This window comes from Bubalus kerabau, chromosome 20 (assembly GCF_029407905.1).
Source record: "Bubalus kerabau isolate K-KA32 ecotype Philippines breed swamp buffalo chromosome 20, PCC_UOA_SB_1v2, whole genome shotgun sequence".
Taxonomy (NCBI): Eukaryota; Metazoa; Chordata; class Mammalia; order Artiodactyla; family Bovidae; genus Bubalus; species Bubalus kerabau.
In genome coordinates, this window is record NC_073643.1 from 19,549,837 (window position 1) to 19,601,367 (window position 51,531).

Here is a 51,531-nt window from a genome sequence, read left to right on the forward strand (position 1 = left end):
GCAGAGGGCACAGCCACAGAAAAGGTCCTGAGGTAGGAGTATGCTTGGTGTGGCTTTGGAGTAATGGGGGTACTGGAATGGGGGATAGCGGGGACCAGGGCAGGAGGATAGGAGGAGTGTGGGGTACTCCTCATAGGCTGTGGCAGGGGCTTGACTTTCAGGGCCTGTGAGATGGCAGCCAGGGGGTTGTTGAACAGAGGAGGGCTGCTGTGGGACGTGCATTTATAGAAGGATCAGTCTGAGGGTTCTGTGGAACACAGGCTCTTGGGGAGTGAGGGGAGCAGCAGGAAGACCAGGGAGACGCTCCTGAGATGACCCAGGGGGAAGAGGGTGGGGGCTCAGACACAGTGGGAGCAAGGAGTCAGACTGTGACGTGACCCAGACAGTGGATGTGATGTGCTGACCTGCACGCGCATATGGGGAGAAGAGGGGAGTCGGAGGTCAGGGGCACAGAGGTCAAGGGGTCAGTTTGAGAGTCTGTTACAGCCGAGTGGAGATCTGGAGAGGGGCCTGGAGCTCAGAGGAAGGGAGCACATTTGGAAATGGTTAGTGGTCAGGGAGCGGTGTGGAGTCACCTGGGAGTGAGCACGGGTGGATACCAGGTGAGTCCAGGCCTCTAGATTTAGAGTCAAGGGTGAGGAGGCCCCATCCCCACGTCGGCGCGCCCAGGAAGTGAGAGTGAGGAGAGGTGTGCGGCCTGCCATCTTCAGGGACCGCAGGGTCTGGGGCCCCCGATGGGTTGGACGTGATGTGGAGCCCGTGTTGGGCCAACTTCCCAGGAGGAAGCCTGAGGAGGAATCTACAGGCAGGAGGGCAGTGGGGCGGGGGGTGTCTTGGGACCCCGTCCTGTGAGGGAGCAGAGGTGCAGGCCCGCAGGGAGGGAACTTGAGCTGCGGGGCAGTCACAGCAGAGGCCTTGGCGGATTCCGTGGGGACCAGGTTCAGGCAAGAAGACCTTGCATGGACCGGTCCCTGGTCGTGGCCCCTCTGGAGGGTGAGGCATGCCCTGGAGCCAGGCAGCTCCCTTCTGCCCAGGGCCTTTCCATAAGGGACCCCCTCTGGGCTTCTCCCAGACCAGGAAGTGAGTCCTGACAGAGCTGAGGGTGCAGCCCAGTGCCTGCCCGCTGAAGCCCCTGACTGGGGGATATTGGCCAGGCCCTTGTAAGACAGTGGCAGGCCAGGGTCTGTTACAGGAGTTGGTGAGTTTGGGGTTCCCTGGAGAGTCAGGACTGAGGGAACCCAGCTGCTGTGATATGACCGGTTTCCAGGTTAAGTTTTCCATTGTGTTCCATAGTTTTTGCAGCTGAATTTTGTAAAGTGAGATAGCCTGGTTCTAAAGACCTAAAGGAGGGGCCTCACTGAAGTCAAGGGGACAGCGAGCGATGCGGAGCGGAGACCCTGAGGAGATTAAAGGGAGGAGCCAAGGGCATCCGGCCAGAGTGTCAAGTGGCTGCACACCCTGCATGGACTAGTGCAATGAGGGTGATCCTTGGGAACTTCCAGGAAGGCCTGGGAAGGACATCTGTTGAAATGTGGCTCTCTATTGTCAAGGAGACAGAGGTTCAGATTATCATCACTCTGGGAGAATAGGGAAGGTTGAAGAGTGACCTTCTGAAGGCCAGGGAATTGCCAGCATTAGAGTTTCACACCTTTCTTCATGATTTTCCTGTTTGGTTGATTGGGTAGCCAGGTTTATGAGGATGGAGCCATTTTGTAGCCAGTTCAGAAAATCACATCACTCTCTCTTCCCCCAGATTCTTACAACAACACATAGAAATGCATGATTGTTGGTGACCTACATTAGGACTTTGGTGCCAACAGATCTTGCCTCTGCTGTACTTGAGCTTGTGTGACTTTGGGTAAGTCACTCACCCTCTCTAAGCCCCTGCTTCTTCATCTGTAAAGACAGCAATATCTACTTTATGGGGTTGCTGTAAGGATTTAGGTGGGAAAGCACCTGTGAAGGCATCTCTCTTCATCCTTGGCATTTAGGAGGCTTTGAAAGATCTCAGTCCCCTTTCTGTCACGGCAGTTAGGAGCCCCTGATTTGGGGCTGAAGGGATGTGCCGGTTTCCCTGGCTCCCAGGGAGAGGAAGGTGCTTGGGTGCAGTGTTCCAGGAACCTCCCACTTGGGCCAGTTTCTTATTTGTGTCAAGACCATTCTCTTCCACTCCATCCTCGATTCCTGTCATGGGCACCACTGATCTCCATCTACCAGCCTGCTGATAAGCCAGGAACAATGTTATCGCAGCTGCCAGGCCCTGTGGGGTAGAATTCCTTTGTTGGGCAGTCTTGGCTCCTGAGGGGGTTTTGTGGGTGGATCCAGGTTTATTTATATGGGCTGTTGAGGGGGCCTGGGGCAGGGCCTGGCTCCTAGTAGATGCTCAGTGAATGTTCACTGAATGGACAAATGAGTTGAGTGCTGAGAGCTCTGTAGATGGGTGGGGGGGTGGGGGGGGGGGCGGTTGGGCAGAACCCCCATCTGGAAAGAGTAAGGTTGAGTTTGGAACCAGTGCTTAGGTGTTGCCATGTGGCAAGGGGACAGTATGGCACCAGGAATTAGGAGGCTCCGGCCTGGCTTCTTACTGTGTGATCCTGGGCAAGTTCTTTCACCTCTCTGAGCCTTTAGAAAACATCCGTCAGGCGGAGCTAGTAACAATTTGTAAGCTGTAAAGTACTGCGTAAACAGAGAACAAATGCTGGCAAGAATGTGGAGAAATTGGAACCCTGTTGGTGGAAATGTACAGTTGATGTGGAAAATCATATGGCAGTTCCTTAAAGCATCAAGCATAGAATTACTGTATGATCCAGCAAGTCCACTGCTGGGTATATACCCCAAAGAATTGAAAGTGGGATCTTAAAGAGATATTTGTCCACCCATGTTCACAAGAGCATGACTCGCTATAGCCAAAGGGTGGAAGCAGCTTGAGTGTCCATGATATAAATATACAAAGGAATACTGTTCAGCCTTAAAAAGGAAGGTAATTCTAACAGATTCTATAATACAGGTGAACCGTGAAAACCCTGCAATATAAGTGAAATAAGCCAGTCACAAAATGACAGATACTGTATGATTCTACTTACATGAGATCTCTAGAGTAGTCAAAATCATAGAGACCAAAAGCTGAATGGTGCTTTCCAGGTACTGTGGGGAACAGGGATTGGGAAGTTATTGCTTAACAGGTACAAAGTTTCTGCTGAGGATGAAGAAAAAATCCACCATCATCTGTGGATGACAGTCATGGTTATGCAGTGTGAATGTAGTTAATCACTCCGCTGTGCACTTAAAAATGGTTAAGATGGTCAATTTTATGTGCACAATTAAACTTTTTTAGGTGCTCTGTGACCACCACCACTTTCGTGAAAACAGTTCGCTTTGACCGGAATTGAGCCTTTCTACATGGCTTTGTGTAGCAATGGCTGAATCCTGAATCACTAAAATTCTGGGTGAATTCTTTATTTTTTATTAAAAAAATTAAAATTTTATTTTTTTTAATTTATTTGTATATTTTTGGTTGTGCTGGGTCTCCGTTGCTGCACGTGGCCTTTCTGTAGCTGTGGTAAGCAGGCTGACTCTTCGTTGTGGTGTGCGGGCTTCTCATTGCGCTGGCTTCTCTTGTGAAACACAGGCTCCAGGCGTGCGGCTTCAGTAGCTGTGGCACCTGGGCTAAGTTACTCTGCAGCGTGTGGAGCCTTCCCAGAGCAGGGGCTGAACCTGGGTGCCCTGCACTGGCAGGCGGGTTCTTATCAACTGTGCCACCAGCAAAGTCCTCTAGGTGAATTCTTGATGCCATCTGCTCATCAGCTGGTTTTAGTGGCTCTTTGGGATCCGAAGGGGAGAGGAGACATGAAAGAGAAGACTTCTCTATTTGAATGTCCTAGGATAGCTCAAGTTGGAGCTGCCACCAAATGAGATGACATCTTAGAAAATGCTCTATGAATCTAAAAAGTTTCCTCAGTTCTTATTCTGGTGATTGCTGTTACCCCTATAAGATCTGTGCCCTTGAGAGAGGAAAATGAAAATCTGTGAGTCAATAGAATGATCTTACTAAAGAACTTAATCCAGTATTAATCTTCATCTTGACCCCACAAAAATCCTCTTCATAAAAAGGAAAAAAAAAAAACCCACGTCAAGTAGGTTTCACCTCATTTTCTGCTGTGGATTGTACCCTGAAATGACTCTTAAAAGAAAGAAGTTAGAATGCTGAATTGGGCTGATCCCTAAGTCAGTGTTTTTTGTTTTTTGTTTTTTGTTTTTTGTTTTAAGTGTAGAACACCTGAATTGGAATCTCCCAGTTGTTTTGTAAAAAGAGACACGACCCATGATTCCACCACAGACATAATTAATCAGGATTTTGGGAGGTGGAAACTGAGAATTTGTAATATTGGTAAGCCCCTTGGTAAGTTGGTTGAGAAACAAGAGCCTGCAACCAGACACATTGGCCTTGTTGAGTGGCCACCACTTTGATGGGAGAAAAACCAGCCACAGCTTCCAGGGGTCTGAGGTGTGGTCACAGGGAGGATGCAAGCGGGGGCTGACGCTTGTCCGGAGCTGCCTTATAAGAACCAAGTAGAAGCTGCCTCCTCTGATACAAAGAGGTCATCGGCCTGGACTGGCTGAGAGGTGTCCCACAAGGAAGTCTGATGTCTAAGTAACCAGGGAGATCCCCCAGTACTCATTCAACAGTTCCGGTGTCACCAGCCAAGTGAGTGGTGCATTTTCTGCCACGACCACACCAATGTGTGTATCCCCCGTAGTGCCTGATCCCCGACATTCCAGAACATCTTGTCTGCTCCTCTGCTGCAGCCTCTGGGTCTCTGATTTTTAAGTACTGGGTTATGAACTTGTCTCCCACTTAAGACCGGGAGTTCCTCCAGTGAAGGAATTACCTGTTGTTGTTTTTTTTTTTTCAGGGCTGGGCACATGGTGGGCACTTCCTGAACCGTTGAAGGAGCATCTGGTGAACTTTTTGGTGGCTTAAACATGAAACCTACTTGCCGGAAGTCTCTGTCTCTCGTCCAGCCCGTCTGATGATTTCTTCCATCTTGGAGGATGCAGCCTCTGTCCCTTCTTTGCTAGAGCCCAGGAAAGGTGGAAGTATTGTGAGTGACCAGTGTTTCAGAAGCACAGAACGCTGCCTCTTCCGTGATGGAAGCTGTTCAGGGTACTCATTCTGCCACCAGGGGGCTTCTTGGTCACCACACTGGGACTCCTTGTTGGCCTCTGCTCCTGGCAGACTGGGCTCTCGGCAGTAGCCAGACCAGCCACGGTGAGCCATTTTCCTGAGCCCATGCACACCCTCTGTCCCTACCACTATGACCCACTAGGTAGTGGCAGAGTAACTGCAGGAAGGGCCTGAACCCCAGGATGGGTCACACCTCAGCTTTACAGGATGCTTGAAATCTGCTGAAGTCACTCTTTGATGAACATTAACATGAGATGCAAAGGTCTTCATATTCTTTGCCCATTCAGAGAAATCTATCAATATTCCTCATTTCCAGACCTCTTTGTCACCAGTATTCCAGAACTTCCTTCTAAAGTTCTGACCGTCTAGCAGAAGCATTTTGCCCATGAATTGGTAGACTCTTGTTAGTCGTTGAGTTGTGTCCAACTCTTTGCGACCCCATGGACTATAGCCTGCCAGGATTCTCTGTCCAAGGAGTTCTCCAGGCAAGAATACTGGAGAGTGTATCCAGTTCCTTCTCCAGGGGATCTTCCTGACCAGGGACTGAACTTGGGTCTCCTGCACTGCAGGCAGATTCTTTACCATCTGAGCCACCAGGGAAGCCTGGTAGAGACTTACCAGTGGCCATTTCTTCTTTCAGGCGCACTGTTCAGGATTCTTCCACCAGGACGATTTCCTTTCACTGTCTTCCAGGTATGCACTCAAAGGGGGCCATAGTGCTGCAGCGTCCACTTTTGAATTTTGAACCCCGTTTACACTGCCTCTGAAGCCATAAACTGTTAGTTTCTACTACTGTCCACTTTGTCTAGTCATCAAGCTTCTGCTTTAATATTCTTTGGAGAGGCCCAACTCAGTGGAAAGATCTGTCACTAGACAGATCTTCTCTCTGGTACGTTGAAATGGTCCCCCCATTCTGGATTGGCTCTCAATGAGTCTGCTTGTAGCATGAGTGTCCTGAGACTCAGTTCCTCATGACAGCCTTTTAAATACCCGCGGTTATTGGCTGAGCCCTCCCTTTAGGCATTTCGCTCAGCATCGTGTTCAGCTGGTGCCAAACACCATGACTTCTGGATTCTCTTCTAAAGCCCTGTACTGCCCAACACAATTCCTACAGCCACGATTCCTTTGAGTAGTCCCACAGCCACAGTACTCTCACGACTCAGAGAGCAAACTATGAGATCATGCAGACTTTATTTCCAAGAACAAACAAGATTCTCAGCAGTAAACAGATAGAGTTAACTCTTAAATACTTACGGTCTTTCAACAAATGTTTCATGAGGACTTACCATGTGCAAGATGTGAAGAGTGTGATAATGGATCACATCCATGGACCACTGTGGACAGGTTCAGGAAGAAGAGCTATAAGCAACCCTTTTCTTGATATCAGCAGCAGTGATACAGGATAAATGTAAAATGTTGGGAACATAGTTGATGCCTCTCTTCACCCACCTGAAGCCCCCCTCTGATACCAGTAAGAGGGGGGAACCAGTATTAACATCATACTGGCCTGGATCCTAGAATTAACAATGCTTGTTTCTCCTGACACCTGAATACTACGTGGTGATGGATACTGTTTGCCCTCAGTCACTCGAGCATGCCATTGTACTTGCAGACAGCATTCCTGTCTTGATGCCTAAGCAAGATTAGAAAGGTCTGTCAGTTGATTTGTTCATTCTCCATGTATTTCAAGAGAGATTTATTAACCCGCTACTGTGTGATCTAACCTAGTGTTCCGCAAGGGATCTTCGCTGCCTTTGATCACCACTCCCTGGTTCCTAAGGTACAGGTAATGGGTGTCTGCATTTTTGCAGCCTCGAGATTTCTGGACCCCTTAGTACTCAGCTGTATTTAAAATTCTGTTCTTCTGTTTGCCATTTAATAATTTCCTATGACTGTTTCAAATGCTGAGAAGGGTATTTGGCAAGCATACATTGTTGCCTGAAAAGTACTGAACAACAACAAAATACTCAACATGTGATAGTGGTATATTGTTTTAGTTAAGCCACAAATTGCCTCTCTCTGTCTATCATCTGTCGTGTTTAGGTTCAAATACATACACACATGTACAAAGACATAGACACACATGCATGTTATATTTAGAGTAAAATACACACACCAGGCGCATACATCTATGGTAATCCTATTACCATGGGGACAGTTCTCCAAGGGCTTAAAATCATTGTTCAATGTACAGAGCTATCAAAAAGCTAAATGAGTTCTTGAGGGTCTTGGTCTTTCTCACAAATAGGCAGTAATGGAATTAACTCTCAGGTTTAAAGAAAGCAGTGCTCCAGTCCACCATAAAAAAACCTATTTGTGAGCCTTGAGTCGTCTGCGCATATTCAAGAAGCGTTTGTTGGATTATCACTCCTGTGTTCATGACTGCCGCCAGCATTCTGCTGCGGGTGGGCAGTGGATGGAGAGGCTGAATGTGAGAGTGAGGCTGAGGGCGCTCTGGAAACATCTCTGTGCCTGCTGTGGCTGTCGAGGCCAGGCCCGTACTCCTCAGTCACAGTGCTTCCCAGGCGAGCACGACAGTCTATTGTGGGCATCGTGACACATCCTATGGGCACTGCTGGGCTGGGCAGGCAGGGCACAGGGAATGTGCTTTGCCCTACCAAGCCAGGCTGTCCTGGCTAGAGAACTCCTGGTCCAGATGTGAGGGGTCATTGCCAGGGATCCAGGGCAGGTGGTGCCAGCTCATGAGCTCTCTGCTTCCAGCAGCAGCTGACCAGGTCCAGGTGTTCATTGTTCAGACTCCTCTAGAGGAGAGGGGTATCCTTACAAGGGTTGGGGTTGCAGGCATTTCCAGTCCTGATGCAGAAGGCTTAGGAAGAGACCTTTAAAAACCCACAGATGTTTCACAGAGGGCTGGGCCCACGCAGCCTGAGTCGGGAGCTGGCTCTGTCCACAATGTTCCGTGTGGTTTTGGAGCATCACCTCATAATCCCAGCCTCAGCAATTCCCCTGTGAGCCAGGAGGTTGACACTTAAGTCTTGAGAGATCCCATGTGCTTCTCCTCTGCCCCTTGGGGAGGTAACCTCCTCATGGTTATTACAGTTTACATTTTTTGGTGTCTCCTCCTCCCCCATCCTGCCCACACAGCACTCAGGAACCTGCCTCCTTCAGATGAGCCATGTGGCACAGGGGTCAAGAGCTCTGACTTAAGAGTCTAGACACATGAAGATTTGAATTCTTGCTCAGAAAAATGAGCTCCATAGAAGTGCCTGTCTCATAGGACTGTGTGGGGATGCAGGGGATTGGTAGCACAAGCCTGGCAAGTGGGGGGTCTTGTGAGGAGGAGCCCCAGGAGCAGAGCTTAGACCCGAGCAGTGCTCTAATGGGCTCAGCGCTTCCCCGCAGATGTTTCCCTCTGTTGTATTTAAATCGGGCAACAATGGGCCCGCTGTTCTGGGAGGGGCCGAGGGTGGTCCCTCAGATCCCAGTGGCCTGGGCCCACTGGGAGGGCAGACACTTCCTCGACTGGACATCTGGACCATGGACAGGGATCTGAGTGACGATGACAGTGAGTACAGCCGGGCAGGGCAAAGGGCGCCGCTTCCAGGGGACACTGAGTTGAAATCTCTCTGCTGCCCTCAGCACTGTCTGGGTTCTGCGTCTGTGTTGCTAGAGCATCCCTTCCTTCCTTCCCTCTTTCTTCTTGCCTGAAAAGCCCTCTTGCACCCTGCGGGCTGTTCTCCCATTAGGTACCCCTGGGCAGTGGGAAAGGAAGGCAGAAACCAAGGTGAGAACTGTCCTCCCTAATCCTGTAACACTATCTGAATCTTAATATTCTTTATCCTTCCTTTTTCTGATTGATAGTCAGTCCCCACCCCCATTCTCCAGAGCCAAATGTGAGCCCAAATATCAGGGTTCGCATTTCAGTCACAGTTGCATCAGTTCTTAGATGAAGTTAATTTTAAAGAAATGTCAGTGAAAGGTGTTTATGTGTGATCTCCCTCTAACAAGAAGGTGGCTTGTTCATTGCCACTCATCAAACACAGCCCAGGTAACCCCATCTTGTCCTCAGTCACGGTGTCAGGCACTCAGTCATATCTGACTCTTGGCGACCCCATGGATTATAGCCCTCCAGGCTGCTTGGTCCATGGAGTTCTCCAGGCAGGAACACTGGAGTGGGTAGCCATTCCTTTCTCCAAGGGATCTTCCTGACCCAGGGATTGAACCTGGGTCCTCCGGCATTGCAGGCAGATTCTTTATCATCTAAACCACCAGGGAAGTCCATCTTGTCCTTCCCGGGACAGAAATACAATGGAATCCGATAACTATTTAAAGAAATAAAAAAAGAAGTGGTATTTTCAGAAGATATGTGCTGTGTTTTAAAACAGAAATGTTTGATCCTAAATTTGGAACAGGCAACATGGTAGAGCATCAGACTTAAAATTGGGAGGCTAGGGCTCAAGTACCAGCCCTGCTGCCAGTTGGCTGTGTGATCTTGGGCAAGTCATTTAACCTCTCGGAGCCTCAGCTTCCCAACTGTAAAAGGAGATTGGTCAGGAGTTCTTAATTGGAGGAGCATGAAGTCAAGGGCAAAATATGTATATGTGCTCTGTGTGTTGGGTTGGGGTAGGGTAGCCACAGGTCTCATTTGAATCTCAGAGAGGCCTGGGACATTAGTACAGTTTCAGACTTACTGAACTTGGTGACTTGGAAGGTCCTGTGCAAGCCCAACACTTTTTACTGCCTTTAATGTTGGTTTCTCAGAGCTTCAAGCCTCAGAACTTCAGTGGGGTATAAAATGAATGCATGCTAATCTCAGAGAGCTCAGTTTACGTTTTCTTGGAGTCCTTTTTCATGTTGAAGTGAGAGAATGTACATAGATAATGTAGCATGTATTTGGGGAGGACCTACTCTCACCTCTGATATGTTGGAATTGTGTATCCATAGTATTATTATAGTAAGTTTCTGCTAATAGTTGATTGCAATCTTTTATCTTAGAAGCACTGCTCATTAGCTTTTCATTTATATTTGGGTTTTGTTGTAGTAGATATGGGCTATGTCAGAGTTGAATTCAAATCCAAGTGCTGCCTAATTGCTGGGTGACTTTTCCTAAGTCACTAAACCTCTCTGAGCATTATTTCCCCCTAGAAAAAAATAGACATTGTGTCATCTTGTATAATTTGTAAAAGATTAATTTTAATGTAAAGTGCCCAGTATATCACTTAGCCCAGAGTAGTCATGGAGTAAATGATCAGAAAATGATTGGATTATGTCCCCCAGAACTTTAAACTGCTCTCAATGGAAAATACGATTACTGTGCTCTTTCTCTTTCGGCATCAGCCTTTTTGGTAACCAAGGTAAAGAGGAAAGTGAACTCTTTTTAGTTCCCTTAAAATTCTAAAACCCCTTATTCTGCTGTAGGGTCACTCTAAATGCTGGTTTCCAACACAGTTGAACCTTAAGCCAGCACTTTGGGTCTACTGCAAGGTGTGAGATGGTTCTGAAATTTTTTAGAAACTAAGTTGATGAAATCTGAAACTAGGTAAAATTTTTTCCTGGTTTCAGAAAGGAAGGCTGCTGTGGGACTTCTATAATTTAAATGTCCCTTCTTAGGTGAAAGATGGTATCCCCTTTAGCCAATTGAGTTACCCTTCCCAGTCACTAAGCTTTTTCTCCTTAGGTTTTGTGTCTATAATGTGGAGCAGCTTCAGAGAAAATACATTCCTCCAGTGATATACTTTGGTACCAAAGGAGGCATGGATAGGGACATTCTGGGATGTGGCATCCACATGGAAGTCACTTTTAGCATCACCTCCATCAAATTTCAGTGCTTTGACAATGATTAATCAGGAGCAGAAGACGTGGACTCCTTTGATCCTTTGACATCAAAGGAATGACATTTTAAAAACAGAAACTTGAGGGGTTATCCATGAATTGTGCCTGTCTCCACAAGAAAAATTCCTTTCTATACAAAAGAAAAACAGCTGGTGTCTAGTGAATAGAAACACGACCTAGGTAGCCCTTTGTGAAGCTCTCTTGGCAACCACTTGACCTGTGTGCCTGGAACAGTGGGATGTCCAGCTGAGTGGAAAGGCCGTGGGGCTTGGAATCAGGCTCTGAGTTCTAAGTAGTGTTTCTGTCTCTGCTGTGAGCGCATTGTCTCAAATCACGTCTCTGAACCCCATCTTGTCCTTCTACAAAATGCGGTCCTTCTACAAAAGTGGTTGTCATGAGGTGCAAGAGAGACCATGGAGCATCCCCAAACCAGGCCCAGCATTGTTAGGGGGCAGTGGTCCAGCTGGACGACAGCCTTGGAACGCAGCCCAGCATCGCGGAAATGGTGACGTGGCTGGTAGCCCCCATCAGAGCTCCCCATACAGGGCGCCACACAATGTCCCGTGACGTCCGCATTCCTGTTGTGCCTGATGTGATCTGCCCAGGAAATGATGCGTCAGACTGGGCTTCAGCCTGGAGGTTTTTATTCTTGTCTTTAACATAATGGGGAGGTTAATTTAGCTCTGACACATTGCCAGAGGTCAGGGTGACTCCCAGTTGATGGATGGAGCTCTGAGTTTCCCACCTTTTATTCTTCCCCTCTTCCTGCCTCTTTGTTTGGTTTCTAGCAGGACAGAGCAGCCACGTGGCATTTCCTTGTCTTCTTTGTCCAGGAGAGTGTTGATGCCTCATCAGAGTCAAGACTTCCCGGTGGGTGGTGGCCCTCCAAGGGAATGCGGCTGTGATAACCTTGCCTTTCTTTTCACGTTTGACATTTTCACTCTGGTCCCCCGGCTTAAAGGAGCACAAAGAATGAATAAGACCTGCCTTCCTCAGGTCCAAGGCATTGACCAAGCATGTTTTACATGCCAGGCCTGGGGCTGAGAGCTGTATACACATTGTCTCTTTCAGTTCAGTTCAGTCGCTCAGTCGTGTCTGACTCTGCGACCCCACGAATCGCAGCACGCCAGGCCTCCCTGTCCATCACCAACTCCCGGAGTTTACTCAAACTCATGTCCATTGAGTTGGTGATGCCATCCAGCCATCTCATCCTCTGTCGTCCCCTTCTCCTCCTGCCCCCAATCCCTCCCAGCATCAGGGTCTTTTCCAATGAGTCAACTCTTCATATGAGGTGGCCAAAGTTTTGGAGTTTCAGCTTTAGCATTAGTCCTTCCAATGAACACCCAAGACTGATCTCCTTCAGAATGGACTGGTTGGATCTCCTTGCAGTCCAAGGGACTCTCAAGAGTCTTCTCCAACACCACAGTTCAAAAGCATCAATTCTTTGGCGCTCAGCCTTCTTCACAGTCCAACTCTCACATCCATACATGACCACTGGAAAAACCATAGCCTTGACTAGACAGACCTTTGTTGGCAAAGTAATGTCTCTGCTTTTGAATATGCTATCTAGGTTGGTCATAACTTTCCTTCCAAGGAGTAAGTGTCTTTTAATTTCATGGCTGCAGTCACCATCTGCAGTGATTTTGGAGCCCAAAAAAATAAAGTCTGACACTGTTTCCACTGTTTCCCCATCTATTTGCCATGAAGTGGTGGGACCAGATTGTCTCTTTAGATGGGCCCTAATATCACCTGCTCTCTTCCACAGCTGGGGAGGATGAGTATTGGGAGGATGTATGTCTGACAGTGTCATGTATTACTTGGCTCAGATGGTGGCATATCAGAGCCCAGATTCCTAACCACTGTGCCCAGGGATTCTGAGTCTAATCACCTTGGGCTGCAGTCCAACCCTGCCCCTCATCTTTAATTCTTTTGACTGGATTCATAGATACTGCAATGAATGAGCATGGACCCCAGCCCAGAAAGTTTCAAATTCCAGCCTCCACCTTCCTGATCCCCTTCAAACCCAGCCGCACAAATGTGTGGCAGGTCAGGGAGGGCATAATATGGCTCATGAATCAAAGCTCACCCATTGCCAGTTTTGTAAAGTTTAATTGAAACCAAACCACACTTATTCAATTGTCTATTGTCTGTATCTACTTTCAGGGCACAATGACTGAGGCAGACTGTACAGCCCATAGTCTGAAATTACCACCTGTTTATTTGTAGGACACAGCAATAGGTGTTCAAAGCTTTGGGATGATGTTTTGCCAGTAGTCATGTATGGATGTGAGAGTTGGACCATAAAGAAAGCTGAGCATCAAAGAATTGATGCTTTTGAACTGAGGTGTTGGAGAATACTCTTGAGAGTCCCTTGGACTGCAAGATCAAACCAGTCAATCCTAAAGGAAATCAGTCCTGAATATTCATTAGAAGGACTGATGCTGAAGTTAAAGCTCCAATACTTTGGCCACCTGATGCGAAGAACTGACTCATTGGAAAAGATCCTGATGCTGGGAAAGACTGACGGCAGGAGGAGAAAGGGATGACAGAGGATGAGATGGTTGGATGGCATCACTGACTCGATGGACATGAGTTTGAGCAAGCTCCAGGAGTTGGTGACGGACAGGGAAGCCTGGTGTGCTGCAGTCCATGGGGTTACAAAGAGTTGGACATGTGTGAGTGGCTGAACTGAACTGAACTGATTGGTAGAAAATGTTTGCTGATCCCTGGGTGCCTGGTGGCTGGAGTCACTGAGAATGCTAATAAACTCATTAGAAGCAAAATAATATTGAGAACCAAGGTTCAACAAATAATTCCAGGTGAATTCTCATCCTGGGATTTCAGGACACAGCAACAGGTGTTCAAAGGTTTGGGATGATGTCACTTTATGTCATACCCACCTCTGTCCCAGGGCTTTCGCCAGGGTCTCAGCAGAATCGTTCACTTACAGATATAGTTTTCCAGCTAAGAAAGGTACTCTACATCTACAAATGTCCTTCTATTTCTGCTTCCTTTGAAAGTTTCCACCCAGGAGGCAGAACTTTAAGAGATCCATAAGTATTTCTTACTGTCAGAGGACAAGTACATCCCTAACGGGGGAGGTGGTTGAGCCAGGGTTTTTTATTTGTTTTAATTACATCCCCTCTTTCCCTCACTGTTCTTGACCTGAATTCCAAAATTTCAGGCTTCCTCACTACCTGCTGTCTATCTCTGCTTCCAGATAACCTAGGCTGTTCTACTTTTGAACAAGATCTTCTTATTCCTCTTGCCTTTGTTTTTATTAATCTCTAAAGGACAGAACATATTATTTTTATTTTTGTAGTGATAAAGAGCAGCAGGCTTTAAAGAACTGCAAAAGAAAAAAGAGAAGGATCCAGGAGATGAGGTGGATCCACTGAAAGCTTGAATTGAGTGGGCTTCAGTGACTTAATGCAGATAATCCCTTTCCACTAATTGCTTATCAGCTCACCCTTTAAAGTCAACTTCCTGTGGTCAGTTGACCACTAGAAAGATAGAGCTGAGGGATCCTTGTCCCCCAGCATGGGGGCTTTGGGGAACGGGTTTGATGGATGGCCCAGTGGGCTAGAGCTGGAGCAAGGAGCCTTTGTCCTCTAAGTCTAGCGATGTGCATCATCAGGATACTTGAATAACTTCTCTGAGCCTCACACTGCTCGCGTCAAGCGGAGTTAAAAGTTCTGCCTTCTACACCTGCAGGAGGGATGGTGAGACGAGGCACCATGTGTGGGAGGCTTCACGAGTTGTCCTGAGTTTCCAGTTCGTAGACCCGGCGTCTGGCTGGTAGACAGCTGCCTTCTCACCGGTTGCTCACACAGCAGACAGCAACCTTCTTAGGGCTTTGATCCCATCACGGAGCTCCAGCCTTAAGACCTTATGTCAACCTTATCACCTCCAAAAGGCCCCAGCTCTGTTGGGGGTGTGGGTTTCAACATATGAATTTTGGGGGGTTGTAGACATGCTGTTCATTAAAGGGTCAGTGATCTGGCAGGCAGTGATCTGGACTACAGGGCCCAAATCTGCTCATATTCCTGGTGGCTTGGCAGGGTTCTTGGAGAAGGCAGAATACCACTGGGCCCCTGTCCACGTAGTCTGTGGGTATTTCCACTTGGCCTCTCCAGTGGAATGGTCTGATTTCTTACCTGGCAGCTCAGGCATCAAAAGGGCTGGCTTCAGGAGACCAGAAGTAGGAGCTGCGGTTCTCTTCTCTGCTCCGTGTGTTCCCTTGGTGAAGCAGTCACAAGCCTGCCCAGGTTAGAGGGGAGCAAACAGAGGCCCGTCTTGTGATGAGCGGAGCGTCGTAGAAGTGTGCGCATCTGTTACGCAGTGTCTGTCCCCTGGGGCCGTGGAATATGATGCTGCTTATGAAGCACCTGTCCTGACGACTGGCTCAGAGCAGGTGCTGACAAGCAGGAGCTGCCCTGCCTCATGTTCTTCTCCTCCTTATTACTGCTGCTACTCTCATCACCCCACCCCATCACTGCCTGCCCTGCAGATGTGTGTGTCCCCAGGGGCCCGAGGGGACCACAGTGAGACTGACTTAAACCTCGGGGCTCTTCCCCACGTACTGGCCCTCACTTCTCAGCTGCCTGTTGAGCTGCCGTGGCCCCTCCTCCCCGAGGCTCAGCACTGCCTGTTTCCCCTCAGGTGTGGTAGACCTCAGTTTCGAGGCTGAGAGTCCTCTGGCGCCCCCGGCAGAACTCCTGGAGACGCTGCCCAGCTGTGACTGGGTCCTTCAAAGGGACAGTAAGTGTGTGGTCTTCCAGCCTCTTCCAGGGGTGATGCTGTCGAGGGGGTGTGTGTGGAACAGGCTGCCCTGGGAGAACTCCCCTGTCCCCTGGGGACCCTGGGAAGCCCCTTGTCACTGTCTGGAAGGAACTGGAGGACAGGGGTGTAGGCCCTGTGTCCATGGACATTCCATGACCACGTCCATCTCCATTTAAGCCCAGGATGATACTGGTCTTGGAACCCTCCTTCTTCATCTGTTCTTTCTCACATTCAGCCCATTTTTCCTTCTTTCATCCCACAAATGCCTGTGCCTTGAAGCCGGACTGTTGAACCCTGACTCCTCCCCTCTCCTCTAGGACACCAGATATTTTTCCCACCTTCAGAAACCGCAGGGAGACCCCAGGAACAAAGATGCTGGTCCTCATTTCTGGAACACAGGTGAGCTCTAGTGACCCCCAGGGAGCCATCACATGGGGTCATGCATGACGATACCTCGGTCATCTTTGTCCCCTAAGAGCCCTTCTCGGAGATCTCAGAGGCCACAGATTTCAACCTAGACTGTGCCTCAGAGTTCAGTTCCACTCGATTAGATTCTCCAGGGATGGAACTTGGGAATGTGTACTTGTCCAAGCTTTCCAAGCTGTCTGGCTACCGCGCCAGGGTTGAAAACACTAGTCTAGATGAGGGGTTGCAAATGACAGCCCCTGGGTCAGATCCGGTCCACAGCCTATTGGTACATGGCCACGCGTTTTTTTCCCTTAGTGTCTGTGGCTGCCTTTACACTGTGACAGAGGAGCTGAGTGGTGACACAGAGGCCATATGAGCCACAAAGCCTGAAACATTTGCTCTCTAAGCCTTTAGCAAAAGTCTGCCGCCCTTGCTCTGCTCCCTGGAGCAGGCCCTCCTTGTGTGGAGGACTCAGGGCAGAGCTCCGGCTGTCCAGCCAGGTGTGTGTGGACACAAGGAGCTATGCCTGTTGTAAGTCTAGAGCGGCTATGTCCTGCCTTCCAGGGTGTCCTCCTGGTTCCTCTCCCCACTGCTGCCTGGACCACTTCCCTTCTGCTCGTTGGCCACCCGCCCTGTGTGCCCACGGACCCACTTCCTCCGTGGACTTGTCTTAGCTGCCCCAGGCCCCACATCTCCATCTGCTGTGTGCCATCTGTGGGTGCACAGACCTCTCTGTGTCCTGGGCAGGGGTGCTGGGGACACAGCGTGTGTGAATGCAGGGCTTACATTTGGACTTGGGCTGCCATGGAGGAGAATATGGAGATGAGAGGGGAAGAAGGAGGAAGGGGCCTCTGCCTATGGCGGTGGTAGGGCAGGAGGGCTTTGGCTGAGGAGGGACAGGTCAGCTGGGCCTCAGGGGAGTCTCCAGAGAGTTGGCCGAGGAAGGGCCACTTGTCGTCTGCCTTCCACCCAGTGCTGGTCTCCTGCTGCAGGCTCACAGGAAGTCTCCCTGGATGCCACTGTCAGAAGGTTCTCGACTGGGGTCTCCTCCTGAGCGTTGCTTACAGCTCCCGAGAGCAGGAACCTTGTCTGCCTAACTCTGCCTCTGTCTAGCTATGTGACATCTTCTCTGGACCTCAGTTTTCCATATCTATGAAATAACATCATTCATCTCTTTTTTTTTTTTGGTTTTTATTTTATTCAAGTTCTAGGATTCTATCAGCCCTTCTCCCCAGCTCCACACTCCAGCTAAAGTACATTTCTGTCCTCTAGACGGTGCCGCTTTCCCACCGGCAATCTGTTCACACAGTTCCTAATGCCGGAGACACCCTGCCCAGGTGGACGCCCGAGGGCTCTATCCCTGCTGGGGACCATGGCGCCCCCCAACTCCCTGCCCGCCCCAGTCTCCAGTCCTCAGTTAACATCTGCACAGGGAGGGGGCTGGCTGGCCTGGGTGAGCCCGCAGGGTGTGCCCGCACCTACTGCCCCTCTGCTCCGTCCCCTGCAGAGTCCCCGTGGTGACAGAAGAGGTGGCCCGGGAAGCCCTCCTCAGCTTCGTGAACTCCAAGTGCTGTTATGGCAGCTCAGCCGCCGGCGACCTCGTCATCCTGGAGCTGAAGCAGCAGAACCTGTGTCGGGTGAGGTGCCGCCGGCGGGGGTCTGGGGAGGCCGGGGGAAAGGAATCGTGGGGGGCCGTGTGTGTGTGTGACTGGTGGGGACGTTGATTCTGTCACTTTCTGGGTTTGCAGTGAGGGATAATACAAGGAATCATGAGTACCAGTCACCGTGAAGCAGCTTGAATGCCCTGGGCATTATGGAAAGCGCATTCCATATATGTCTTATCAAATCCTCATGGCTGCCTTGCACTGTAGATAACCATCATCACCAGTTAAGAGGAGGAATTGGGTGTTTAGAGAAGTGGAGTTACTTGTTCCCAAACATGAAACTAGAAGTGACCAAGCTGGGATTCAAACCAGATTTGCTGGCTCCAAAGCCTTGTTTTTTAAGACACAACTAATCTGTTTGCCAGAGGGATAAAAGGACCACCTCCTGCCCTGATCCCAGCTCCCTCTGCCTCCCCCAGGTTTCATCTGTGCCAAGGATCATTTATTCATCATCCCCGGGCCTGAGGCTCCAGGGTGGGCCTGTGTCTGGTACCGAGGCCATAGACGCACCTCTGTTGCCTTCTGCCTCGACATGGTCAGCTGTCAGTTCACATGTCCTGTGTCGTTGGCTTAGCTTTCCCCCAGAGGGCACACGGTCACATAGAGATCGGCCTCGCAGGGAGTGGCCAGAGCAGGGATCTGGGGTAAAGGTCTCTGTGTGGCTGTGTGACCTCAGGCAAGTCAGTGGACCTCTCTGATGAGCATCCCTTTCCTCACATGGGAAAGGAGGAGCTGGGCAATGTCCAAGATCCCTTCCGTTTTGTGATCCTGCGGATGAGGCTCAAGAAGGAAGGAAGGTCTGGATATCAGGCAGATAAATTCCTCCAAGGGGATGCTTGGAGTGGCTGATTCCGGCAGCCTCCATCTGTCAAAAGGAGGTTTTGGCTCCAAAACGTACGTGATAGACCATTTCTATGTGTAAAGAAACAGGGAGCCGAAGTTGCCCAATTATGCGCCGGTCAGGGGACACTTCCTCAGACTGAGTGACCCCTGCAGGAGTGCCCCGGGCCACCTGTGAGAAGTCAGTACTGCCAGCCTGTTTGGAGCAGCCCTTGGGTGCTGTGCGTGGCATGATGAGCCCAGGGGTGGGAAGCCTCATTTTCTGCATAAGGCTCTGTCTTCCTAAGGGCATGAGTGTGAACACATTGTTTTTCCTTTGCAGTATCGATTGGAGACCTTCAGTGAATCCAGGATAAGTGAATGGACTTTTCAGCCCTTTACCAGTAAGTGAGTTGTCTGATATCGGTGTAACTGGGAGCAGATATGGACGGGGCTGGTGGTGAATGTCAGGACTTGTCTTAGCTACTAACCCTGAGGAAGATGCTCTGCTGCCCTGAGCCTGATTTCCCATAAAACGACAGCATAGCCTTTCTTCCTGGAGCCTCCCCAGAGCTGAGCTTAGCAAACGCTTCCTTGTTCAAGAAGTGGTATGCAGGAGATCCTGAAAAAGTCGAGTGTTCATCTTTGGCCACAGGCTGGTGCTGCCACCCGGGGCCAGATGGCAAAGGGAGCAAGTGTGCTCGGGTGTCTGCCGGCCTCCCAGGCCACCGCCAGCACCTCCCTGAGTCTCTAGACCCCCTCCTTGTTCAGTGCGCCACCCCGCCCTCTTCTGCAGCACCCAAAGGCTTAAGGCTGTCTGTCTGGGAAGCTCTGTGCTCAACCTGCTTTCCATGCTGACCACTATGGCCTGTCCTCCAAGGCTCAGCTCACGGGTCCCCTCTTTTAGGAAGCCTTTGAAGATTTCCTCTCCTGAACCCTTCACTCACTCAGCTCTGGTCCAAAGCACTTACCGTGTCATATGCCATTGTATCGTGGTTGTTGCTGAGTCTGTCTCCTTGAATGGAGGAGGAGGACGAGAAAGAAGGAGATGGTGGGAGTGGTGAGGGTAGCAGTTCCAGTCCTTGTTTATTGATCTCTCAGCACGTACTAGCCCTGGGCTAATGAGCATTGGTGTGCCTTCTGCTACGCGGTTTTACTACCATCGTGGCACCATTAGCCCCCATTTAGAGAGGAGAGAATTGCAGGGCACAGAGGTAGAGGAGCTGGGGTGGGCTTCTGCAGCCAGGAAGTACAAAGAAACAGGAGTCAGCCGGGTCTGTTCAACTTCAGAGCTTATGTTCTTAACCACAGACTCTAAGGGGACCTGTGCCTACCAGTCCCTTGGCCCCGGGTTGAACCTAATACCTGGTACCAGGTGAAGGTCCAGACTCTTTGATGAGTAAATGAAAGCTGGTACTCCCAGCTGTCTGCTGGTCATAACATGACCCCTTTCTCTGTCAGATCACTCCGTGGATGGGCCACAAAGAGGAACCTCCCCCAGGCTCTGGGACATCAAGGTCCAGGTTCCCCCAATGTTTCAGGAAGACACTAAGAGGTTCCAAGTCCCTCACTCGTCATTGGTCAAGGTAACTTGTTTATTGGAGACTTTACTCCTCTCTGAGCTGGTTTTTCTGGCACTGTGGTTTCTTCAAACTTTATCCTTTTAAAAAAGAAACTGCGAGTCTAGGCTGGTGGTTCATTCCTTGCCCATCAAATGCACAGAATTCTAAGGAAACCCAGTCTATGGCATGTAGTCTCATACAAAATTCCATGTAGCATAGGGAGCATTCACATAGCAACAGGATGGTATGAAATTGTCACCAGCTTTGAATAGTGAGCATTCATATTCTTAGGCCATCTGAGTGTTTTTATCCTTTTTATTTTTTGGCCCATCAGTAAATAGCTGAATGAAACAAATATAAAACAAAATTAAAGCATCATGGGATTTTTTTTAATGGAAGTCATTAGGGGAGCAGAATTCGACATCCATGCTGTTTTACAGAAATGTAATCAGGACAGGCAGCGAGGGTAGCCTAGTGTGTTGTAAACACACAGCCGAGATGTTTATGTTATGTTCTCATCTAATTACCTACCTTGTTTCACTTTAGAACTTGATTCAAGCGTGTCATTTTACCCTCTGAGTTTTCACAACGTCATAAGACGAAAACGACTTTGAGAGATCAAGAAAGTGTTTCATTCTGTTCTCCAGGGCGGAAGAGCTATTTTGATTCAGTTATTGAATTCCAGTAGCTACCTCACTGCCTTTTGCAAAAATACCCTGTTTCTCTCTCTCTTTTTTTTTTTAATGTCTTCTGTTCCCCAAGACTCCTTTAGCCACCTGTTAGGCAAAGGATGCTGGCTTTTGTGGTTTAGCCTGGGAGTATGAGTTAAGACATGGGAGTCAGAGACCAGGTCTCCCCATCTTAGCATCCAGGACAGACTGGAGCTCCAAGGAGATGGTAATGTGACCTCCTTGGCTTGGTGTTCAAGGCGCTTTGGAATCCTTGTCATGAGCGAATGGCCATCTTCCCACTGTGGCCTGAACTGCTGGACATTTATTTGGGATACTGACATCCTGGGGGTGGGGGTGGTGAGATCAGGAACTACTGGTACCTGGGAATGGGATCCAGGCGAGCATCTACTCTCAGGAATGCCACAAGTGCCACGGGCGTGGACGCTACCAGTGCAGGGGCTGCCATGGGGCTGGCACGGTGAGTCACACGTTGCTGTTGGTGAGTAGGTGATGTGTGGGAGCAGGGCCCTGTGGGGGTGGAGTGCTGGGCTGGGGCCTGGGCCTCCCTGCACTAACAGTGGGATCTCAGTCAAGTCATCCTCCCTTTCCCAGCCTCTACTTTCCTGCCTGTAAAATGGGAACGTTGGATTGGCTGGTCTCTACTGACTTTATTTCACTTTGATGCTTCATGATTTTTATTCTCGTCTTTTTTCCTCCTCCACCTACAAACATTTATTGAGTACCTGCTCAGTGCAGCTGCAGGAGGACAGAGACCTGGGATGTTCCTTGCAGGGACCCTCTGTCTGTGGGACAGAGAGACAGATGCCCAGGATTTACAGTGCAGGCACACATGCCGAGAAGGGACACTCAGGGCCTTGGAGGGACAAGACTTGGGCCTTGGATTAGTTTCCCGGGGCAGCTGTAATAAAAGACCACAAACTGGGTGGCTTAAAGCAACAAATTTATTCTCTCAGAGTTCTGGAGGCTGGAAATCCAAAATCAAGGTGTCGGCAGGGTTAGTTCTGGGAGGCCCTGAGGGAGGTGCCATCTTATCCTTCCTCTAGACTTCTGGCGGCAGCTGGCGGTCCTCGGCTTGTAGCTGCCTCACCGCACCTCTGCCTCCATCGCTCCTCCGTGTGTGGGTCTCTGCCGTGCCACAGGGACACGGTCATTGGATACGGGGCCCACCCTTCTGCAGTGTGGCCTCTCCGTTACCAATTGCATCTGCAAAGGTGATTGCCACATGCTGAGGCTCTGCTCGACGTGAATCTGGGGGTGAGGGGATAACATATACTGTTCAGCCCGTCGTGGGCCCTTCAGCACCATCCAGGCCCCTGTGGCATCAGTGTTCTCTGCAGACCCCTGTAGGCACTGGCTGTCCCAGCAGGAAGTCCATGCCCCTTGTGTGTTCTCAGATCTTCCCACCTCCCCATTTGTGCCCCAGCCTTTTGGATACACACTGACCGCTTGCTGCTCTAAGCTGAGCATTTTCCTTCCTTGACCTGCCCACCTCCCACCTGCTGCAGGCTCATTGCTCTCCCAGCTCTGTGCCCTGCGGGGTCCGGCTGTGGCCTCACTCCTGCCCTGGCCTCCTCCCAGGGGCCCCCTCCCCGTGGCCTTTGCTGTTCCCTCCCCTCTCCCCTCCTCCCACATTGTCCCTCAGGCTTTCCCTGGAATGGCTCCAGAGCCCACCCCGAGCCTACTATAGGGGTGTAACCTGGCCCATCTCTGTGGGCTTTTCTAGGACTGAACTGTTACCCCCAATACCCGAGGGGCCAGCCTGCCCATCTCCCTACCTCTTCTGGCCATGGCTGCTTGGTCTGGGATGATCCCTGGGGGTTGTGGGGATCAGAGAAGAGCAGCAGAGGCGAATGTCTCAGAAAAAGCAGGGACATGAGGATGCAGGGTCTTCTACAGACAAGGGGCGGAGGCCCAGAGAAAGGGAGCGGGGAAGTGGCTTGGGGAGGGTCACTGTCTGGCCTGCAGCTGGGCCTCAGGATGCCCTCTGCCTGCTCTGGGGAGGCGGGTGGGACTGAGGCTGCGTGTGTCTGCAGGCTCGGTGCTCCTCCTGCAGTGGTGCCAAGCGCAAAGCCAAGTCCGCCCGGCGGTGTCAGATGTGTTCGGGGTCTGGCAGGCGGAGGTAAGACCGGGCTCCCCAGCCAGAGCTGAGGAGCTGAGCGTGCTCTCACGGGTGTTCTTGCTTGTCACTGCCTGCCCTCAGGAAGGCAAGTGGGTGTGCGATCCGTCTTGTCACCCCTGTGTCCCCAGAGCTCTGGGCATTGTAGGTGCCTGTCACCTCGGAGAGTGTTTCTCCAGACCAGATGGAGCCCGTCAGGCAATCTGTGGGTGGGTGGATGGGAGTGATGAGGCACTTCTGGGAGGAAGGGAGGCAGTGGATGAAGAGAGGAGACCTCTTCCTGCTCACGTGGAGGGGAAGTGAATATAGAAAAGCAGCCAAGGTGAGACTCTTAACTCAGAGGATCCAGGCCTGGGCACACCCTATTTATAACCCACTGCAGGGACTAAATGGAGGAGGAATCAAGGAAGGTCGGCTGATTGGCTAGATCAACAAAGTGCCTGTTTGCAGGACTTTGCAGTCAATGGGCTGTTGCCCATTTTGGAAATGATGGCCTTTTGTGTATTTATAAATTTTTAAAAGGGAACAAGAAACCCCGAGGAGTGAAACTCTCAACAGGTGCACTGGTTAATGACACTTTGGGCTCACCAAGACCCAGGCCATCCTTCTAACAAGCCAGATGGTGAGCTTTGGAGGATCTGCCACCTGTGATTGGTAAAGAAGGTCTTAGATTTGGAAGGAAACTCAGGTTTCTTTCACTTAAAAAGTAAAACAACTCCAATTCAAACTGGCTTTAGCAAAATAGAAAACCTGTAGGCCCATGCAGTGGAAAAGTCTAGGAATAGATTTCTATAATGACTTCAGGTATAGCTGGATCCAGGTGCTAAAGTGATATCACCAGGAATCTGTCTCTGTCCCGCACTCTGCTTTCCTTTGTTTTGGCCTCATTCTCAGGCAGGTTATCTCCTGTGGTGGCAGAGGTGGCCACCAGCAGCTCCAGGCTTGGAAACCTCAGTAGAAAAGGATGACCCTTTCCTGATAGTTCCAACAAAAGTTCTGGGGTAGATCTCAATACACCTACCTGGCTCATGTGTTAGACTTTGTATCAGCCCTGTGGCAAGAGAGATGGAATGAACTGGTTGGCCAGGCTGAGGGCTCAGGCTGGTCCCAGGAGGGATGGGGCACAAGCCCTTGAACCGTGTAGGCTCTGGGGAGTGGGGAGAAGGGTGGTCTCCAGTAGGAGGTTGGAGCACTGCTATGAGAAGCAGAAGATCTAGGTGGTGGGCACGTTGAAGCGAGCCTTGCCCACCACAGCCCACCTTTCTGAGGAAGGAAGTGGGGCAAGGGCCCTGGAGCCACTGGGATGCCACGACTGTCTGTTACCATTGGGGCCCCTCTCAGATGCAGCACGTGCTCGGGGAGGGGGAACAAGACCTGTGCCACCTGTAAGGGCGAGAAGAAGCTGCTGCACTTCATCCAGCTGGTCATCGCGTGGTATGTGCGCCTCTCCGTGCCGTGGCCGGGTGGGGTGGTGGCTGGGGTGGGGCATGGCCTGCAGTGGCGTCTGCAGAGGAGGTCCACTTGGTTGGGGCTCTCACAGTGCAGGCGCCTGCTGGGAGATAGGAGTCCCAGGTCCTGAGTTCCCACGTCAGGAAAGCTCACACACATTCAGGGTTTTTCCCATCAGGCACCTTGCTAGATCAGCAGCTGACCAGTTTCCCCCCTTACAGGTGAGGCTGCTGAGGCCCAGAGAGGCTAAAGCATGTTCCCATGGTCCCAAGGGTAGCATGGCAAGCCCTTCTGCCCTGGGCTGCCTGATGCCAAGGCCATGTTCTTAACCCAACCCCCTGGCTCCGTCTCTCATCCTTCTCACTTCCAGGAAGAACAGCCTATTTGAGTTTGTGTCTGAGCACCAGCTGGACTGCCCTGGGGAGCTGCTTGCTAAAGCCAGGGGAGAGACCCTGTTTAAGGATGAAAACACAACGGTGAGGAGGGCTTTGCAACTGCCCCAAAGGGAGCTGGGTCCCTCCGCCCCTGTGAGCCCGGGCCTTCCGGTTCTGCAGGCATTGCCCTCATCCAGAGACTGGGCAGGAGCAGAGCTTCCCAGGCAGGACACAAGCTGCTGGGACCCTTCAGGGCTACTTCTGTTTTGAGTTTTACATCGTCAACCTTCCATCCTTCCCCTGTTCCTTTTCTCTCCCTCTTTTCCTCCCTTCTTCCCCTGCACAAATCTTGAGACCTTCCTCCTATACCAGGCACTATGCTAGACCCTGGGGATCCTGGAGAACAATCTCTGCCCTTAGATCTCACAGTTGTTGAGGGAGAAGATGATAATGGCATTTTCTTCACAGTGTTGTATGGTAGAAAGACAGGAAGGGGCAGAGGTGTTGGGGTGGGGAGTGGTGTTGGGAGCAAGTGGACGGTGTGACAACAGGGGTCAAGGTGTCCAGCAGAGGAAGCAGCAGGACAGAGGCCGTAACGAGCAGCAGAGAGCGGGGGGCTGGGGGCAGTGAACCGGCCAGAGCAAGGGGCTGAGACACAACAGGTACCGGCAGCCAGATTAGGGAGCGTCTGTACACTGGGGGTTGCAAACTCTGGCCCTCACCCTGCTTTATATAAATAAAGTTTTATTGGAGCACAGCTCATTTGTTTGTGTACTCTCTGTGGCTGCTTTTATACTTCAAGGGCAGAATTAAGCAGTTGAGACTGAGACCCTATGGCCTTCAAAGCCTGTGTTTACTCTGGCCCTTTACAGAAAAGATTTGCTGCCCCCTGCTGTCCACCTGGTAAGGGAATGTGGCTTTTATAGGACATCTACGGAGAGGTTTATTGGGAGGGTCAGGTTTTCCTTATTTCTCTTTTCTTTTCTTCCTTCCTTTCTGTTTTTACAGTATGTGGCTGTTTCAGATTGCCTGGTAAATATATCTAGTTTGACAACCATCACCATACAGTTAAAAATTTTTTTTTCTTGTGATGAGAACTTTTATGAGCTACTCTCAGCAGCTTTCAAATACACAATCCAGTATTATCATCTGTAGTCATGGCTCTGTAATTTACATCCCCAAGACTTTTTTATAGCTGGAAGTTTGTACTAACTGACCCCCTTCACCACCACCCCCCCACTCCCATTACCATCTCTGGTAACCATCAGTATGTTCTCCACATCTAGAAGTTTGGTTTTTTGTTTTTGTTTTGATTCCACATATAAGTGAGATCATAGGATATTTATCTGTCTCTAACTTACCTCACTTAACATAATGCTCTTTGCCACCCATGTTGTTGAAAATGGCATGGTTTCCTTCTTTATGACTGCGCTATAGTCCTTAGCCTTCTTTCTTTGCCCCAGTCACTTTGTTTCCTAAAGGCTCACTTCAGGCATCACAGCTCTAGAAAGCCCCGCAGCCACCCTCAACCTGAGTTAGGCAGCAGCAAAGGTCTGCTGGGTGGGGGAGTACTCTGTCCACAGCCCTCCTCTTTGGTTGGATCCAGGGTCTGTCGAGGTTTAAAAAGCCCCACCCATCCCACTCGCCCCTGGCCTGGGCCCTCCGCTCTCTGGGCTCATGCTCCCATCAGCCGTCTAAGGCTCCAGGTGCTGAGGCTTCGGGTCAGGCGGTCTGCGTCTCCCCCAGGTGTATCCCATTGTGGACTTCCCCCTGCCGGAGATCTCTCTGGCCTCCAGGCGCGGCATCTCAGAACACAGTGCTGCCCTGGCCTCCCGGGCCCGCGTCCTGCAGCAGGTGAGCTGAGGGGGTCCGGGCTGGTGGGAGGTGAGGTGCCGGCTGGGCTGGGGCTCCAGGGCACTGCCCTGTGGACATAAAGGTGGGAGTGGGCCCTTTCCTCTGCAGGGAGGCTCCTTGGCCAGAGTGGCAGGGCGGAAGGATGGGGGCGGGAGCGGGGGAAGGAGCCCCAGTGGGAGGAGCACGGAGGTACTGGGGACTGACTTGGGGCCACAGTGGCCGGAGGGCAGAGAGCAGGGCGGGCCAGCCGAACGCCACAGGGAGAGGTTTGGGTTAATTTATCCAGAGAGCGACAGGAAGCTTGCAGGGTTTCAGGCAGGAATGTGGCTCAGTGTGATTTTGATTCTCACCCCCTGGTATCAGAGAGGGGACGGGAAAGCTCGAGATCTAGGGTGGAAGGCAGGGCTGGAACCCAGCGTGCTGCCCGACAGGGCTCTTGCCAAATCTCCCGCCCCCAAGGGTTGGACCGTGGCCTGGGCCAGGGCAGTTGCGCGGCTGTATCCTCCTGGCCACTAGGTGGCGGTGCTGCCCATCGCGCCTCCAGAAGCAGCGTGGTGTGTGCGAATGGACGGGGGTGTGTGTGTAAAAGAAATGGGGCGGGAAGATGAGGGCTCGAGCCGTGAAGCCCAGCGCCTAAACTTGGTGAGGAGTCTCTCCCGGGTCCGAGTCTTACAGTTTGGGTGCAGATCCTGGTTCTCCCGTATCCCAAAGTGGTCCCACACCAGCTGCGAACTCCTTGCAGTTCAGTTTCTAACCTGTGAACAAGAGATGCTACCATCGCCTCAGAGGGTTTTGAAGGAATGAGATCATTTGCTTTAACCGCCTGGAACCCGATACTTAAAATGTCAGTATTCCTTCCTTTCCCTTTAAAAATTTTTTTAAAAATAATTTTATTTGGCTGTGTCGGATCTTAGTTGCATCCTGCGGGATCTTTTGTTGTGGCCTATGGAGAAGGAAACGGCAACCCACTCCAGTATTCTTGCCTGGAGAATTCCATGGACAGGGGAGCCCGGTGGGCTACAGTCCGTGGGATCGCAGAGTTGGATATGACTGAGCGCACAGTGCACACATGGGCTATCTGGTTGTGGCAATGGGCTTAGTTGCTCTGCCTCATGTGGGATCTTAGTTCCTCAAACAGGGCTCAAACAGGCACTCCCCCCCCCCCCAACACACACACACACCCCGCATTGCAAGGTGGATTCTTAACCACTGGATCACTAGGGAAGTGTCCTTCTATTCCCTTTGCAATGAGTATTCCCCTTCTCTCTGCACATCTACCCTATTTGCAGGAGAGAAAAGGATGCCTTTAACTTAATAGTGACCCTCTTGGAGCTGGAATGAACCTCAGCATGATATGGGGGCACTTCAAACTCAAAGGCTGGCAGGGTGGCTGGTACTGTGGGTGGTACTGTGGGTGATACTGTGGGTGGGAGTACCCCTTATCCAGAAGGCTGGGCCTCCCCTCAACTCTGTGGGGCAGAGATTTCAAACCTTCTGAAGTCCATATTTTTATATGAAACCTTCCAGTTTTTCAATATTGAGAACAAAATTTTAAAAACCACCAAGAACACTGTATGGGCTGCCAGGCTGATTTTAGCCTGTGGTCATCCTCAGCTACCCCTGGTCTACTTTGAACCATGACTTTTCCAATGAATCAGAGGGGGCCCAGAGAGTGGAAGTAATTTAGGTAAGGACACACAGCTTCTTAGTGGAAGAGCCCAGGAGTAGAACTCAAATTTTTCAACTCTAAGGAATATGTTATTATCTACCACATTCAAGGCACACAAGTGACTCTCTGAAAGCCAGGGAAGGTTTGCAGGGCTATCTGCTGAGGGATTCAGGGTGCTTTTCACCTGGCAACCACTGCAGGGATGGTTCGCTTACCAGGTCAGGCTCTGCTCCCTGGTTCTTGCACATGGTCGCGGGTTTTGAACCTTCTCTTCATGAGGGCCTCCATGCCCTCATCTGTAATGGGTGTGGCTGGACCTTGCATTAGGCTGGGCTCTGCAGAAGCAGCTCTGAGACAAGGATCTGTGTGCTCGTCACGTGTTAAGCAAGGGCTCCCAGGGAAAACGGGTAAAGGGGTTGGGGAGCCAGAGCAGGATGGTCAGGCAAGGGGGTGATGCAGTGGAAGCAGTACTCTGTGTCAGCCACACCTCAGCGGCTGTTCACCGGGAGGTGATGCCTGGTCTGCAGCCCCATCCAGAGAGGACGCCAGATTGGTACCTAAGGACCCTAGCTCCTGCAGCCCTGGTATATTCTGGGGGCACTACAGTGCAGACCCCCAAATATTAAGGTGTCTGTTTTGGGACTGGGCAAGAGGATCAGGACATGATTTTAGCATTTTGTGGATACAGATGTTTCTCCTGGGATGTTTTTACTGCTGAGGCTGGCAATTGGAATCCTTTTGAACCCTTCATTTGGCAAAGGGGCACTGACTACCCAAGATCACACAGTATGTTGGCGGCAGGCCTCCATCTACACCCTGGGTCTCCTGGGCTTTCTATGATGGCACAGCCCCATCTCAGGTGACACAGGCCATTTGTGTGGTGGTCCTGGAGCAGGGAGGGGTGAACTAGGGGCAGACACACATATTTTTTTTAAAGAGATGTAATGGGGGAACACTTCTGTGAATCTTTGCCCCAGATTGTCTTTTGGGTTGGCATCTATAGACCAAGATTCATGCTGATATTTTGCTCAGGGTTAAGACATTAGCAAGTAGAATCCAGTTAGGAGACAGCTGTCATATGTGGGGCCCTAATGTCTCCTTTCCTAATATCTCCATGGTTGTTTTAATATAAAAATGTTTACAATGACTTTATCCTCCAATTTTTTCCACCTCATTCTCTCCCCGCCCCATCTAAAAATTAATGTCCTGTTAGATGTCCTGTTTGGGGCTGGTGACTTTCCCTACATCCTGAAACTCCTGTGGGGATGTCTGCGCCCTCGCTTGATGAAACTTAGAATCAGGTGATGGTTAAAGATGAGAAGTCAGTTTGGGGCAGAGCCTCGGTTGAGTGAAGGAGCCTAGGAGGAGATACATCTAGAAGGCAGGTCTGGGCCAAAATGGCAACTCCAGAGCATGAGCTTCCTCCTGCAGGCAGGAGGGAGCTACTGAGGGTTTTTGAGGAGGTGAGTGACTTGAACAGAACACTGAGGTTTTCTTTTTGGCCAACTGTTTCCTCAGCGCCAGACCCTGGAGCTGATCCCCCTCACAGAAGTTCGTTACTGGTACCAAGGAAAGACGGACGTCTACTACATCTATGGCACCGACCGCCGGGTGTATGTGGTGGATTACCCCGAGAGATGCTGCTGTGGCTGCACCATCATCTGACGCCGCACAGCTGCCCCAGAGCCTGCCACGCACGTGTGCCCGGAGGACGGCCGAAGTCCCTGAGGTCACTCACTGTTGGCTCCTCTGGACAGTCACAAACCCCTGCGTATCCTTCCAGAGAATGCAGCCCCTCTGTCTAGCCACAAGTCCCTCCGGAGCCCCTTCGGCAGAATTCATCTTGTATTTAACCCTCAAGAATTCGTCTACACACGTTCCTTTAGGAGAAGTAACTTAAACCAGGGACTTTGCCTCTGGCCTCCGAACTAAAGTACTGATCGAGTGTGGGGTTGATTTTGCTTTTCGCTGGGTCAGTCTCAGTTCTGGTGTGTGTCTGCTAGCATGGGCCTTTTGTGGAGCTGAGTGATCTTGAATTGTTGAAAGATACACAGAAATTTGCTACCATTTAATGCCACTTAGGCAAAAGCATACACAATTTTACTCCTCATTCTGTGGGTCAGAAATTCAGATGCTGCTATTGCGTGATGACCTATCTCTGTTCCGTGATGTCTGGGACCTCACCTGGAAGATTCAAAGGCTGGGGAGGCTCAAGGGCAAGGGCACTGACATCATCTGAAGGCTGGCTCCCCAGATATCCAGTGGTTGATGGCGACTGTCAGCTGGAACACCTACAGGTGGCCTCCCCAAGCAGCGTGAGCTTCCTCACAGTGTGGCGGCTCTCAGGGTAAGCACCCCTCATGTGCACCCCAATTAAGGACATAGAGATCTGCTCCAAGACTGGAGAACAAGTCTGCTTGTTGGGTAGACTAAGGGTCTGTATGCTCATTTCTACTCTGGTGCCTGTGCATGGGTAAATTTTAGAGAGTTTTAGAGGATACATGCAGGTTGCTGTATCGCATGCTGAATTTACAACCCGCCCACTGAGAATAAGGTGAATTGCATGTCTTGTGTACCTTGTCCTGAGCAGGGACGCTGGGAGTGGGGAGGGCACATCCCGCACACTGAACACCTGGTTGGTCGCCTTTGGAGTGATGGGTCAGGGGCTGCGGGAGACACTGTGTGCCTGGCTGTGAGTGCTCAGATGCCCCTGTCAGTCTTCCAACGCCTGCCTCCACCTGGAAGAGGATTGCTCCCCCCTGGCTTGATGTGGAGGGGGAGTCTGGGGCCATTCCCCTGGGGCATTGTACAAATGGAGGGATGGTTTTTGGTTGTTGCTTTCATTGGTGGACGGAGTCCAGGAGAGCTGGGTGTCCAGCAGTGCTCAGGGATGTTCACACAGCAGAGCATCATTCCACATGTTACAAGGCTGGCAGATACCCCGCCGACACAGAGAACTTCCACAAGGTCTTATCAGTTATTAATGCAACACTGATTTTTATTTAGTGTTCACCTCTGTTATTTGATTTTTATAGTATGTCTTTTTTGAAATGGCTTCTGATCCTCTCCCTTAAGTCCACACTTGTAACTCTGTTGCCTTCAGTGGAGTTCCTTGGGCCACGTGCTTGAGCATCACAAATCAAAATACATGTATTAAACCACTGTTTTCTTCTCATTTCTCCTTTATATTTCAGTTTGGGCATTAAATTGCTTTAAAAATGGGATGTAAGTGGGTTGTGTATAAGTGTCATTGTAGGGTGGAAAGGGAACCTTGAGTATGTTAGAGTTGAGGCCATGTAGCTCATATGTGCTGTTGGCATGTGAGCCAGACCCAGTGAGAAAATCTAGCTGGAATAAACTGGGTCATGGGGACACTGTTCTAATTGAGGCCCTGTGAGCCAGCAGCCACAGGGATCCTTGCTTCTGGTGGTTCTGGCAAAATCCCAGATGGTCACTGGGTCCTCTGGCTGTTGGATAACTGGTGTGTGTTTTCCTCTGCAGTGTTATCAGTTTTCATGACTTTGGCTGTGGCCAGGATCTGACTTAATTTGCTCTTTCTGCCTGTTACCCTAGGGCTGAGTTGGCTGTCACTGTTCGCCCCAGACCAGTTAAAGTGACTGGAGGGTAGAGTGCAGAATTTGAGGGCGGCCCTAACCCCTGCACTGGCCGCTGTACACTGTGGCTCTGGTCCCAGTTCAGTTCAGTTGTGGAAGCACAGCAGACGCAGTGGCTAGGTTTCTCTTTACAAACCTGCCAAAGGAGAACACCAGCCCTGCTCTTTACCAGTCACTGACAGACGCTGGGCCTCTGCCAGGAGGCCAGAGCCACGCAGGGTTTGGTGAGGGTTTCCCAGACATCTGATGTCTCTGCCCTCAGACTACAGGATGGAAGGAGAGGCTGTCTGCAAGTGGAGGAAAATGAGAGAATCCATGTGAGAGTCAGGTGGCTTTACAAGATGTGGAAGCCTAAGGGCCAAGGTGGCGGCGGTGGTGGTGGGTACAAGCATGTGTGTGTATGTGCATGTGTATAGATGTGTGCATGAGTATGTTCATGTGTATATATGCGTGTGCATGGTATATGTATGTTTTGTGTGCATGCATGATGTGTGTGTATTTGTGTGTATTGCATGTGTGTGTTTGCCAGGCTGGGAGGATCACTCCTTAGAAGGCAGGAGGGACTTTCTCCCCGACCTGGTTGTCCTCTCTCCCTCCTGGTCCCTGTCATTCTTTAACAGGGTCCCTAACCCCAGCCTTCAACACCTATCAGCTTGTTGTACTTCAGCCAACTTCAATTTCAAATTCATGGGCAGCCCTTGGTATAGACAGCCATGAAAGAACTGTGTTTTCTAAGTCAGGACTGTGGCATTATATTTCTCAGCAGGAAAGACCCATCTAGATTCAGTGGCTGGGACGTTTAGCTTAAACCCCAGTCTCTGCTTGCTTACATTTCATAGGCAGGGATTATGGAAAGAATGTATACATTGTGGTTCAAATTCTGGTTCCACCTGTTATCAGCTTTGTGACACCGGTTCTTTTAACCTCATTTTTCTCCTCTGTGAGATGGGGTGGTACAGGTTGCTTTGCAGGGCAGACTGGAAACAGATCAGACTGCAGAGCTCTGTGTAGGTAGGTGCTCAGTACCTAGAAGGGAAATCTCTTCCTTTTGGGGGCAGTCAGTGCTTGAATGCTTGTTACAGTGCCTCTCCGGATGACTAGTGAGCGGGAGCTCGTGTACCAAAGTGACTGTGAGTGACATGTGTTCCACCAGCGCCCCTGCTCAGCTCAGCCCCTACACACTGCTTCCTTGGGTCATTTTCCCCTCACCCCGAGGTCAGGCTGCGTCCTGCGGCATCGCCTCTTCACTGTCTCCCAGGGCGCATGCGCAAGTGCCAGCCCCTGCTGTGCCTGGTCTCCGCCTCCCCGGGCCCTGGGCCTTGCCCATTATTGCATTATGTGAGTGTGGCCTGTATCGGAGAAAACCTCCCAGCGTGTCCCACGGGCTAGATGGAGGTGCCACACGTTGATTTAACACAGAATATCGGGTTTTGATTTCAGTCTGGCCTCTACCAGCTGTGTGGCCCTGGACGAGGCCATTTACCTCCCTCTGGACCTTCAGGTTTGTACTCCGAGGAGAAGGTTGGATCCCATTTTTTCTTTTCTATTTTTCCTCTTAAAATTTTACCTTTTCTCCCTCAAATGAAATCTTTGGGACCCAGACACACACACCAGGCTCACAGGTCAACAGGGGCTGCCGTGGTTGGAGACCCCAAAGGCCTTCCGTACAGTGTCCCCTCCTCACCTCCTTCCTCCCGCCTCTGGGAACACACAAGAGCCAGGCGCCTCTCACTCCTGTTCTGGGAGGTGGGCGCCTCTCTGACAGACCGCGGGGCAGTCCTGGGAACCTTCTGTCTTTAGTTTCTGTTTTTCTTAGGAGAATTAAACCTTTGACCTGCGCTTATTTTCTGGATGAGTATTTCTCGTAGTGAAACATGCATAGAGACCAGCACCGTAGATATTCTGTCTAGTGGTTCTCTAAGCAGTTGATATTTATCCTGTACTTTGGAGCAGCCTAAGGACATCCAGATTTGGGGTCCCTTCCCTCTAGCCGGGTCCCCATGTTGTAGGAGTACATGGGATTTAGCTGTGGGATTTCCACCTCAAAGAAAGATGTGACCTGGACGTGGGCAGCTCATCTTTGAGACCCAAATGAGGCAGTGTCATTTTAGTGACAGTTTGTTTTTGTCTCATGATCAGAAAATCAGGCAGGGCTTTAAGGGGGCTGGAACACAGGATGGGAGTTCTGCTGGGGAGACAGGGTAGTGTGGCACAGAGCCGCACCGTGTGGTCTCCGTGGTCACAGTCCAGGGTTCAGATCCTACAGCACACCTGTACTGGCCCAGAGGCCTCCAACTGTAAGATGGGAACACTGACCCCTAGGATTATGGGGGTGGAGCATCAAGGAATAGTGTGCATGATGTGCATGGCAAATGAGTTCTCAGATGATTTGGGCTCTTAGTATGATGGGATCCAGGGAGAGGCCGAAGTTGGGAGGAAGAGATTAGACCCTTAGCATTGGGGGCAGAGCAGAGGGAGGGTGCTGTAAACTGCATGTCTCCTCAGAATTCATATGTTGAAATCCTAAGCCTCTAATGTGTGGTGTTTGGAAGTGGGACCTTTGGGAAGTGTTTAGGTCATGAGGGCAGAGCTGTCATGAATGGGATCAGTGTCCCTTAAAAGAGACCCCAGGGAGCTCCCTTGTCATGTGAAGTTAAAGCCAAAAGGCGACTGTTTGTGAGCTAAAAAGGAGGCCCTTCCTGCACAGCATACAGATATGCTGGCACCTTGACCTTGGACTTCTGGTCTTTAGAGCCGTGAGGCATACATTTCTTTGGTTCATCAGCCACCCAGTCTAGCAGCTCACACAGACTTAGAAGGGTGTCTAAGCACAGAATCCAAGGCTATGTGATAACCAGGCAGTGATTTTCAAAAGCTAGTTGGAGTACCTGACTCTACTTACCATCACCTAGAAAGTTTGTCAAAATGCAGATTCTCACTCACAGCCCTAGGTATTTGGCGTATTGGTGGCTAAGATTCTGTATTTTTAACCAGTGCCCAAGATGATTCTATGAATGGTCAGAACAGGACACTGACTTTTGGAGTCAAAAGAATAGCTTTGGAATCAGATTTTTGAGCCTGAAATTTCATTCCTTAGCTCGCCATGGGCTTACCTTCTCTAACCCTGTTTCTTTGTCTGTGAAGTGGGGGAGAATTCCTGCCCTCCCTCCCTTGTGGGTTGTTTGAAGGCTCAGATGGAGGAACCTGGCAGGCTACAGTCCATGGGGTCGCACAGAGTTGAACATGACTGAGCGACCAACACAAACACAACAACCAACAATAAGATGCTGAACGCAAAAGCACTTCGCAAACTAAAACTTTGCATAGATATTCCTCCTGTTAGGAGTGGCAAGGACAGCCTTCATTGTTTCCAAGACTTCCTGCTCACTTTGAATCTGTCCACCAGGGGGCAGCAGGCGAACACACATGAAACCTCGGAGGGTCTCTCCTGCACCAGAACCCTGGGAGGGTCTCTCAGCAGTCCTCAGGCTATCGGGGAACTAGATGTGGCTCCAGAAATTTTCTTCAGAGGTGTAGAATATCTTCCGTTATTCATTGACTCCAGTTAAAACTGCTTTCTCCTTCCAAAAAGAGACCATGGAAATCAGTAGGGACATTTAGAAAAGCAGACTTGAGATGCCAGACTGGAAGTTAGGGTTGTAGGTCAGCACATTAGCTGTTGGATCTAGGGGACCAGGGAAGCAAAGGTGGATCAGGCCCTGATATTGCCTTGAGGACTCTCTGTCTTCAAAATAATGGTGAACATTTCGGGAGTACCACCCATGTGTCAGAGGCTGTTCTTGACTCCTGACGTGTCCTCTGATGAGAGTCCTGCAAGGGACGTCTGAATCCGAACTCCACTTGACAAAGGAGGGACTGAGGCCTGCAGAAGTTAAATTCAAGTCCCACATTCAGCGGAAAAGCAGTTATTTGGACACATGGACATGGACGGTCTGGCTCCAGAGCCCACTGTGTCTGGTTTGGTGGGGAGGTAGACGTGATCATGACAGTGATAAACGCAACAGGAGACTCGTGCCTTTGTGACTCCTTGTCCCCAGGCCTGCTGGTGACGCCCTCTGAGCTAGGCAGTGGGCTCCGTCTTGTGATGGCAGCTAGTTCAGTCACTGCTCCTCCTCACCCCCCTCCCTGGGTGCTGGACAGCCCTTTAGTGTGATCCTTGCCCTCCTTGGTGGTGCCCTGGGTTCCTGGAAGCAATCAGAGGGAGAGATACTGTGCTTCCTGCCTGTTTTTGTTTCAGATGTCCCCAGGGACCTCGTAGAAATCCAAGCATCTACCTTGGGAGCTCATGGCCAAACATGCAGGAGACCCAGCCCAGTGTCGGAACTTTGTTACATTAACAGAACTGTTGTCTCTTCCCACCTCAGTCATACTACAGAGCCCAGTGGGATTCGTCTCGTCTGGCCTTGGCAGGTGCTGTGATTCTGCCCAATCCCCTTTTGCCTTTTCACTGATTGCCACTGGGAATAATGATGACGAATCTTTGTTAAGCTTTTACTAAGTTTATCATGAGCTTTTGTATGTGCTAGACCCTAAATCTCAGCAATCTTAGGAAGAAGGGACTTTTTTTCTTTAACATTATTAATTTAATCTTTCAACACTTATTATTGATTATTTAAGGTATTCCTAAACTGGGCTGTGTTGTTTAGCAAAAGCAGTCTCCTTGTTTAAAGTCTTCACTCTAACTTTATTATTATTTTGGAGTATAGTTGATTTACAATGTCATATTAGTTTCAGGTATACAGCAAAGTGATTTAGTTATACATCTATCCTTTTTAATGTTCTTTTCCATTATAGGTTATTACAAGATGTTCAGTAGAGCTCCCCGTGCTATACAGTAGGTCTGTGTATATAGTAGTGTGTGTATGTTATTTACTTTGTAATTCATCCTTCCCCCGCTTTTTCCCCTTTGGTAAATGTTAAGCTTGTTTCCACATCTGTGTCTATTTCTGTTTTATAAGTAAGTTCATTTGTATAATTTTTTAAGATTCCAAGTATGAGTGATATCTTGTGATATTTGTCTTACTTTGCTTAGTATGCTCATCTCTAGGTCCATCCATGTTGCTGCAAATGGTGTTATTTCCTTCTTTTTATGGCTCAGTAATATTCTGTATATAGATACACCACATCTTCTATATGCATTCATCTGTCAGTGGACATTTCTGTGTCTTGGCTATTGTAAATAGTGCTGCTATGAACATTGGGGTGCATGTGTCTTTTTAAATTAGAATTTCTGTCTTCTGGATATAAGCCTAGGAGTGGGATTGCTGGATCATATGGTAGCTCTATTTTTAGTTTTTTGAGGAAGCCCCATACTGTTCTCCATAGTGGTGGCACCAATTTACATTCCTACCAACTGTGTAGGCAGGTTCCCTTTTTTCTATAAGGAGGGACATTTTCTATCTCCGTCTTACAGGTGAGCAGGTGGAGGCACAGAGAATTTAAATCACCCACCACAGTAACATAACAGGAAAGTTAGAATCATGCTGGCTGTCTTTCAGTCCTGGGTGCAGGGGTGGTGTGCCGGCATGGATGGTGTGCCTCTCAGTGTGTGCAAGACAGGGCGAGGCCCCGGCCCTTCTGCGGGTGAGCAGAGCAGCTGACAGCTGGCGGATGAAATGAGCTGGTTGTCAAGGCCTGGATCCAGGGCTTGGGACCTGCCCTGTGGAAACCTCCTGGATCCAGAACTCAGAATGGCTGGTTCCCTTAGGAAAATCTGGGTGCCATTCCCAGTAGGGGTTGGGGAATCTACACAGCAAAACAGTCAACAATCAGGGTGGGATTTGTGCACACCTTGGACGTGAGGCATCCCCCAGCCAACCTCTTTCCCCAGAGACAGTATAGCTTGTGCCTGTTCAATGTCACCCATGAACTTGATGAAGACCTGGGTGCAGAGTGCCCTCTGAGGATGCAGGGGGTGGGCTGGAGGCTCTCTGTCTACACTGGCCTCAGCTCAGTCAGTAACTGAGAGGAAAATCAGGCTCCCAACTTTGCTTCTTTCCTGCCATGAACAGCGTCCACTGATGGTCGATCTGCCTCCAAGGGGGGAGGTGCTTAGGAAGACAGAGGGCCAGTCTCCTCTAAGTGACACATGCTGTCCTCAGGTGGGGCAGAAAGCAGCCTCCTCACTTAGAGTGAATGCAGACAAGTCAGGCTGTGGGGCCAGTGTGGTGTGGTGATGGGCAGGTGTGGGCCGGGGGCTCCAGGGCAGTGACTCTTGGTGGAGACGAGGGAATCTGGACTCTTGCAGGGGAGCAGACCAGAGTTGATCATGACAACAAGAAAATCCTCCTGGCTTGAAGCATCTGCTTATTTTTTCCTTTCTTCCAGCTTGACTCAGAGAGAGCTTTCTCAAAGATGGATCCAGCCTCCTTAGCATTGCCCTGGGGCGGATAGCTGGAGACACAGCAAATGATCCGTGAAGGGATGGGATTTGTATTGACAGACACATGTTTACCCAGATCAATTAGGGGAAATTATTTTTCTTGCAACACTCCCCAAACAAGGCTTTGCAGCTGATAATGAGTTTGAACTGCACAGTACGAATGACAGAAATGTGAAAGGAGACAAGAAGATGATTTGCCAGATTGCCTCTCAGGGAGGGCGCTGTACAGTTGGGAGGTCAGATGTGGATGACCCCTTGGACCAGAGGGCAAGATGCTCTGTAAATTGCTCTGCATAATGAAGGAGGGAGAGGTGTGAAGTTAGGGTTTAAAGTTGGGGAGGGAGTGACTGGCTTTGAAAGCTGACCCTCAGGCAGAGGAAGGGCAGGAGAGAGGGAGAGAGATAGCACTGCTGAGAGGAGAGGGCCCTGATGATTCAGGTAGTCAGGTGGGGAGCTTTTCAAGGGAAGTTCAGGGTGCTAGGTGACGTGGGCCTTCCTTCCCTGTGAACACATGAGTTTCCAGTAAAGATTATTAAGAAATCCCCCAGTGCTGGGTGGGCGGCGTCTCTTATCTTTACTTCCCTCGCCCTGCGAGGCCATCTTGCATGGGCTCCTTGCCCTCTGGCTTTCTTTGGGTTTGGGCAACAGGGAGCTTTGGGTTTGGCCAGTGGGGAGCCCCCATTTATGTCTGAGTGGGGCGTCAGGGAGAAGGAGGAGGGCAATGGTAGTGGGGAGGCTATTTGTTTTCCTACATCCCCATCACTTTGTGCTAGGGGCTTGTGCTGATGGCAGGGAAACACATGATCTCCTGGGGTGTCTCTGCACCCTGCCCATACCTTTGCAAAATGTCCTTCTGTTAAACATGGCCTAAATGATACCCTGGCTGTTTCCTGCCAGATTCTGACCAACCCACCTGGGGTCAGTGCGTTTTTCTTGAAAGTTTATAAAGGGTTGAGTTTTGCATTGTGTTCACTCCGACAGTGAAGAGCTGGCTTCGGTTACAGCAGACACAGGCAGGAGCTCTCCAGGGGTGTCCTGGCAGTCCTGCTGCCCCTCGCGGCCATGGTCACTTGGACATGTGAATCTCAGAATACCAGAGTGGCTCTGAAATGTCATCAGGGCTGGGACCCCTTCGGCCTTCATGGAATGGTCCTCCTTCCATAGAGGCTGGGAACAGCCAGAGTCAGACACAGAGAGGAGGGAATTGAGGGTTACTGGATGTAGTCATTGGTGTGGAAACTGAGGCTCTAAGTGGTTCAAGGTTACACATCAAGGAGAAGGCAGCATCAAAGGAGCTGGAGTGAAAAGAGGGCCTGGCCCAGGATCAGACACCAGAGGACATGTCAGATGTAAATGCAGAAACACAAAATTGTGAGTACAGAGTTTGTATGCAACATTATATACATTTTTTGAAGACTCTTGCTGTATACTGAGGCCCCGCAGAGAATCTTTACTAGCCCTGTTTCTCCCGCCAGTCACCCAGGAGGGTGCAAATCCCAACGTAGCTTTGCCTGTGGGGAGTTTGGTAGGGCCTCTCTTCAGGGCCCGTTCTCCCCATGCCCCTGCTCCTAGCCTGGCCCTCCCCCAGATCCTGGCCCCTCCCCCTGGTTCTGCGTCTGTTGGTCTGTTGGTATTGGTCTTGAAGGTGAGCCTGGCGCCTGTTGTGTGGTGGGTGAAAGCTGCTTTGGTTCCAAGAGTAATATGTGTCCATCTTCTACTTTCCAGATGTTTCTTCTCTCCGGGTCCAGTTCCATGGCTCCCTGGAAAGTGATATGATGACCTTGGGCTTGAGCCCAAAGAACACAGGAGATTTCTGGCAGGTTGAGGGTGGGTTGGTGCCAATCCACTTAGAACAAAAAACACTGTGTGTTGTGCTCACGTGGAGGAGCGTGTCTGCACCTGCCTCCTGTGGACTCAGGGGCACCGACAGCCGCCACCAGCAGACCGAGGGGGCAGCCGGTCCCCGTGGAGGAGAAGCAGGGTGTGCGGTAGAAAGGATTCATGGGTGGGGGTTTGATGGGAGAGCAGGCACACCCTGGCTGTGGAAGCAGGACGCCGGGGCTGCAGCGACCATTGATGCAAAATCAGTGACCACGTAAAAAGCAGGTACCAGACCCCCCAGAGTCTCAGCTTCCTCCACACTTCCTCTGTGCGAGTTACTGCTGGAAAGCTCGCTAGGGCCTTTTCCATCGAGTGTACACACACTCATGTGTTCATGTCTCTGCACACACAGGGCCAAAATATATATTCTCCTGTGCAGTCTACTTGCTGGGTGGTGGCTAGGTCCCAGCTCATTCATCTTAAGTTGTCAACTTCCTCCTGCTGCCCTGGTGCTGTAAATGCACTTAGCTATAATAATAGCAGCAGCTTTGGAAACCCAGGACTGCCTTTCCCTCGAACAAAGCCCTCTTCCTGTAGCCATCATGGCCCCATTATTTCCCACGACTGGGTAGAGTTTATTTTAATACTAATTCCAAAATATGATTGAGAATGTTGATTTGCAGAGCTTGTGTTTGGACTTACTCAGGGTTTACGCAATGACACTCCATCGCTTTCCCCTCTGAGCGCAGGGAACTTGGAGTTACTAGACATGACCATCTTACAAACATGAAAACTGAGGCTGAGAAAGGAGACATGTTGAGCCCAAGAGTGCCACCCAGTGAGTGGTGGAGCCAGGACTAACGTGTAAATCTCTAGGTTCTAGGCTGGTGCTTCACTTATTTTACCTGTGATTTTATGAAGGTTTTCTGGGAATCCTTCCAACTCAGATGGCAGTAGTGGGGAAGGGGTATGTGTAGCCCAGAGCCTCATCTGCTAGGGGCTTTTAAAGCAAATCCAGATTGGATTACAAGCAAATGATGTTCACCAAGCAACTTGCTCTATTTGGTCACTATTCTCTCTTTCATTTTCCACCCAACAAACTTGGGATGAGTGCTTACTATATCTTTGGCTCCATGCTTTGCATAAGCGAGCTACTTAGTGTCTTTCCAATATATTCCCTGCCCTTGCCTTTCTTCCTTTCTTGAAGTACCTAGAATCTTTGTCTTGTTTTCTATCAATGAGCCCTAATGGGTGCAGGGAGTTTTTATGATCCAGTGGTGAAGCCCATTTGGGAGATTTTAGGCAGGTGAGTCTGGGGCAGAATGAGTGTTACATACAGCAAGCTGGTGACTGAACAGTGGATAACCTGGTTCCTGTGGGCCTATGAGTGGTCAATAGGAAGCAAGAAGATTGATCAGGTATCAATAGTATTGACAACGAGGAAAGAAATGCTGAAGGTCTAAGCTAGGTCAGCAGTTGATTGCATTAAAGGCAGGAAAATTCAGTGATTAAGAGCTTGGTCTCTGATGGCAAACCTGGGTTCAAATCCTGACTCCACCACTGAGTTGGTTTGTAAACATGAGCAAGTCATTTAACCTTTCCCGGTCTGTTTCATTATGTGCAGGATACGCTGGGTGAGATTATCTCTGCTTGTCAAGTGTTGGGAGGATTCACTGATGAGCGCCTGGATCTTAGGAAGCATTCTGTAAATGTCATTTGTCTATTGCTGATGCTGATGATGCTAAAGACAATGATGGTGATGCCAATGATGGTGATAATGGGTGGGGTTAACAGGGGTGGGGATGATAAGTGGGATTTGATGGTAAAGTCAGGGTGACTTCTGGATTTCTAGGCCTGGTAACTGAGAAAACACACACACACACACACTCACACACAAACAGAATATTTTCAGATGGTTCTGTGGTTTTGTAGACTTTGAGAAGTTGGCTGTGGGGTAGCTTAACCCCACTCAGCTGAGATGGCCTTCCCTGTCTTCTGTGATCTCTTTACACTGTCACTTGTATGGGGTGTCCTGGGACGGATGCAAGAAGGGCCTGTGCAGACTTCTTTAGCTCCCTGTTAAATCGGTCTGTGTCATCACACTTTGCAGAACTCTTGAATTGTATCTACTTAACATTTCTTTGCCTTGTCCATGGGAAGCCAGTGTCACGTCCAGTGGCTACAGAATTAAACATGATGGAAAGGGCAGTGGCTGTAGAATTAAACATGGTGGAAATCAAAGTCATTCAGCCTTAGCTGGATCTTGTTTCCTGCAGGGACCCTAAACCTGAGGTTTGTTCTTGGTTTGGGGCTTCCCTTGTGGCTCAGCTGGTAAAGAATCTGCCTGCAATGCTGGAGATCTGGATTTGATCCCTGGATTGAGAAGATCTCCTGGAGAAGGGAAAGGCTATCCACTCCAGTATTCTGGCCTGGAGAACTCCATGGGCTGTATAGTCCTTGGGGTTGCCAAGAGTCGGAGACGACTGAGTGACTTTCACTTTCAGACGACGGAGTGACTTTCACTTTCACTTGGTGAAATAATTGCAGTTTTGCACCAGGAGTTTTAAATCATTGCAAGTAGGCAGACATATCTTTATTTATCAAAATAGGAACCATTACACTCAACACATTTCTGCCAATGAGAAATAAGTTTGCTTATTCCTGTGGCATAAAAATCTGAGCCCCAGGATTTGACAAACTCTTGGAAAGCATTTTCTGCCTCCTGCTGGTTGTGGACGTGTATTCCCTGTACAAGGTTGTAGAGATGCTTGAAGAAGTGGTAGTTGGCAAGAGGTCAGGTGAGTGTGGAGGGTGAGGCAGAACTTCGTAGCCCAGTTCCTTCAACTTTTGAAGTGTTGGTTGCGTGACGTGCAGTCGGGTGTTGTCCTGGAGAACTGGGCCCTTGCTCTTGACCGATGCTGGCGGCAGGCATCGCAGTTTTCAGTGCATCTCATCAACTGGCTGAGCATACTTCTCAGAGGTAATGGTTTTCTCGGATTCAGAAAGCTGTAGTGGATCAGACAGGCAGCAGGCCGCCAAACAGTGACCGTCACCCTTTTTTGGTGCAAGTTTGGCTTTGGGAAGTGCCTTGGAGCTTCTTCTTGGTCCAGCCACGGAGCTGGTTGTCAGTGACTGTTGTATGAAATCCACTTTTTGTAGCATGTCACCATGTAGTTTGTTGTTGTGTAGAATAAGAGAAAATGACACTTCAAAAGACAATTTTTTGGAATTTTGGTCAGCTTCCTGAGGCAGCCACTTAATGAACTTTTTCACCTTTCCAGCTTGCTTCAAATGCTGAATGACTGTAGAGTGGTTGGCGTTGAGCTCTTCAGCAGCTTCTCGTGTAGCTGTAAGAGGCTCAGCTTCAACGATCCTCAGATGGTCACTGTCACCCTCCGATGGCCAGCCGCTGTGCTCCTCATCTTCAAGGCTCTCGTCTCCTTTGCATAACTTCTTGAATGACTGCTGGACTGTGTGTTCATTAGCAGGTCCTAGGCCAAGTGCACTGTTGATGTTGCAAGTTGTCTCCACTGCTTTATGACCCATTTTGAACTCAAATAAGAAAACCATTTGAATTTTCTTTTTGTCTAACATCATTTCACTAGTCTAAAATAAACAGCAAGTAATAAGTCATTATCAAAAAAATAAAGTGAGAAATATGCATTAAAATGATATGTAACATAACCACATTTATTTAGGAATGTATTCTGATATCAAACAGCAAAGTTCAACAATGCAAAAACCGCAATTGCTTTTGCACCAATCTAATAGAAGGATGTTAAAGACTTAACGGCAGCAAAGTGAATGGCAGTGGTTACTTTCTCCTGCAGTAACCAGTGTGACATATAGAGAATTGAGAGTAGCACATGGTAAATCTCTCTGTGTGGGTCTGGGTCTTTTCATGCTGGGTCTGTGGACCACCAGAACCATCCCTGAACTTCCAGGGGAACTCACCCCAGACCATGGACAGTCCTGTCCCCAAGTCAGGCTGTCCCATCGGCACACCACGTGGCTGCATTATTCAGGACCTGTGAAAATTGACATTGACAGGTGGACACAGGTAAAAATTAGCTCAGGATTAATTGGTGTGGCCTGGTGGCTTCCTCAAGCAGGCAGATGGGAGGCATCATCATACAAGCCTTCTATTTAGAGAAGGCATCTGAGCAACTGGGTTTGGATGGGCCAGGCTCTGCGGAGGGGTTGCTGGAATCTCTAAAGCAGGCTCGCTGGTGACATCACTGGAGCCAGGGCACAATAGCCCAGCTCTGAGATCACCAGGAAGCAATTAAAGGGATGAGAACCCCCCCCCCCCATACCTTCTAGGAGCTTCCGCAGAGACAATTCCTTCCTCTGAAGGAGGCTGAAACCAGCTTATTGGCTTCCTGGAAAGAAAAAAAGTGAGGATGAATAGCTCTTTGGTTGTGTCTTTAATGAGCATGCTTTTCTTAGTCCCTGCCCTGCTCAGTAGGAATGTGCTCATATGCCTTTCAGAAAGACTAATAAGCACTAACATAATCACGGACACCAGAATTGACCTTGGGGAAAATATTTGCATCCTTTACAGATTCTCTTTCTAGGCCATGACATTAGCAGGGATGCTCAAAATATTGGCAACGTTTCCTTCTTAAATCTTAGAGCAAATTTTAATCATGTACAAGAGTAGAGAGAATGTTAAGTATAACGAGCCCCTGGTATCTAGTGCCTGGACTCAGCAGTTACTAACTCAGGGCCGGTCTCATTTCATCTCTTATCACCTCCTCTGCTTCTTTTAATCCCACTAGGTTATTTGGAAGGAAACCCTAGAATTGTGTTATTTCATCCACAGATATCTCCTAGTGTATTAGATGGAACTATATGCAGTTGCTACTAGATGCACATATCTCTGTAGAGTTGGTTTGTTTGGCTGAGGCTTTGTGCCCAGTTTGGCAGTGTCTTCATTTTGCTTCTCCTGCCCCTACCTGTCTCCGTCTTTTCTCTCATGTTCCCGAGATTGACAGTCATCCCGAGACAGAAATTTGAGAAGGAGCTAAATTTGTCTTTGGAAGCCCCAAGCTCTTCAGATCCCACCCACCTCCTTTAGGCACCCAGAGATTTTACATTTTCTATGTATTTAGGAATTTTGATTCCCAACACATTCTGATTCCTTGAAAAAAGAGGATCCAGAGATAAGAGAGCCGGTGGATTGGATGGTAGAAGGCCTCCTTGGTGCTTCTGGGCCTCGTGGACCTGACATTTCTGTTTAAGAATTGCACTGAGGCCTTGTGTGACCCTGGCCAAGTCACTGAACCTCTCTGGACTCCACTTGTCTCCAGCGCGACGCAAGAGAGTATCTGCTGGCTTGTTAGTCCTTTCTTTTCCCACTGGTAGAATGGATAGCTGTAGCAGGATGCCTACCACATTGAGAGCGCTTGCTCATCTGCTGGGGGAGCTGAGCAGAGGCCCAAGACTCGTCAGTCCTGCCCCGCTCAGGGTGTCTCCTGCCCCCCTCCTATTGGCAGGGAGGAGCGTCTCCCACCCCTGACTTTGCTTGGCTGATTGAGAAGAAATCAACTGCAGACAACAGTGGAGGGAGAGGTGGGCAGGGCTGTTAGAGGCCGCCTCCCTCGTGTCCTTGAATGGGTGTCCCCTTCCTGGGTGCCAGCCCGTGTCCCGGCACTCAGCTCTATTTCGGGCGCCGTTTGGCATGTGTTGCCTTGCAGAGACCTGAGCCCATGGGGACAAAAGGCCAAAATCTGCCACAAGAATGGTAATTTGAGGAACTTGGCCCTCTGCCCCTGGGGCTTCAGTGTTCTTGGGACAAGTCACTGATGATATCATGGACTTAGTTACTTTCTGGAGCACGTAGGGTCCTTGTCTCTGGGCTCCAGCCCGTGCGAGGCCCCAGGGAGCCTAATTTAGGAAAAGGAATCAGTGGGATGGCAGCTGTTGAAAGTGCTTGGCTCCTGCCTTCAGCCAGAGAATTTAAGGAAAAGGCCCTTAGAGACACCCTGCTAGAGAGATAGGTCTTTCCTCCTAAGGTCTCCCAGGAAAGGCTTAACTTGGAGGTGAAAGGGCCCACATGGGTCATCTTAGCTGGCTGATACCCTTCCCAGTACCCCTAAGAGGTGGTCATTCTGCTGGTACTTGATTACTTCCAGTGATGGGGAGCTCATTCTCTCTGGACACACCTCAAACTGCTGGACTGCACCTGACTTCTGCACAGCCCAGTCTGCCTTGATGCCACTTCCATCTCCCAGTCTCACCCTGTGGAGCCACATGGAACCTGCTGAAATCCCTCTCCCTTGTGACAGCCCTTAGGTATTGGAAAGCCTCTCAGATATTGGAAAGCCCCTCTCCTGTCCCCCCTGAGCTGCTTCTCTAGGCTAAATGTAGCTCTTCCACCGTTGCTCATATGACATGGCTTCTGTCTGCCCCACTGTGGTCACCATTTTCCACTGGATGAGTACTAGCTCTTTGCCATCCTTCTGAAAGTGGAGGGACCTCGGAGGCGCTGCTTGGAGCAGAGAAGACCCAGGCACTGTGTTTATTCCAACTCTCGCACGGCCACCGTCACAGCCCTGCTTGGCAGACACCCCTGCTCCTGACACAGGGCCCAACCCCACGACTTCCTCACACCCGCGGCTGTCAAGTGCTGAGCCCCCTCTGGGATTTGGGCAGCTGCATCTCGGGACCCGAGTGCAGGGCTCTCAAGCATCTGTCCCATTAGAGTTGCGCCTTGTTGGATCCATGCTGTTGCTCCAGGCTGCCTGGATATGTTGGGGTTCTAATTCTCTTAAAAGTTGGCAGCCCGTGTCGGGTCTGTGCTGCCCACACTGTGTTCACCTGTTGCTAAGAAGCATGACCTGTGGGATTGGACACGTGCGTCCCTGTCAGGCTTCAGTGAAGCCATCAGTCAGTGCCCTTTTAGGGGGTGGTCATTCAACACCTTACAGGCTTCATCATCTGGCTCCTATTTCTTCATCCACTCACAGGGTGCTTGGGGGAGCTGGATTGTGATCCGGATAGTCTGTGTCTTCACCCAATCCCTGTGCAAGTTACTGGTCATAGTGTTAAAGCAGGGATGGAGATTGTCCTGATCACCCGTCCTGCTCCTGGTGGTCCTCATCATTTTTGTGGAGGACCGGGTCTCCAGGTGGCCCTGGGAACCTGAGGGAGGCGGTCCTCAGGCAGCACTGCCTGTGTGGTTCTGGGGGCTGGTCAGCAGGTTCTGGAGTCTCTAGGCTGCTGGCTGAGGTCACCAGGAAGGGCTGCATCAGGAGTGACAGATGCAGGAAAGGGGGAGCCTCCTACCTACAGGTCTGTTTGCCTGTGGAACCTTTTCCAGGGACTGGACTCAGTGGTTTTATAACTAGAGTGACTGTAGGTCTTACATTTCTCTGGTTTACTTTTCTTATCTTTCCTTCCTTTCCCACTTTCTCTGACTTCCTTTCCTTTTTCTCCTTTCAGTACCCTCATTGAACTCAACATTGCCCCAGGTGTCTCCGTCCTCCAGGTTGCAAGCCATTGGGCAAGACACATGTCAATCACCAGCATCTGGTGAGAGGTGGGCCCAAGGTGCACACAGGATGCTATGGGAACATGGGGTTTCTGGGTAATCCCAGTGTCTGAATTTCTCCCCTATGGTCTTCATAAACCATTGAACTGTCCTTGGAATCATCATACTTTGGTGTCCAAATGACACCTTCCCACATTGACTTCACACTTGAAGGAGAATATAATTCATCTGTTAGACTCTGGGCTTGTATTTTGGTTTGGAAAATGTGTCCCTGTAATAGGTGAGCTTACAGTCAGTCCAGGTCATTTTGGGATTCAAGATGTTGCTGAATTTGACAACAAAGCCCGATAAATTACAGCTCATTGTGATAAACTGGAACCAGGACTTCCTCTGAGCTGAGAGAGCCAGGAACTCTTAGGACCTGCTGGCAAGAGTACAGATTCTCACATCAGCCTTGGGTTTGTATCGTGACTTTTCCTTTCACTATCTGTGTGCTGTTGAGCCTCTTAACTTCTCTGAACCTCAGTTTTCCACATCTGTAAAATGGGGGTAGCACTTTGCAATTTTTAATTGTGAGGATTAATTGAGTTAGTGGGGTACCCAGTATATAGCAGACATTGTATTTATAACTTCATTGTTGTGCCTCTAATAGCACTATGAACTCTTTCAAAGAATCCTACTCTTCGAAAAAAAAAAAGTTGGAGAACATGAATCATACAGATTCCATAGGGTGTTTGAATTATGCTTTCAAATGATTTTCCTTTATGTTTCTCATGCATGTAACTCTGTGCAAATTGGCCTTTCTTTGCTGCTAGGGTTTGTTAAGAAGTCTTTTCAGAAGGGAAAATGCAACAGCCTTTCAAAAGAAAACCACAGGCCTTGCCTTTGCTTGGGACAGCTGGGCCCCACAGAGCAAGGTCTGGGAGCTTATCCTGAAGATGACCAGGACACGTGGCCAGGGCCTGTCCTGACCTATGCTGTGAGGTTGGGTGAAATCAGGGAGCTTCTGGGGTGTTGAGCTGGAAGAGCTTTTGTGTGGCTGGGAGAGGAGGACAGATCAGTGCCATGGGGTGCCACACAGGCGGGGCTTGGGGCTTTGACTCCTCCTGGGTTCCTGGGTCAGATTTGGGGTGGAGGACCATCAAGGTGGGGGTGATTGCTCCTGCTCCTCTGCCCTTTACCTCTCTCACCCATTTTCAAGGCCAAGATCTGAATTCCATGTTCACCATCCCAACCACTGACCATGTCTCCTCCCAGGACTCAGCCCAGCCTGGCTGCCAGTTAACGTGCAGCCTTGCTGCATGTTAAGTGGGCTTTTGTCCGAGGGTTGTTTCTCTTGTGGATTCACCTTCCTCTCCCTCCTCTTCCTCCTGGGTCCCAGCTGTGCACCATTTCATTAGGATTTCCCAACTCCGAACTCTGTGACACAGTCAGCCCAGGCCATTCCATACCAGGTCAAGTCAGCAGATTTCATCCTATTTATAGGATGAGGAGGCAGTTCAGACCTGATGCCTTAGACTGCCAGCCCGGCGGCCACAATAAACTTTGTTTTCTTTTCTCTTTTTCTTTATTCTCTGAAGTTTTAAAGGTAATTATTCTCACAAGTAATATGTGAATATATTCTCACCAGAAAAGAGTTAAAAAAAATAGAGAAATATAGAAAAGAAAAAAAAAAACAACAGTGAAACATTTAGGTTACACTTCATTCTATTCTGACCGTTCCCAGTGTGTAAGATTCCTTCTAATCTCTCTTCTAGGCATTTATATACTTATCTGTGTAAATACAAGCAAATATATGTGTGTACATGTAGTACAGAGTTTAGCCTTGCCCCAAAGGAGGTCTGGCCTTTGCCCTTGGCTCCTGGAAGGTGATCTTTGTTTGCCCGGGTCAGCCGGATATAACAGGGTGGTTGAGGGTGGGGCTAGCCACGCCAGAAAGACCAACTGGGTGATGCAGAGTGCGGGCTTCGGGTCATGCAGTTACTAGATGACCTGCAGATTAGCCAACCGTGGGGCAGTCAATCAGTGAATCAATAAATCAGTCAGTCAGCTGTGCCTGTGTAATGGCACCACAGTGAACATTCTGAACTCTGCGGCTTGGGTGAGTGTCTCTTGTTAGAGACGCTCTGTGCGTGGTGTCCCATGTGAATGTCAGGAGAGTAAACTGTCGGTGACCCGGTGCAAAGTGGGCAGTGGAAACTCCACCTTTGACCTTTCCCATGGACTCTGCCTTATGCACGTCTTCTCTTGGCTGATTTCAGTCTGTATCTTTTCCCTGTGATAAACCATAACTGTGAGTCTAAGAGTTTTCATGAGTTCTGTGGGTTCTTCTAGCAAGCATGAGGGTTTTGGGAACCACCCTGAGTTTGCAGTTGGTGTCAGAAGTGAAGGTGCTCATGGGGACAGTGCCCTCTAACTTTATAGTTGACTTAAACTCATCTCAGTGTGTGAATTTACATATATGTATGTGTGTGTGTTTCAAATTACATAATTGGGAATTCTATTCATGCTTCTGAGACTTATTTAATCTTTCATATGCTTGGAGGCCTGCTTTAAGGCTTCTTATTTCACGGGTAAAGTGAAAAGTGAAGTGGCTCAGTCGTGTCCAACTCGTAGCGACCCCATGGACTGTAGCCCACCAGGCTCCTCTGCCCATGGGGTTTTCCAGGCAAGAATTCTGGAGGGGGTTGCCATTTCCTTCTCCAGGGCATCTTCCCAACCCAGGGATTAAACCTGGGTCTCCCACGCTGCAGGTAGACTCCTTACCATCTGTGCCACCAGGGAAGCCCCGTTACTTCATGGGTAAAGTGAGGTTAATAGCAGCACCTCCGTCACAGCAGTGGCTGTGAAAATTGCTTTGTTGCTCATCATATCACTGGACTGTTGAGAACAACTCTGATGTAGGTAAGCATTATGATCCCCATTTATGGATGAGAAGACCGAGGCCTGAAGGACTAAGCACCTTGCAGCTGAAACAGTTTTAAAAAATAACTTGCAGTTAAGTTTGCACAGTGGGCTGTGTGGGTGTCATAATATTGTGAGTGACTGTCTCTGTGACCAGGAGAGCCACTCTCCTGGTGGCAAGGGGCTCTTCTTCAACCTCAGGACCTCTACCCCCATCTCTGGAAGGCAGCCTGCATCTTCTTTGACTCCCAGCTCCTTTTTTTTTCCCAGTCTAGCTGCTCAAGTCCTTAGGACTCTGAAAACAGATTCCTTTGGGCTCTTGGTAATGGAGTGTTTCAAAACTGAACCTAAATGAAAAATAAAAGCCTTAATTAGGTTCTTTTGCAGCTTTATCTGCAAACAAACAAATGGCTGCCTCTGGAGGGTTTTCTTCATTTTTCTAGGCACGACTCATTGTCAGATACATGCATCCTCCAGGATATAGTGGAAAACTAAATGAGACTTTAATCTCTGCTGAGAGGAGTAGAAAAACCCAAGTTGAATGCAGGGATGGCCACAGGGCAGCCAGTGAGTGACTCAGGATGCTTTTCTCCATGACCTGAGCATGGACTTTGAAAGCGTGGCTGAGCTCTGAACTGCCAAAATAAGGCCGTGAATGAAACTGGCACTTACTCTCACTGTGAACTTCAGTTTGTGAGGCATCCAGAGACTCTCCCCTCTCTGTGGAGGGGGCCTTGTGAGCACGCAGGGCACCAGCACCCAGAGCCTTTGCAAAGATAGCAGGCCTTCCTCCCTCTGCCACAACTGCTGCTGACATAAAGGTGTCTCCGCCCCCACGCCCCACCTCCGGAACTTGGGATCCGTTTTTCCTCTTTGGAATCACAGCTCGACCTGGGACAGACATGGTGATTGATCATCCTCCCAGGC

General features: G+C 49.8%; 1 protein-coding gene and 1 long non-coding RNA gene across 2 annotated transcripts; both read left to right on the forward strand.

Moving 5' to 3' along the window:
* Window positions 1–1,755: 1,755 nt before the first annotated feature.
* Window positions 1,756–5,243, forward strand: LOC129635210 (uncharacterized). The gene is made up of 3 exons (XR_008706149.1): window positions 1,756–1,858; window positions 4,267–4,387; window positions 4,914–5,243. It is a non-coding gene; the product is annotated as an uncharacterized LOC129635210 (long non-coding RNA).
* A 327-nt stretch (window positions 5,244–5,570) lies between these two features.
* On the forward strand, window positions 5,571–43,874 carry SSUH2 (ssu-2 homolog). Its single transcript, XM_055558587.1, has 14 exons — window positions 5,571–5,578; window positions 5,826–5,878; window positions 15,641–15,739; window positions 16,078–16,159; window positions 17,676–17,805; window positions 18,995–19,055; window positions 20,113–20,237; window positions 21,300–21,362; window positions 22,939–23,024; window positions 24,363–24,455; window positions 24,841–24,946; window positions 26,591–26,698; window positions 29,886–30,714; window positions 43,487–43,874. The coding sequence occupies exons 1-13, from the start codon at window positions 5,571–5,573 to the stop codon at window positions 30,030–30,032; spliced, it is 1,161 nt and encodes a 386-aa protein (XP_055414562.1). The 3' UTR covers window positions 30,033–30,714; window positions 43,487–43,874.
* Window positions 43,875–51,531: the final 7,657 nt, after the last annotated feature.

What these genes read in the sequence shown, in the direction of transcription:
- SSUH2 (XM_055558587.1), top strand. An exon ending in TTCCTTTCACTGTCTTCCAG is followed by an intron (nt 5,879 to 15,640) that starts GTATGCACTCAA and finishes GTTTCCCCTCAG; the next exon opens with GTGTGGTAGACCTCAGTTTC. An exon ending in GGGCCCGCGTCCTGCAGCAG is followed by an intron (nt 26,699 to 29,885) that starts GTGAGCTGAGGG and finishes CTGTTTCCTCAG; the next exon opens with CGCCAGACCCTGGAGCTGAT.